This window comes from Hordeum vulgare, chromosome 3H (assembly GCF_904849725.1).
Source record: "Hordeum vulgare subsp. vulgare chromosome 3H, MorexV3_pseudomolecules_assembly, whole genome shotgun sequence".
Lineage (NCBI taxonomy): Eukaryota > Viridiplantae > Streptophyta > Magnoliopsida > Poales > Poaceae > Hordeum > Hordeum vulgare.
This window is the reverse complement of record NC_058520.1, coordinates 469445883-469517971: the sequence shown is the minus strand read 5'-3', so window position 1 is coordinate 469517971 and position 72089 is coordinate 469445883. Positions and strand designations below refer to the sequence as shown.

General features: G+C 42.7%; 1 protein-coding gene and 1 non-coding gene across 2 annotated transcripts; both read left to right on the top strand.

Annotated features, from left to right (window-relative positions):
- The first annotated feature begins 47023 nt into the window (after positions 1-47023).
- LOC123444324 (MADS-box transcription factor 32) lies at positions 47024-49474 on the top strand. Its single transcript, XM_045121010.1, has 7 exons — positions 47024-47378; positions 47484-47550; positions 47634-47695; positions 47796-47937; positions 48007-48048; positions 49056-49131; positions 49229-49474. The coding sequence occupies exons 1-7, from the start codon at positions 47188-47190 to the stop codon at positions 49237-49239; spliced, it is 591 nt and encodes a 196-aa protein (XP_044976945.1). The 5' UTR covers positions 47024-47187; the 3' UTR covers positions 49240-49474.
- Positions 49475-50734: 1260 nt separating this feature from the next.
- Positions 50735-50874, top strand: LOC123445814. The gene has a single exon (XR_006631183.1). It is a non-coding gene; the product is annotated as a small nucleolar RNA Z247 (small nucleolar RNA).
- The last annotated feature ends 21215 nt before the right edge of the window (positions 50875-72089 follow it).

The following is a 72089-nucleotide window of genomic DNA, read 5'->3' as shown; positions in this document are numbered from 1 at the left end:
TAGAAAGGGACAAGCCTGAACAAATTCTTATAGGAGGAAAAACGCTCCCGAGGACACACGGGAATTTCTGTCATGCTAGTTTCATCATGTTCATATGATTCGCGTTTGTTACTTTGATAGTTTGGTATGTGGGTGGACCGGCGCTTGGGTACTGCCCTTACTTGGACAAGCATACCACTTATGATTAACCCCTCTCGCAAGCATCCGCAACTACGAAAGAAGAATTAAGACAAAGTCTAACCATAGCGTTAAACTAGTGGATCCAAATCAGCCACTCACGAAGCAAAGCATAGACTCGGGTTTAAGCTTCTGTCACTCCAGCAACCCATCATCTACTTACTACTTCCCAATGCCTTCCTCTAGGCCCAAATATGGTGAAGTGTTATGTAGTTGACATTCACATAACACCACTAGAGGAAAAACAACATACATCATATCAAAATACCGAACGAATATCAAATTCACATGAGTATTATTAACATGGCTTATCCCATGTCCTCAGGAACAAAAGTAACTACTCACAAAACATAATCATAATCATGATCAGAGGTGTAATGAATAGCATCAAGGATCTGAACATCAAGTCTTCCACCAAGTAATCCAACTAGCATCAACTACAAAGAGTAATCAACACTACTAGCAACCTTACAAGTACCAATCCGGGTCGCGAGACGAAGATTGGTTACAAGAGATGAACTAGGGATTGGAGAGGAGATGGTGCTGATGAAGATGTTGATGAAGATGCCTCCCCTCCGACGAGAGGAGTGTTGGTGATGACGATGGCGACGATTCCCCCCTCCAGGAGGGAAGTTTCCCCGGCAGGATCGTCCTGCTAGAGCTCTAGATTGGATCTGCTCAAGTTCCGCCTCGTGGCGGCGGCGAAACCACGAAAAAGCTCCCTTCTGATTTTTTCTGGACCAAGACGCCTCATATAGCAAAAGAGGGGGGCTAGTGGGCCGTCAGGGAGCCCACAAGCCCCCACTCCGCCACTAGGGGGTGGCGGTGTCAGGACTTGTGGCGCCCTGGCAGCCCCCCTCCGGTAGTTCTTTCGCCCAGTATTTTTTATATAATCCCAAAAAAATCCACGTAACTTATCAGAGCATTTGGAGATGTGCAGAATAGCGGACTAGGATTTGCTCCTTTTCCAGTCCAGAATTCCAGCTGCCTGAATTCTCCCTCTTCAAATAAACATCGCAAAATAAGAGAGAAAAGGCATAAATATGGTACCACAAGTAATATAACAGCCCAAAAAGCAATAAATATCAACATGAAAGCATGATGCAAAATGGACGTATCAACTCCCCCAAGCTTAGACCTCAGTTGTCCTCAAGCGAAAACCAAGTTCCATAAACATGTCCACATGTTGAGGGACGAAGGTGTCGATAAAACATAATACAGACATGAGGGCATCTTGAACACACATAGGACAGCAATACATCATAAAGATTCTTATGGGAAATTAACAATTCCTTCACAAAGCAAAGAATGAAGGAAAAAACCTTACCGAGAAGTGACCAACAATAAACCATAGTCATTGAAGCAATTGCAATTTATCACAACATCAGTAAGAGTCAAATAAGAGCTTGTAAGGCAAACCCACATACTCAATCATCTCTTTTTTTTTCCACAATTGTTACAACTCACGTGGTACTCATGGTGTCAAAGTTTCAGCTGGACACTCAGGAAGATAGGGGCTTATAGTTTTGCCTCCCAACCATTTACCTCAAGGGTAAAGTCAACAACAATAAAGCATAAGTACTCAACTCCAAGTTGATATATGAATATAGATATTTCCCAAGCATGTGACGGTAGCCAAGACAATGGCAAAAAAAGGGAATTGGTGATGATCACCATGACTCTTACAAGGGCAAAAAGTAAAGGTACAAGATAGGACCTTCGCAGAGGGAAGCAGAGGTTGTCATGCGCTTTTGAGGTTTGAATGTGTGTCCTCTTAGTGCGGAGGAACGTCACTTTATATTGCCTCATGTGATAAAGAACTTTATTATGCAGTCTGTCGCTTTTATGTCTTCCTCATCACAGGTTCGTACAAATTTTATTTACCACACACTAATAGATCATACATATTAGAGAGCAATTTTTATTGCTTGCACCGATGACAACTTACTTGAAGGATCTTATTCAATCCATAGGTAGGTATGGTGGACTCTCATGGAAAAACTGGGTTGGAGGTTTACGGATGCACAAGTAGTATCTCTACTTGGTGCGGGAGTTTTGGCTAATATGAGGTGGAAGCAATCGTCACATGCTAAGGGATCTCTAATCATATAACATTGTTTGGAACCAAGCAAACACAATTCATTATGTTGTCTTCCTTGTCCAACATCTACTCGTAGGCATCCAATAGTTTGGTGAGTGCTCACAATTATAAAAAGTGTCTAAGATGATATATTTATATGTGAACCTCTCTTTCTTTATTACTTCTTATTAATTGCAACAATGACTGAGGTCTATGTTGATTTATTCTCAACAAGTTTCAATCATCATACGTGTCATAAGTGAAGGTATCACCTTCCATAAGATCATCTCATGATCTTTCATGCTATCGTTCTTTTCATACTATTGATCATAGCACAAAGCAAAGCCCTTGACTAAGACACTCTTTATTATATAGCTCGTAAGCTCGAATACATCGGCGAGACAAAAGAAAAAGACTCAAACTAAAAACTAAAGACTTATTCCTCTAAAAGAAGAAATAAAAACTGAAAAGGAAAGAACTAAAACAAAGGTAAAAGCAAAAGATATAAAGGTGATACGATACCAGGGCAACTCCCCCAAGCTTGGAAAAAGCCAAGGGGATTGCCCATACCAATGCTTAGTTGTCTTCCTTCGGTGGTGATGGTGGTGTTGTTGGCGCCTTTGATTCCAAGAGAGCTATCAATCTTTGATTTATACCTTTGAGATCTGTGACATGGTTTTCCAAAAAAACAACTTCACGAGAACGGGAAATATTGCGAGCACGAGTTGTTTCGCAAAAAACTCAAGAGTTCAATCAAGGATGGAGACAGCACGTGGAGGAAGGGTTGGAGAAAGTCTACTCCTTCAACGTCTTCAATGTTGAACATAGGTTGAACCTCCTCCCTAGCTTGGGTTTTCTCCTTAGCTTTGTCCCTGGCTTCTGTGACTTCTACTCTTTTCAGATTAGCATCTACTTCCTCATGAACTTGGTGAAGATCATTCTCCCCAACAGATTCCTGAGACACCTTTGCTCTAAATTTGCGGCAGACAACAAGCTCGAAACGAAAATAGAGGGAAACTGCGCGATACGGAGATCAAAACCTTCGGGCGACTATATATTGATTTTTTCTGGGCCAGAAGGAGTCCGCCGCAACAAAAAGGAGTCCAGGAGGCACACGAGGTGCCCACAAGCTTGCCCTCTGCCACCACGGGGGTAGGGGGCGGTGGCAGGGCTTGTGGTCGCCTCGTTCGCTCTCCGGACTACTTTTATTTTTCTAATTTTCCAAAAATTCCAAAACGGAGGAAATTTCCTATTGGAAAAGCATCGGAGTCCAATTTCTTACCAAAACACATACCTCTTCGTTTTCAGGGTCTGAAACAGCCTGATAAACATCCCTTATGTACTCCTCTAGAGTTATGAAATTGATGATATCGGTCTCAACATTTATGGGAGTAACAGAGATGTAATGCTTGATTCTTTGCCCATTTACCACTCTAGGAAAATTACCTTCCGTGTTATTGATTTTTATGGCACCGGAACGATATACTTCCTCGATAACATAGGGACCTTCCCATTTAGAGAGAAGCTTGCCTGCAAAGAATCTCAAACGAGAATTGTATAGCAGGACATAATCACCTACATTGAACTCTCGTTTCTGTATTCGTTTGTCGTGCCATCTCTTAACCTTTTCCTTGAACAACCTGGCATTCTCATATGCCTGGGCTCTCCATTCATCTAACGAGCTGATATCAAACAACCGCTTCTCACCGACAAGTTTGAAATCAAAGTTGAGCTCTTTGATTGCCCAATAAGCTTTGTGTTCTAGCTCAAGAGGTAAATGACAGGCTTTACCATAAACCATTTTATACAGTGACATGCCCATGGGATTCTTATAAGTAGTCCTATAAGCCCATAGTGCATCATCAAGTTTGCTAGACCAATTCTTTCAAGATCTATTGACGGTCTTTGGTAAGATCAACTTGATCTCCCTCTTACTCAACTCCACTTGACCACTAGACTGAGGATGATAAGGAGATGCACCCCTATGGTTGACATCATACTTAGCTAGCATCTTGCGGAAAACACCATGAATGAAGTGTCAACCGCCATCAGTCATCAAGTATCTAGGGACTCCAAATCTTGGGAATATGACTTCTTTAAGCACCTTGATAGAGGTGTGGTGATTATCATTTTTAGTGGGGATAGCTTCTACCCATTTAGTAACGTAATCCACAGCAACTAAAATGTGAGTGTACCCATTGGAACTCGGGAAGGGTCCCATATAATCAAAGCCCAAGACATCAAATGGTTCAATGACAAGTGAATAGTTCATAGGCATTTCCTGTCGCTTACTGATGTTCCCTATTCTTTGGCATTCGTCACAAGACAAGACAAACTTACGGGCATCCTTGAAGAGAGTGGGCCAATAGAAACCTGATTGCAATACCTTATGGGCAGTTCTATCTCTAGCATGGTGTCCTCCGTAGGCTTCGGAATGACACTTCTGCAGGATCTGTCCTCTTCATGTTCAGGCACACAACGTCTAATAACACCATCTACTCCTTCCTTATAAAGGTGAGGATCATCCCAAAAGTAGTGTATCAAATCAAAGAATAATTTCTTCTTTTGCTGATAGGTGAAACTGGGTGGTATGTATTTGGCTACGATATAGTTTGCATAATCAGCATACCACGGTGCACTATGTGAAGTGCGGATGACATTAAATTGCTCATCAGGAAAGCTATCATCAATAGGTAGTGGGTCATCAAGGACATTCTCTAGCCTAGACAAGTTATCTGCTACAGGGTTATCAGCACCCTTTCGGTCAACGACGTGCAAATCAAATTCCTGTAGCAGGAGAACCCATCTGATCAGCCTAGGCTTAGCATCCTTCTTCTCCATGAGGTACTTAATAGCAGCATGATCAGAGTGAATAGTGACTTTGGAGTCAACTATGTAAGATCTGAACTTTTCACATGCAAACACGACTGCTAAAAATTCCTTCTCCGTAGTGGCATTGTTTCTTTGGCCACTGTCTAGAGTTTTACAAGCGTAGTGAATAACATTCAACTTCTTGTCAATTATGTGTCCTAGAACGGCACCAACAGCGTATTCACTAGCGTCACACATGATTTCAAAGGGCAAGTTCCAGTCAGGTGGTTGAACAATAAGTGCGGTTATCAAAGCCTTCTTAAGTATTTCGAAAGCTTCCTCACAATCCTCATCAAAAACAAAAGGGACATCCTTTTGCAAGAGGTTGGTAAGAGGCCTAGAAATCTTAGAGAAGTCTTTAATGAACCTTCTATAGAAACCAGCATGACCTAGGAAACTCTGTATACCTCTGATATCTGTGGGGCAAGGCATTTTCTCAATTGCATCAACCTTAGCCTTATCAACTTCAATGCCTCTCTGAGAAATTTTGTGTCCTAAAATGATACCTTCATTAACCATAAAGTGGCACTTCTCCCAATTCAAGACGAGATTGGTCTCTTCGCATCTCTGTAAGACTCGATCAAGGTTGCTGAGGCAATCTTCAAAGGAAGACCCATAAACGGAGAAGTCATCCATGAAAACCTCAACAATCTTTTCACAAAAGTCAGAGAATATAGCCATCATACATCTTTGAAAGGTGGCAGTTGCATTGCATAAGCCAAAAGGCATACGTCTATAGGCAAAGGTACCGAAAGGGCAGGTGAAAGTGGTTTTCTCTTGATCAGATTGTGCAACAGGTATTTAAGAGAAACCTGAATAACCGTCTAGAAAGCAGAAGTGTTTGTGTTTTGATAGCCTTTCTAGCATTTGGTCGATGAACGGCAAAGGATAATGATCTTTCCTGGTTGCCTTGTTCAGTTTCTGGAAGTCTATCACCATTCCATACCCGGTAATAATATTTTGTGGGATTAGTTCATCCTTATCATTAGGAACGACGGTGATACCTCCCTTCTTAGGTACGCAAGAGACTGGACTTACCAAATCACTATGAGCAAAAGGATAAATGATTCCTGCTTCCAGAAGCTTTAATATTTCTTTTCTAACGACTTCTTTCATCTTAGGATTTAATCTCCTTTGATGATCAGCAACTGGTTTAAAGTCAGGATTGGTTTTAATCTTGTGCTGACATAGAATAGGACTAATACCCTTAAGATCATCAAGAGTATATCCAATAGCAGCGCGGTGCTTCCTCAGAGTGCTTAGTAACTTCTTCTCTTCGTGCTCTGAGAGGAGAGCACTAATAATGACAGGATATATCTCCTTCTCATCAAGATAGGCATACTTAAGAGTATCAGGCAACTGTTTAAGCTCGAACACAGGATCACCCTTTGGTGGGGGAGGATCCCCAAGAAGTTCAATAGGCATATTATTCTTGAGAATAGGATATTGTTCTAAGACAATTTTATCTATCTCATCTCTCTCCTCCATGTGCATATCATTTTCATGCTCAAGCAGATATTGCCCTAAAGGATCCGTAGGAGGTACGGCAATAGAGGCAAGAGCAATGATTTCATCCCTACCAGACGACTCTCTTTCATGGGTTTGTCTTCCAAACTTGGAGAAGTTAAATTCATGAAACGCACCCTCGAAACTTACTGTGACAGTCAGCTTAATGCAATCAATGTGAGCATTGATAGTGTTGAGAAAGGGTCTACCAAATATGATGGGACAAAAGCTATCTTGTGCAGTACCAAGGAAGAGGAACTCAGTAGGATACTTCGTCTTACCACACAGGACTTCTATGTCTCTCACAATTCCCAGAGGGCAGATAGTGTCTCTATTAGCTAGCGTAATAGTGACATCAATGGGTTCTAACTCAGCAGGTGCAATCTCATCTTTGATTTCATCGTATAGAGAACGGGGTATTGCACTAACACTAGCTCCCATATCACATAAACCATGGTAACAATGATCTCCTATCTTGACAGAAACAATGGGCAAGCCAACTACAGGTCTGTGTTTGTCTTTCGCGTGAGCTTTAGCAATTCTAGCGCAGTCCTCACAGAATTTGATAACATGCCCATCTATGTATTTGGCTAAGAGATCTTTGATAATAGCAACACTAGGTTCAACTCTAATCTCCTCAGGGGGTGCAAGTGGTCTAATGTAACCCCTATGTATCATAGTTGGAGCTTTAGAATAATCCTTTATCCTAGCAGGGTGTGGTGGTTTCTCAGTGTAAGCACAAGGAACAACAAGATCACTAAAAGCAATGATTTTCTCCTCAACTAGATTGGTTTTGGCTATATTGCTTTCTACAAGAGGATGATATTTAAACCACTTCTCTTTGGGATGATCAACATGAGCAGCAAAATATTCACATAGAGAAGCTACTATCTCAGAGTCAAGTCCATACTTAGCCCTAAAATCTCTAGAAGTGTTTGTCTCAACAAAAGATTTAACGCAATCAAACTGGAAATTCATACCTGACTCCTTACCTTCCTCCATCTCCCAATCTTTAGAGTTGCGTTTGATTCTCTCCAATAAATTCCACTTGTGATCAATGTCCTTCTTCATAAAAGAACCGGTACAAGAAGTGTCAAGCATGGTACGATCTTCATGAGAAAGCCGAGCATAAAAGTTTTGAGTGATGATTTCTCTCGAGAGCTCATGATTGGGGCATGAATATAGCATTGATTTAAGCCTACCCCAAGCTTGAGCTATGCTTTCTGTGTCACGAGGCCAAAAGTTATAAATAAAGTTCCGATCACGATGTACTAAATGCATAGGATAGAACTTTTGATGAAATTGCAATTTCAACCGATTGTAGCCCCATGATCTAGTATCATCACATAGCCTATACCATGTCAACGCCTTATCCTTCAAAGATAAAGGAAAGACTTTCTTCTTTACCTCATCCTCGGGCAAACCTGCAAGCTTAAATAAACCACAAACTTCATCTACATAGATTAGATGCAAGTCTCGATGTGAAGATCCATCTCTTGTGAAAGGATTAGCCAGCAGTTTCTCAAGCATACCCGAAGGAATTTCATAAAAGATATTTTCAGTAGTTACCTCAGGTCGAGGAACAACTCCTCGTGCTTCCGTTCGTGGTGAAGATACCCCAAACAAACTCCCCAAAGGAACAGTTTCCATAGTGACAAGTGACAATAAATTTCAGCACAGTATATAAATGTTTCCTTACCAATTTCCACTTACAAAAGGCGCTTCACTCCCCGGAAACGGCGCCAGAAAAGAGTCTTGATGACCCACAAGTATAGGGGATCAATCGTAGTCCTTTCGATAACTAAGAGTGTCAAACCCAACGAGGAGGAGAAGGCTCTAATAAACGGATTTCAGCAAGGTAATAACTGCAAGCACTGAAAGGAGCGGTAACAAGTGATTGTGTAGCGAGGTGAAACGTCGCAAGCAAAAAGTAACAAGTAACAAGTAGTAGAAACGGTGCAGCAAGTGTCCCAATCACTTTTGTAGCAAAGGACAAGCCTGAAAAAAGTCTCATAGGAGGAAAAACGCTCCCGAGGACACACGGGAATTTCTGCATGCTAGTTTCATCATGTTCATATGATTCGCGTTCGTTACTTTGATAGTTTGGTATGTGGGTGGACCGGCGCTTGGGTACTGCCCTTACTTGGACAAGCATCCCAATTAAGATTAACCCCTCTTGCAAGCATCTGCAACTACAAAAGAATAATTAAGACAAAGTCTAACCATAGCATTAAACTAGTGGATCCAAATCAGCCCCTCACGAAGCAACGCATAGACTGCGGTTTAAGCTTTTGTCACTCCAGCAACCCATCATCTACTTACTACTTCCCAATGCCTTCCTCTAGGCCCAAATATGGTGAAGTGTTATGTAGTCGACGTTCACATAACACCACTAGAGGAAAAACAACATACAACATATCAAAATACCGAACGAATATCAAATTCACCTGACTATTATTAACATGACTTATCCCATGTCCTCGGGAACAAAAGTAACTACTCACAAAACATAATCATAATCATGATCAGAGATGTAATTAATAGCATCAAGGATCTAAACATAAACTCTTCCACCAAGTAATCGAACTAGCATCAACTACAAAGAGTAATCAACACTACTAGCAACCTTACAAGTACCAATCGGAGTCGCGAGACGAAGATTGGTTACAAGAGATGAACTAGGGATTGGAGAGGAGATGGTGCTGATGAAGATGTTGATGAAGATGCCTCCCCTCCGATGAGAAGAGTGTTGGTGATGACGATGGCGATGATTCTCCCCTCCGGGAGGGAAATTTCCCCGGCAGGATCGTCCTGCCGGAGCTCTAGATTGGATCTGCTCAAGTTCCGCCTCGTGGCGGCGGCGAAACCATGAAAAAGCTCCCTTCTGATTTTTTTATGGACCAAGACGCTTCATATAGCAAAAGAGGGGGGCTACTGGGCCGTTAGGGAGCCCACAAGCCCCCACTCCGCCACCAGGGGGTGGCGGTGTCAGGGCTTGTGGCGCCCTGCCAGCCCCCCTCCGGTAGTTCTTTTGCCCAGTATTTTTTATATAATCCCAAAAAAATCCACGTAACTTTTCATGGCATTTGGAGATGTGCAGAATAGTGGACTAGGATTTGCTCCTTTTCCAGTCCAGAATTCCAGCTGCCTCAATTCTCCCTCTTCAAATAAACCTTGCAAAATAAGAGAGAAAAGGCATAAATATGGTACCACAAGTAATATAACAGCCCAAAAAGCAATAAATATCAACATGAAAGCATGATGCAAAATGGACGATCAGGGACCTTTGGGCCCCTTGTGGTTTGGCGAGGAGGTCGTATCACACAAAGAGCAGAGACTATGAAACAACACGGTGACGAGACTCGGAGTTTTTTAACGACGTTCGGGTAGCTGTGAAGTGTAAAACCCTACTTGTGTTTTTGGTGGATTGATTGGGGAAGATGAAGTTGCACGGAGCTATGCCCCGGCAAGGGTTGCCGGGGAGTGCTAGAATGTGTGTATGCTTACACTTGGCTCTAATCTCATGGGGACCTAATCTACCAAGTGTCGAATCTCAAAGTGCTCAAATACCCAAAGATGTGAATCCCGTGTTAGGTTGCCTCGGGCCTCCTTTTATTGCTCAAGGGGCATCCGGAGTGGCAACTGACATGATCAGATAGCTAGCAGTGATATCATACCTAACTTAGTCACTTAAGACACAACGCCATAAATGCGGCCCTTGGTGGCGAGCGGGGGTGCGTTCTGGCAGACCTCTGCCAGCTATGAGCTGGTCATGGCTTGAGGTCTTGACACACTTCTGGACGGGTGTCAACATGTTGCAACCTGTCTTCCGGCGCGGCGCCACGTAGCTAGCAAGAGACACCTAGCCACTTGGGGGTTCGACACCTCGTTGACAAGTAACTTGTGTAACGAGGAGGTGGAGGTGTGGCAGGCTGGCTCATGCCTACCTGGGAGGCGCCTTGCCAGATCTTGGTGAGGATAATTGCACCTTCACCCCCTGGCAGGTGCCAGGGGACCTTGATGCGTCTTGGGCTGTTTGAGTTGATCTTGCCGGTGTCGATGGCCATTGGAGGCCGCGTCCTCTAGAGTCTTGGTCTTCTTAATGCGCTCCTTGACTTCCTCGTAGACCGGCTTCTCTGGCCCTGGTTAGGCCTCGATGGAGTTGTAGCATTTCCCGGCAGCCCTGTGTTGTCGGGCCGGTGGCTCATCGTTTGTGCACAAGTCAGGGGAAATGAACACCTAGTTTGTGTACCCCAACACTAGCATAGGGTGGACTGAGGAGATGGAGGAGACCTTAAAGGGCTCCTGCCTCAAGGAATAGCATCGTACCTTGATAGGCGCAGTGGTGTAGGGTTTCTGGTCCACTCAGGCATGATTGCACGAGGTCTTCAATGGCCTCGTTACGAGCTTTGAACTATTATTTTACCCTTGTGGAAAAATAATTTCTGTTTAGATTTTAATTTGCAAATCCATGTATCTCTCTGAGGACGTGTTCTCATGGTCTTGTAAATGGACCGATGAGTGAGTAGCCCCAGAGCCCAAGGTCAGTTTCGAGGAACCGGTGTTGGGATTGAATTGAAGTAGGATCTTAATGTGTAGCCCCTAGGACGATGCCCAATGTAATGAGGCGCTCGTACGAGGTTAATAAATTGGTTCTGGGGCTTATGTGAAAAGAACCTTGTTTGCAGGTTTCTACCTTGGTTCCAGGCTGTGTATTCGAGTAAATAGCGGAGGTAAATCGGAAGCTTGATAGGTCCGAGAAAGACCTCGACCTGATGAACCAACGGTTCGAGCAACCTTAAGGTAAATGATTGGTACTTCATGTTCCTGAATGTTACTTTGAACATGAGAAGTGTATTGTCTTTAGTGTTGTTGGAAAACTGTTTGAATGACAGTGGCCTTTGCCAAGCTTGAGGGTCTCAAGGCCGAGTTCCAGAAGGTTCATCACGAGGCAGAGCAGTAGAAAGATGCGATTGCGAATGCGGAGAAGGCCCGAGTTGCTCAGAAGGTGGATAGGGAGAAGGACCAGGTGTAGGTCAAAGATGTCGAGGAGACCCTGAAGGGCGTATTCGAAGCACATGATATACTTCGGGCCGATGAGAAGAAAGGCAAAGGAAGAGCTCAAGAAGCTCCAACTTGTGCACTCCGAGCTCTAGATCATGGTGTGGGTTGCAACTTCCTGAGCTTGCATTGGTTTTCCCTTGAAGAGGAAAGGGTGATGCGGCAAAGTAGATAAGTATTTCCCTCAGTTTGTTGAGAACCAAGGTATCAATCCGGTAGGAGGAACAAGAAAGGCCCCAGTATTAGCACCTACACAAACAATCAAACACTTGCACCCAACACAACAAAGGGGTTGTCAATCCCTTCATGGTTATTTGCAAGGATGAGATCTGATAGAGATAGGTATAAAAGATTGCGGAAATGAAAAGTAAAACAAAAGTAAATAAATGGCAGCAATATATTTTTGGTATTTTTGGTTTATAGATCTGAAAATATAATATGGAAAATAGACCCGGGGGGCATAGGTTTCACTAGAGGCGTCTCTCATGAAGGAAAATATTATGGTGGGTGAACAAATTACTGTCGAGCAATTGATAGAAAAGCGAGTAATTATGAAGATATCTAAGGCAATGATTATGCATATAGGCATCACGTCCGTGTCAAGTAGACCGAAACAATCATGCATCTACTACTACTACTCCACACATCGACCGACTCATGCGTGCATCTAGAGCATTAAGTTCATGAAGAACAGGGTAACGCATTACGTAAGATGACATGATGTAGAGGGATAAACTCAAGTAATATGATGAAAACCCCCATCTTTTTATCCTTGATGGCAACAATGCAATACGTGCCTCGCTACCCCTACTTTGTCACTAGATGAGGACACTGTAAGATTGAACCCAAAACTAAGAACTTCTCCCATTACAAGAATTACCAATCTAGTTGGCCAAACCAAACCAATAACTCAAAGAGACTTGCTAAGATATGAAATCATGCATATAAGAATTCAAAGAATATTCAAATAGTATTCATAGATAATCTGAACATAAACCCACAGTTCATCGGATCTCGTCAACCACACCGCAAAAGAGTATTACATCAGATAGATCTCCATGAAGATCATGAAAAACATGTATTGAAGAACAAAGAGAGAGAGAAAGCCATCTAGCTACTACCTATGGACCCGTAGGTCTGTGGTTAACTACTCATGCATCATCGGAGGGGTAATGTAGTTGATGTAGATGCCCTTCATGATCTATTCCCTCTCCGGCAGATTACCAAAAACGCTCCCAGATTGGATCTGATGGGAACACACGCTCCCGGCGGTGGAAATGTATTTTTGTGGCTCGTTCTCGTATTGGGGAAATATTTGGAAATTTATAGGCCAGGGATTAGGGTTAGGAGAGCTGTAGGGGGCCCACAAGCCAGGGGGCGCAGCCCCCCCCCCTAGGGCGCGCCCTGCAGGCTTTTCGCCTCTCGGCATGTCTCCTGCCCCCTTCTCCAAGTCTGCGAGATGTCTTTTGGTCCAAGAAAAATCATTCCGGAGATTATATTTCGTTTGGACTCCGTGTAATATTCCTTATCTACAATACTCAAAAACATGGAAAAAACATAAACTGACACTAGGCTCTAGATTAATAGGTTAGTCCCCAAAATAATATAAAATAGCATATTAATGCATATAAAACATCCAAAGCAGATAATATAATATGATGGAACAATCAAAAATTATAGATACGTTGGAGACGTATCGAGCATCCCCAAGCTTAATTCCTGCTCGTCCTCGAGTAGGTAAACGATAAAAACAGAATTTATGATGTGGAATGCTACCTAACATATTTATCCATGTAATATTCTTTACCGTGGCATGAATATTCAGATCCACAAGATTCAAAACAAAAGTCTAATATTGATGCAAAAACAATAATATTTCATGCATACTAACAAGGCAATTGCTTCCTTTGAAAATAACATGGTCTTAGAAAGTTATCCCTACAAAATCATATGGTCTGGATATGCTCCATCTTCCCCACACAAAGTATCTAAATCATGCACAACCCCAACGAAAGTCAAGCAATTGGTTCACACTTTTTATGTTTTCAAACCTTTTCAACTCTCACACAATATATGAGGGTGAGCCATGGATATAGCACTATAGGTGAAAACATAATATGGTGGAGGTTGCAAAAAAGAAACAGGAGAAGATAGTCTCACATCAATTTGGTGTATTAACGGGCTATGGAGATGCCCATCAATAGATATCAATGTGAGTGAGTAGGGATTGCCATACAACAAATGCACTAGAGCTATAAGTGTATGAAATCTCAAAAAGAAAATTAAGTGGTCTTGCAAAAGATGAAATTCCACTAGTTATATGAAAGTGACAAAATAGGAGACTCTCTATGAAGAACATGGTGCTAGTTTGAAGCACAAGTGTGGAAAAAGATAGTAGCATTGTCCCTTCTATCTTTATCTCATTTTTTGGTGGGCATATTTGGCCTCTTTTATTATATTTTTTATATGGGCTTTGCTGGCCTCTTTTATTTTTTGTAAAGTCCGGACACTCATCCCAACTTGTGAGGGAATCATAGCTTCCATCATCCTTTTATCATTCAGGAAAATGCTCTAATAATGCAAATCATCATACTTTTATTTACTTACAACTCATACGATTCGATATCTAGAACAAAATATGACTCTATATGAATGCCCTTGGTGGCGTACCGGGATGTGCAATGATCTAGGATAGCAATGAAATAAAAACGGACAAGCCATGAAAACATCATGCTAGCTATCTTACGATCATGCAAAGTAATATGACAATGATGGTGCATGTCAGAAAAATGAAATGGTGGTGTTGCATGGCAATATATCTCGGAATGGTTATGAAAATGCCATAATAGGTAGGTATGGTGGCTATTTTGAGGAATGTATATGGTGGTTGTTTTGAGGATGGTGGGTTTCATGTACCGGTGAAAGTTGCGCAATACTAGAGAGGCTAGCGAAGGTGGAAGGGTGAGAGTGCGTATAATCCATGAACTCAACATTAGTCATAAAGAACTCACATACTTATTGCAAAAGCCTATTAGTTACCGAAGCAAAGTATTAGACGCATGCTCCTAGAGGAAAGGTTGGTATGAGTTAACCATCACGTGATCCCTACCTCCACACAAAGGTTGACAATCATTAAACAAATCATGCTCCGACTTCATCACATAATTGTTCACCATAAGTGCATGCTACGGGAATCACAAACTTTAACACAAGTATTTATTCCAATTCGCAATTACTTACTATCACGACTCTCATATTACCATCTTCATATCTCAAAACTATATGCATGGACTCAAACTTCTCATCATATTCATTACACTTAATATGAAAGTATTTATTATATCCCACTTCGATGCCATTATATTAGGACTAAATTCATAACCTAAACAAATTACCGTGCTGTTTAAATACTCTCAAAGTAATATAAGTGAGGTATGAGAGCTTAATAATGTCTATAAAATAAAACACCGCCGTGCTCTAAAAGATATAAGTGAAGCACTAGAGCAACATTGCCTAGCTCAAAAGATATAAGTGAAGCACATAGAGTATTCTAATAAATTCACGATTCAGCGTGTCTCTCTCAAAATATGTGTGCAGCAAGGATGATTGTGGCAAACTAAAAGGTAAATACTCATATCATACAAGACTCTCCAAGCAAAACACATATCATGTGGTGAATAAAAATATAGCCTCAAGTAAATTTACCGATGGATTGAAGACGAAAGAGGGGATGCCTTTCGGGGCATCCCCAAGCTTAGGCTTTTTGGTATCCTTGAATATGGATTGGGGTGCATTGGGCATCCCCAAGCTTAGGCTCTTTCTACTCCTTATTCCATAGTCCATCAAATCTTTACCCAAAACTTGAAAACTTCACAACACAAAACTCAACAGAAAACTCATGAGATCCGTTAGTATAAGAAAAAGAAATCAGCACTTTAGGTATAGTTGTGAATTCATTCTTTATTTATATTGATGTTATCTTTACTGTATTCTAACTTCTCCATGGTTCATATCCCCCCCCCCCCCCCGATACAACTCATGGATTCATCAAAATAAGCAAACAACACAAAGAAAACATAATCTGTCAAAAACAGAACAGTCTGTAGCAATCAATAAACTTAGAATACTTATGTAACTCCAAAAATTATATAAAATTCGGACAATATGGGCAACGTGTATATAAATCTTGTGTAAAAAGTTCAGATCAAAAGCATGTTCCAGAGAATATCAAAATTCCTAGACTGAGAGCCAAAGTTTCTGTTTTTCAGCAAAATCAACTAGCAAACACCATAGACCATCCCAAAGGTCTTAATTGGCTCAAACAATAATTAAAACAAGAAAACAAAATTATTACAAAGGTAATAATGTGTTCATTACTCAAAAACAAAAGAAAAAACAAAAGCATAAAAATAAATTTGGGTTGCCTCCCAACAAGAACTATTGTTTAACGCCCCTAGCTAGGCATAATACAATAAATCTAGGTATTGCCATCTTTGGTATGGAATCCATAAGTATCTCTCATAATAGATTCTTAAGGTAATTTTATTTTCTTTCTAGTAAAGTGCTCCATGCCTTTCCTTAATGGAAATCAGAATATAATATTTCCTTCTTTCATATCAATAATTGCACCAATCGTTCTAAGGAAAGGTCTACCAAGAATAATAGGACATGTAGGATTGCAATCTATATCAAGAACAATGAAATCTACGGGCACATAATTCCTATTTTCAACAATAAGAACATCATTAATCCTTCCCATGGGTTTATTAATTATAGAATCCGCTAGATGCTAATTTAAAGAGCAATCATCAAATTCTTAGAATCCTAGCACATCACATAAGGTTTTTGGAATCGTGGAAACGCTAGCACCCAAATCATACAAAGCATGGCACTCATAATCTTTAATTTTAATCTTAATAGTAAGTTCCCACTCATCATAAAGCTTTCTAGGTATAGAAACTTCCAACTCAAGTTTTTCTTCAAAATATTTCATCATAGCATCCACAATATGTTTAGTAAAAGCTTTATTTTGATTATAAGCATGCGGAGAATTCAACATGGATTGCAACGAGGAGACACAATCAATCAAAGAACAACTATTATAATTAAAGTCCTTGAAATACAAAAGAGTTGGTTCATTGCTATTTAAAGTTTTGACCTCTTCAATCCCACTTTTATCAATCTTAGCATTAATATCTATAAACTCTCAATCATTGGGACGCCTTTTAACTAAAGTTGACTCATATACAGTCCCATATTTTTCAAGATTTATACTATAAAACAAAGATTTAATAGGAAACACATCAATCACTTTCAGATCTTCATCATTATTATCACGAGAAAACACCTTTTCAAGCCATTCACGCTTAGCATGTATCCTAGCGGTTCTTTCCTTCCACTCATCAATAAAAATTCTCATAGCTTTTAAAGACTCATTAATATCATGCTTGGATGGAGTAGATCTAATTTTCAAAGTATCAATCTCAAGAGAAGTTATATCAACGTTCCTAGCCAAATCATCAATCTTGAGCAATTTTTCTTCAATCATAGCATTGAAACCTTTTTGCAAGCTAATGAATTCCTTAATATTATTCTCCAGATCAGAGGGCATCTTATTATAATTTCCATAAGAATTGTTTTAGGAATTACCATAATTGTTAAAGGAATTACTAAGAAACGGCCTAGGATTGAAATTACCTCTATACGCGTAATTGACAAAATTGTTCCTACCAACAAAATTCACATCCATAGATTCATTATTATTTCCAATCAAATAAGACAAAGGCATATCATTGGGATCAATAGGAACACTCTTACTAGCAACCAACTTCATCAATTCATCCATCTTTTCACTCAAAGTATTTATTCCTTCAATAGTGTGCACTTTTTTACTACTAGGAGATCTTTCGGTATGCCATTGAGAGTAATTTGCCATGATGTTATATAGTAGTTTAGTATCTTATCCTAATGTGATTTCCATAAAAGTACCACCCACGGCAGAATCTAAAAGATTTCTAGAAGGAAATTTCAATCTCGCATAAAAAAAATTGTATAATCATCCATAAACTCAAACCATGCGCGGGGCAATTTCTAATCATTAGTTTCATCCTCTTCCATGATTGTGCCACATGCTCGTGATCAAGTTGCTTAATATTAATTATATCGTTCCTAAGAGAGATAATCTTAGCAGGCGGAAAATACTTGGAAATAAAAGCATCTTTACACTTATTCCATGGATCAATACTATTTTTAGGCAAAGATTAAAACCAAGTTTTAGCACGATCTCATTGTGAGAAAGGAAATATCTTCAATTTAACAATTTCATTATCCACATCTTTCTTCTTTTGCATATCACACAACTTAAAGAAAGTATTTAGATGGGATGCGGCATCTTCACTAGGAAGGCCAGAAAATTGTTCTTTCATAACAAGATTGAGCAAAGCGACAATAATTTCACAAGATTCCGCACTAGTGGCGGGGGCAATAGGAGTACTAATAAAATTATTATTAGTAGTAGTGAAAAAATGACATAACTTGGTGTTCTCTTGAGTCATCGTGACAAAGTAAGCAATCTAGCACACAAGCAACCAAACGAAAAGACGAACGAAAGAAGTGCGAATAAAAAGGAAAATCTTTTTGGTATCTTCTGAAAATCGTTTTAGAAGTGGGGGAGAGGAAAACGAGAGGCAAATGGACAATAAAGTAAATGCAAGATATGAGTTTGTGATGGGTAGTTGGAAAGCTTGATCTTGCTATGTATCCTCCCCAGCAACGGCCCCACAAATCCTTCTTGCTACTTCTTGAGCTTGCGTTGGTTTTCCCTTGAAGAGGAAAGCATGATGCAGCAAAGTAAATAAATATTCCCCTCTGTTTGTTGAGAACCAATGTATCAATCTAGTAGGAGGAACAAGAAAGGCCCCAATATTAGCACCTACACAAGCAATCAAACACTTGCACCCAACGCAACAAAGGGGTTGTCAATCCCTTCACGGTTATTTGCAAGGATGAGATCTGATAGAGAGAGGTATAAAAGATCTCGGAAACAAAAAGTAAATAAATGGCAGCAATATTTTTTTTGGTATTTTTGGTTTATAGATCTAAAATATAATATGGAAAATAGATCCGGGGGCCATAGGTTTCACTAGAGGCTTCCCTCATGAAGGAAAATAATATGGTGGGTGAACAAATTACTATCGAGCAATTGATAGAAAAGCGAATAATTATGAAGATATCTAAGGCACTGATTATGCATATAGGCATCACGCTCGTGTCAAGTAGACCGAAACGATTCTTCATCTACTACTACTCCACACGTCGATCGACTCCTGCCTGCATCTAGAGTATTAAGTTCATGAAGAACAGAGTAACGCATTAGGTAAGATGACATGATGTAGAGGGATAAACTCAAGCAATATGATGAAAACCCCATCTTTTTATCCTTGATGGCAACAATGCAATATGTGCCTCGCTAACCCTACTTTGTCACTCGGTGAGGACACCGCAAGATAGAACCCAAAACTAAGCACTTCTCCCATTGCAAGAATTACCAATCTAGTTGGCCAAACCAAACAAATAACTCGAAGAAACTTGCTAAGATATGAAATCACGCATATAAGAATTCAGAGAAGATTCAAATAATATTCATAGATATTCTGAACATAAACCCACAATTCATTGGATCTCGACAAACACACCGCAAAAGAGTGTTGCATCTGATAGATCTCCATGAAGATCATGGTATTGAAGAACAAAGAGAGAGAAAAGGCCACCTAGCTACTAGCTATGGACCCGTAGGTTTGTGGTGAACAACTCATGCATCATCGGAGGGGCAATAGAGTTGATGTAGATGCCATCCGCGATCGATTCCCTCTCCAGCAGATTACCGGAAAAGGCTCCTAGTTTGGATCTCATGGAAACACAGGCTCCCGGTGGACGAAAAGTACATGTGTGGCTCGTTCTGGTATTGGGGGAATATTTGGGAATTTATAGGCCAAGTATTAGGGTTAGGAGAGCTGCAGGGGGCCCACAAGCCAAGGGCGTGCCCCCCCCTAGGGCGCGCACTGCAGGCTTTTCTCCTCTCGACACGTCTCCTGCCCCCTTCTCCAAGTCTGGCAGATGTCTTTTAGTCCAAGAAAAATCACTCCGGAGATTTAATTTAGTTTGGACTCCGTTCAATATTCCTTATCTGCAATACTCAAAAAACATGGAAAAAACATAAACTGACACTAGGCTCTAGATTAATAGGTTTGTCCCAAAAATAATATAAAATAGCATATTAATCCATATAAAACATCCAAAACAGATAATATAATAGCATAGAACAATCAAAAATTATAGATACTTGGAGACGTATCGAGCATCCCCAAGCTTAATTCCTGCTCGTCCTCGAGTAAGTAAATTATAAAAACTGAATTTTTTTATGTGGGATGCTACCTAACATATTTATCCATGTAATATTCTTTATTGTGGAATGAATATTCATATCCATAAGATTCAAAACAAAAGTCTAATATTGACACAAAAACAATAATACTTCAAGCATACTAACAAGGCAATTGCTTCCTTTCGAAATAACATGGTCTTAGAAAGTTATCCCTATAAAATCATATGGTCTGGCTATGCTCCATCTTCCCCAGACAAAGTATTTGAATAATGCACAAACCCGATGAAAGTCAAGCAATTGTTTCACACTTTTTATGTTCTCAAACCTTTTCAACTCTCACGCAATACATGAGCGTGAGCCATGAATATAGCACTATAGGTGTAAATAGAATATGGTGGAGGTTAATAGGTTAGTCCCAAAAATAATATAAAATAGCATATTAATTCATATAAAACATCCAAAATAGATAATATAATAGCACGGAACAATCAAAAATTATAGATACGTTGGAGCCGTATCATGGGCCGACCGCGATGTGCTCTAGCAAGTGGGGCAAATAGTCGCGGGGAAGCCATACTTATTGAAGGGTATGTTTGGTAGCAAAGGGTCCATCGAGATCACCCAGTTATGGTGTTGTGCAAAGGTCTTTGTGGATATTCCGAAGAGTGTGACGGACGTTGACGTGGTTGTTGTAAGTGCATCTAGTGCCCCTTGGTGATGTTGGTGGTTTGAAGACTTCTAGGTTAAGAGACTGACATGTTTGTGAGTGTACACATGCTCTATAACTCGCTGAGGAATTTGAGTTATCCGATGAATATTGACCCCTAAAAATGTATGTCTTCAGGTGAAGACTTTGATCGCAAAGAAATTGCGAAGAAATTGATATTCCTCATGAAGATATTTAAGATGAGGAATTCGGTGTGTCCTGAAGAAAACACTCTGAAGACTTTAAAACATGAATATTTACTCTTTCTGTTTCGTTTTCTTTATTCTTGAGTCCTAGGAACACCGTACTGTTAAAGGGGGTCGAGGCAAAACTACGGAATGATTTTCTTCATGATGCTCAATCCAAGCCTAAATCTACCAAAGCCTCAAAGTGAGGAATATGAGGGACATGAGGACTTTCACAATTGAATGTTCCGACCGTTGTTGCAACACGCGCCACCTCAGTGATCTTATCCACCCAACGGTCATATTATTTAAGGGCATTTAAGTCGAATCATGCTAGGATGCTCCGAGGCTATAAAAAGTGGCCCCCATAACCACTTGCTGGTTGGCTGCTCCGAGAGAAACTGACACTTGTCATTTAGAGCAACCCTAATTCCTCAGAGTCTTCAAGAGAAAATCATCAAGTGAGGAAATACCCCAAACACCAAACCCAAACCAAAAACCCAAGTGATTGAGCATCACTAAAGAAATTGTTCATGTGTGCAACCGACACATTTTACCTTTGAGGATTGTGTATGCTCCAGACGGTTAGGCGTCATGGTCTGGAGCATCCAGCAGTCAATTGTGGATCGTTGAGTGACCAAGTCGAGTTTGTGAGGGTTTGGAAGTCTGCCCTGAAGACTTACCACGAGTGTTGGACGAGGACTGTGTGTTCTTAGCTCAAGGAGAATACGGTAGGGACTGTGTGTCCAGGATTGCGTGTCCTCTGGTTTCAATACCAAGCCGCTCCGAACCAGACGTACAACTGTCACAACAGTTGGAACTGGGTCATCAACAATTATCTTCATCAAGCTACATGTTCTATTTCTTCAACTCTTTTATTTCATCAATTGTATGTTGAAGACTTCCATCTGTACTATTTGAAGAATTTCTCTGAAGACTTTCTGTGAATTTCCTCAACCTCAAATTCTCCACTCGGGTTAATCTTCACCTGCTTTGTCTGTACTTGTGAACTGTGCAAACCGAATCTCATAGATCTCATTGAGTACTTTTCTATAGTCGTTTTTGCACTCCTGATCCTATACTATTTCCGCTACACTTAGTTCTTGATTGAGTACTTTCCTCACAAAGATTTCCTCAGTGATGAAATTCTAAAAATTGCCTATTCACCCCCTCTAGTCAATATACCGCACTTTCAATTGGTATCAGAGCAAGGTGCTCGCTTGTTCTGTGTGATTTGGGTTTAACCACCTGGAGTTTTAGTTATGTCAATCGCAGGTATGATCAAGGTTACTGCAGGATGTCCTAACTTCAAAGTAAAGGACTTTCCCTACTGGAAGACAGAGATGCAGATGCATCTTCAAGCTATTGACAATGATCTCTGGTATATTGTGGAAAAATGGTATTCCCTCCATCACTGCTACTATCTCTGTCGCTGGTGTGAAGAAGTTCAAGCAACTTGACTCGCAAGCGAAGAATATCATCTGTGGCCATCTGAGCAAAGGTCAGTATGGCAGAGTGAGTGCTTTGGGCACAACTAAGCTTATCTGGGATAGGCTGTCTGAAGTCAATGAGGGAGTCTCAACACAGTGTGACTCTCGTGTCGATTTTCTTTGCAATCTGTTCAATTGCTTTAAGAGGCTTGACAACGAAAGCTGCCAAGATACCTTTGATCACCTCACTGACATCTCAAATGGGCTGCAAGCACTGGGAGCTAGAGACATCACTAACCATGAAGCTGTGAAGAAATTGCTAAGATCTCTTGATCCATCATTTGACACACTGGTTCTGTTGATTCAAGAACGAAGAGACTACAAAATTCTTGATCCCGCTGATATACTTGAGAGACTCAATACTCATGAATTCCAACAAGAAGAAAAGAGAGATATGAATGGACCAAGCTAGTCAAGACCTCGTGCGCTGAAGGTTAAGGCTATTTCCTCATCTGAAGAAGAAGACTCGGATTGCAGCATTGGTGACCCTGAAGAACTTGGGCAGGAACAAGCAATGCTCGTGAGGAAATTCCAGAAGTTCACAAAGCGTGGCCAGTGATGACCCACAAGTATATGGGATCAATCATAGTCCTTTCGATAAGTAAGAGTGTCGAACCCAACGAGGAGCAGAAGGCTCTGATAAACGGATTACAGCAAGGTAATAACTGCAAGCACTGAAAGTAGCGGTAACAAGTGATTGTGTAGCGAGGTGAAACGTAGCAAGCAAAGAGTAACAAGTAACAAGTAGTAGCAATGGTGCAGCAAGTGTCCCAATCCCTTTTTTAGCAAGGTACAAGCCTGAACAAAGTCTTATAGGAGGAAAAACGCTCCCGACGACACACGAGAATTTCTGTCATGCTAGTTTCATCATGTTCATATGATTCGCGTTCGTTACTTTGATAGTTTGATATGTGGGTGGACCGGCGCTTGGGTACTACCCTTATTTGGACAAGCATCCCAGTTATGGTTAACCTCTCTCGCAAGCATCCGCAACTACAAAAGAAGAATTAAGACAAAGTCTAACCATAGCATTAAACTAGTGGATCCAAATCAGCCCCTCACGAAGCAGGACATAAACTGGGGTTTAAGGTTTTGTCACTCCAGCAACCCATCATCTACTTACTACTTCCCAATGCCTTCCTCTAGGCCCAAATATGGTGAAGTGTTATGTAGTCTACGTTCACATAACACCACTAGAGGAAAAACAACATACAACATATCAAAATACCGAATGAATATCAAATTCACATGACTATTATCAGCATGACTTATCCCATGTCCTCAGGAACAAAAGTAACTAGTCACACGACATAATCATAATCATGACCAGAGGTGTAATGAATAGCATCAAGGATCTGAACATAAACTCTTCCACCAAATAATCCAACAAGCATCAACTACAAAGAGTAATCAACACTACTAGCAACCTTACAAGTACCAATCGGAGTCGCGAGACGAAGATTGATTACAAGAGATGAAGTAGGGATTGGAGAGGAGATGGTGCTGAAGAAGATGTTGATGAAGATGCCTCCCCTCCGACAAGAGGAGTGTTGGTGATGACGATGGCGACGATTTCCCCCTCCAGGAGGGAAATTTCCCCGGTTGGATCTGCTCAAGTTCCGCCTCGTGGCGGCGGCGAAACCACGAAAAAGCTCCCTTATGATTTTTTCCAGGTCAAGACGCATCACATAGCAAAAGAGGGGGCTAGTGGGCCTTCAGGCAGCCCACAAGCCTGCCCTGCGCCACCAGGGGGGGTGGTGGCGGTGGGCAAGCTTGTGTGGCCTTAGTGGCCCCCCTCCGGTAGTTCTTTCGCCCAGTATTTTTAATATATTCCAGAAAAAATCCACGTAAATTTTCAGGGCATTTGGAGATGTGCAAAATAGTGGACTAGGATTTGCTCCCTTTTCAGTCCAGAATTCCAGCTGCCTGAATTCTCCCTCTTCAAATAATCCTTGCAAAATAAGAGAGAAAGGCATAAATATGGTACCACAAGTAATATAACAGCCCAAGAAGCAATAAAATCAACATGAAAGCATGATGCAAAATGGACATATCAACTCCCCCAAGCTTAGACCTCGCTTGTCCTCAAGCGAAAACCAAGTTCCATAAACATGTCCACATGTTTGGGGACGAAGGTGTCGATAAAACATAATACGTACATGAGGGCGTCATGATCACACATAGAACAGCAATATATCATAAAGATTCTTATGGGAAAGTAACAATTCCTTCACAAAGCAAAGCATGAAGCAAAAACCTTACCGAGAAGTAACCAACAATAGTCCATAGTCATTGAAGCAATTGCAATTTATCACAACATGAGAAAGAGTCAAATAAGAGCTTGTAAGGCAAACCCACATACTCAATCATCTCTTTCGTTTTCCACAATTGTTACAACTCACGTGGTACTCATCGTGTCAAAGTTTCAGCTGAACACAGAGGAAGACAGGGGCTTATAGTTTTGCCTCCCAACAGTTTACCTCAAGGGTAAAGCCAACAATAATAAAGCATGAGTACTCAACTCCAAGTTTATATATGAATATAGATCTTTCCCAAGCATGCGGCGGTAGCCAAGACAAAGGCAAAAAGGGAATTGGTGATGATCACCATGACTCTTACAAGCGCAAAAAGTAAAGGTACAAGATAGGCCCTTCGCAGAGGGAAGCAGAGGTTGTCATGCGCTTTTGAGGTTTGAATGTGTGTCCTCTTAGTGAGGAGGAACGTCACTTTATATTGTCTCCTGTGATAAAGAGCTTTATTATGCAGTCAGTCGCTTTTATGTCTTCCTCATCACAGGTTCGTACAAAGCTTATTTTCCACACACTAATAGATCATACATATTAGAGAGCAATTTTTATTTCTTGCACCGATGACAACTTACTTGAAGGATCTTATTCAATCCATAGGTAGGTATGGTGGACTCTCATGGCAAAACTGGTTGGAGGTTTATGGATGCACAAGTAGTATCTCTACTTGGTGCGGGAGTTTTGGCTAATATGAGGTGGAAGCAATCGTCACATGCTAAGGGATCTCTAATCATATAATATTGTTTGGAACCAAGCAAACACAATTAATTATGTTGTCTTCCTTGTCCAACATCTACTCCTAGGCATGTAATAGTTTGGTGAGTGCTCACAATTGTAAAAAGTGTCTAAGATGATATATTTATATGTGAACCTCTCTTTCCTTATTACTTCTTATTAATTGCAACAATGACTGAGGTCTATGTTGATTTATTCTCAACAAGGTTCAATCATCATACGTGTCATAAGTGAAGTTATCACTTTCCATAAGATTATCTCATAATCTTTCATGATATCGTTCTTTTCATACTTTTGATCATGGCACAAAGCAAAGCCCTTGACTAAGACACTCTTTATTATATATCTCGTAAGCTCGAATACAACGGGGGTGAAACAAAAGCAAAAGACTCAAACTAAAAACTAAAGACTTAATCCTCTAAAAGAAGAAATAAAAACTGAAAAGGAAAGAACTAAAACAAAGGTAAAAGCAAAAGATATAAAGGTGATACGATACCAGGGCAACTCCCCCAAGCTTGGCAGAAGCCAAGGGGATTGCCCATAACAATGCTTAGTTGTCTTCCTTTGGTGGTGAAGGTGGTGGTGTTGTCGCCTTTGATTCCAAGAGAGCTATCAACCTTTGATTTATACCTTTGAGATCTGTGACATGGTTTTCCAGCAAAACAACTTCACGAGAAAGAGAAATATTGCGAGCACGAGTTGTTTCGCAAAACCTCAAGACTTCAATCAAGGATGGAGACAGCATGTGGGGGAAGGGTTGGAAAAAGTCTATTCCTTAAACGTCTTCAATGTTGAACATAGGTTGAACTTCCTCCCTAGCTTGGGTTTTCTCCTTAGCTTGTTTCCTGGCTTCCGTAACTTCTACTCTTTTCAGATCAACATCTATTTCCTCATGAACTTGATGAAGATCATCCTCCCCAACAGATTCCTGAGACATCTTTGCTCTAAATCTACGGCACACAACAAGCTCGAAACGAAAACAGAGGAAAACTACGCGATACGGAGATCAAAACCTTCGGGCGACTATATATTGATTTTTTCTGGGTCAGAAGGAGTCCTCCGCAAGAAAACGGAGTCCGGGAGGCACACGAGGTGCCCACAAGCTTGCTCACCACCACCAGGGGGTGGCGGAGTGGGCCCTTGTGGCTTCCTCGTTTGCTCTCCGGACTGCTTTTTTATTTTTCTAATTTTCCAAAATGTCCAAAACTGAGGAAATTTCCTATTGGAAAAGTACCGGAGTCCAATTTCTTGCCAAAACAGATACATCTTCGTTTTCAAGGTCTGAAACAGGCTGATAAACATCCCTTATGTACTCCTCTAGAGTTATGACATTGATGATATTGGTCTCAACATTTATGGGAGTACCAGAGATGTAATGCTTGATTCTTTGCCCATGTACCACTCTAGGAAAATTTCCTTCCGTGTTATTGATTTTGATGGCACCAGAACGATATACTTCCTCGACAACATAGGGACCTTCCCATTTAGAGAGAAGCTTGCATGCAAAGAATCTCAAACGAGAATTGTATAGCAAGACATAATCACCTACATTGAACTCTCGTTTCTGTATCCGTTTATCGTGCCATCTCTTAACCTTTTCCTTGAACAACCTGGCATTCTCGTATGCCTGGGCTCTCCATTCATCCAACGAGCTGATATCAAACAACCGCTTCTCACCGGCAAGTTTGAAATCAAAGTTGAGCTCTTTGATTGCCCAATAAGCTTTGTGTTCCAGCTCAAGAGGTAAATGACAGGCCTTACAGTAAACCATTTTATACGGTGACATGCCCATGGGATTCTTATAAGTAGTCCTATAAGCCCATAGTGCATCGTCCAGTTTGCTAGACCAGTTCTTTCGAGATCTATTGACGGTCTTTTGTAGGATCAACTTGATCTCCCTATTACTCAACTCAACTTGACCACTGGACTGAGGATGATAAGGAGATGCAACTCTATGGTTGACATCATATTTAGCTAGCATCTTGCGGAAAACACCATGAATGAAGTGTGAACCGCCATCATTCATCAAGTATCTAGGGACTCAAAATCCTGGGAATATGACTTCTTTAAGCATCTTAATAGAGGTGTGGTGATCAACATTTTTAGTGGGGATAGCTTCTACCCACTTAGTAACGTAATCCACAGCAACTAAGATGTGAGTGTACCCACTGGAACTCGGGAAGGGTCCCATATAATCAAAGCCCCAGACATCAAATGGTTCAATGACAAGTGAATAGTTCATAGGCATCTCTTGACGCTTACTGATGTTCCCTATCCTTTGGCATTCGTCACAAGACAAGACAAACTTACAGGCATCCTTGAAGAGAGTGGGCCAATAGAAACCTGATTGCAATACCTTATGGGAAGTTCTATCTCCAGCATGGTGTCCTCCGTAGGCTTCGGAATGATACTTCTGCAGGATCTGTCCCTGTTCATGTTCAGGCACAGAACATCTAATAACACCATCTACTCCTTCCTTATAAATGTGAGGATCATCCCAAAAGTAGTGTCTCAAATCAACGAAGAATTTCCTCTTTTGTTGATAGGTGAAACTGGGTGGTATGTATTTGGCTACGATATAGTTTGCATAATCGGCATACCACGGTGCACTAAGTGAAGTGCGGAAGACATTTAATTGCTCATCAAGAAAGATGTCATCAATTGGTAGTGGGTCATCAAGGACATTATCTAGCCTAGACAAGTTATCTGCTACAGGGTTGTCAGCACCCTTTTGATCAACGACGTGCAAATCAAATTCGTGTAGCAGGAGAACGCATCTGATTAGCCTAGGCTTAGCGTCCTTCTTCTGCATAAGTTACTTAATAGCAAAATGATCAGAGGGAATAGTGACTTTGGAGTCAACTATGTAAGATCTGAATTTTTCACATGCAAACACGACTGCTAAAATTTCCTTCTCCGTAGTGGCATAGTTTCTTTGGGCACTGTCTAGAGTTTTACTAGCGTAGTGAATGACATTCAACTTCTTGTCAACTCTTTCTCCTAGAACAGCACCAACAACATAATCACTAGCGTCACACATGATTTCAAAGGGCAAGTTCCAGTTAGGTGGTTGAACAATAGGTGCGGTTATCAAAGCCTTCTTAAGTATTTCAAAGGCTTCCTCACAATCCTCATCAAAAACAAAAGGAACATCCTTCTGCAAGAGGTTGGTAAGAGGCCTAGAAATTTTAGAGAAGTCTTTAATGAACCTTCTATAGAAACCAGCATGACCTAAGAAACTTTGTATACCTCTGATATCTGTGGGGCAAGGCATTTTCTCAATTGCATCAACCTTAGCCTTATCAACTTCAATGCCTCTTTCACAGATTTTGTGTCCTAAGACGATACCTTCATTAACCATAAAGTGGCACTTCTCCCAATTCAAGACGAGGTTGGTTTCTTTGCATCTCTGTAAGACTCGATCAAGGTTGCTGAGGCAACCATCAAAGGAAGACCCATAAACGGAGAAGTCATCCATAAAAACCTCGACAATCTTTTCACAAAAGTCAGAGAATATAGCCATCATACATCTTTGGAAGGTGGAAGGTGCATTACATAAGCCAAAAGGCATACGTCTATAGGCAAAGGTACTGAAAGGGCAGGTGAAAGTCATTTTCTCTTGATCAGATTGTGCAACAGGTATTTGTGAGAAACCTGAATAGCCGTCTAGAAAGCAGAAGTGTGTGTGCTTTGATAGCCTTTCTAGCATTTTGTCGATGAACGTCAAAGGATAATGATCTTTCCTGGTTACCTTGTTCATTTTCCAGAAGTCTATCACCATTCAATAGCCAGTAATAATCCTTTGTGGGATTAGTTCATCCTTATCATTAGGAACGACGGTGATACCTCCCTTCTTAGGTACGCAATGTACTGGACTTACCCAATCACTATGAGCAACCGGATAAATGATTCCTGCTTCCAGAAGCTTTAATATTTCTTTTCTAACGACGTCTTTCATCTTAGGATTTAATCTCCTTTGATGATCAGCAAGTGGTTTAAAGTCAGGATCGGTATTAATCTTGTGCTGACATAGAGTAGGACTAATACCCTTAAGATCATCAAGAGTATATCCAATAGCAGCGCGGTGCTTCCTCAGAGATTTTAGTAACTTCTTCTCTTCACGCTTTGAGAGGAGAGCACTAATAATGACAGGATATATCTCCTTCTCATCAAGATAGACATACTTAAGAGTATCAGGCAACTGTTTAAGCTCGAACACAGGATCACCCTTTGGTGGGGAGGATCCCCAAGCAGTTCAACAGGCAGATTATTCTTGAGAATAGGATGTTGTTCTAAGACAATTCTATCTATCTCATCTCTCTCCTCCATATGCATGTCATTTTCATGCTCAAGCAGATATTTCTCTAAAGGATCCGTAGGAGGTACGGCAATAGAGGCAAGAGCAATGATTTCATCCCTACCAGACGACTCTCTTTCATGGGGTTGTTTTCCAAACTTGGAGAAGTTAAATTCATGAGACACACCCTCGAAACGTACTGTGACAGTCTGCTTAATGCAATCATTGTGAGCATTGACAGTGTTGAGAAAGGGTCTACCAAATATGATGGGACAAAAGCTATCTTGTGCAGTACCAAGGACGAGGAAATCGGTAGCATACTTCGTCTTACCACACATGACTTCTATGTCTCTCACAATTTCCCAGAGGGCATATAGTGTCTCTATTAGCTAGCGTGATAGTGACATCAATGGGTTCTATCTCAGCAGGTGCAATCCATTCTTTGATTTCATCATAGAGAGAACAGGGTATTGCACTAACACTAGCTCCCATATCACATAAACCATGGTAGCAGTGATCTCCTATCTTAACAGAAATAACGGGCAGGCCAACTACAGGTTCGTGCTTGTCTTTCGTGTGAGGTTTAGCAATTCTAGCAGAGTCCTCACAGAATTTGATAACATGACAGTATATGTCTTCGGCTAAGAGATCTTTGATAATAGCAACACTAGGTTCAACTCTAATCTCCTCACGGGGTGCAAGTGGTCTAATGTAACCCCTACGTATCACAGTTGGAGCTTTACAATAATCCTTCATTCTAGCAGGGTATGGTGGTTTCTGAGTGTAAGCACAAGGAACAACAGGATCACTAAAAGCTATGATTTTCTCCTCAACTAGATTGCTTTTGGCTATGTTGCTTTCTACAGGAGGATGATATTTAAACCACTTCTCTTTGGGAAGATCAACATGAGCAGCAAAAGATTCACATAGAGAAGCTACTATCTCAGAGTCAAGTCCATACTTAGCGCTAAAATCTCTAGAAGTGTTTGTCTCAACAAAAGATTTAACGCAATCAAACTGGAAATTCATACCTGAGTCCTTACCTTCCTCCAACTCCCAATCTTCAGAGTTGCGTTTGATTCTCTCCAATAAATTCAACTTGTGATCAATATCCTTCTTCATAAAAGAACCAGCACGAGAAGTGTTAAGCATGGTACGATCTTCATGAGAAAGCCGAGCATAAAAGTTTTGAGTGATGATTTCTCTCGAGAGCTCATGATTGGGGCATGAATATAGCATTGATTTAAGCCTCCCCAAGCTTGAGATATACTTTCCCTGTCACGAGGCCAAAACTTATAAATAAAGTTCCGATCACGATGTACTAAATGCACAGGATAGAACTTTTGATGAAATTCCAATTTCAACCGATTGTAGCCCCATGATCCAGCATCATCACATAGCCTATACCATGTCAACGCCTTATCGATCAAAGATAAAGGAAAGACTTTATTCTTTACCTCATCCTCGGGCAAACCTACAAGCTTAAATAAACCACAAACTTCATCTACATAGATTAGATGAAAGTCTGGATGTGAAGATACATCTCGTGTAAAAGGATTAGCCAGCAGTTTCTCAAGCATACCCAAAGGAATTTCATAAAAGATATTTTCAGTAGGTACCTCAGGTTGAGGAGCACCTCCTCGTGCTTCCGTTTGTGGTGAAGATACCCCGAACAAACTCCTCAAAGGAAGAGTTTCCATAGTGACAAGCGACAATAAATTTCAGCATAATATATAGATGTTTCCTTACCAATTTCCACTTACTAAAGGCGCTTCACTCCCCGTCAACGGTGCCAGAAAAGAGTCTTGATGACCCACAAGTATAGGGGATAAATCGTAGTCCTTTCGATAAGTAAGAGTGTCGAACCCAACGAGGAGCAAAAGGCTCTGATAAACGGATTTCAGCAAGGTAATAACTGCAAGCACTGAAAGTAGCGGTAACAAGTGATTGTGTAGCAAGGTGAAACGTAGCAAGCAAAGAGTAACAAGTAACAAGTAGTAGCAACAGTGCAGCAAGTGGCACAATCCCTTTTGTAGCAAGGGACAAGCCTGAACAAAGTCTTATATGAGGAAAAACGCTCCCGAGGACACATGGGAATTTCTGTCATGCTAGTTTCATCATGTTCATATGATTCCGTGCGTTACTTTGATAGTTTGATATGTGGGTGGACCGGCGCTTGGGTACTGCCCTTACTTGGACAAGCATCCCACTTATGATTAACCTCTCTCGCAAGGATCCTCAACTACAAAAGAAGAATTAAGACAAAGTCTAACCATAGCATTAAACTAGTGGATCCAAATCAGCCCCTCACGAAGCAGCGCATAAACTGGGGTTTAAGCTTCTATCACTCCAGCAACCCATCATCTACTTACTACTTCCCAATGCCTTCCTCTAGGCCCAAATATGGTGAAGTGTTATGTAGTCGACGTTCACATAACACCACTAGAGGAAAAACAACATACAACATATCAAAATACCGAACGAATATCACATTCACATGACTATTATCAGCATGACTTATCCCATGTCCTCAGGAACAAAAGTAACTACTCACAAGACATAGTCATAATCATGACCAGAGGTGTAATGAATAGCATGAAGGATCTGAACATAAACTCTTCCACCAAATAATCCAACAAGCATCAACTACAAAGAGTAATCAACACTACTAGCAACCTTACAAGTACCAATCGGAGTCGCGAGACGAAGATTGATTACAAGAGATGAACTAGGGATTGGAGAGGAGATGGTGCTGATGAACATGTTGATGAAGATGCCTCCCCTCCGACGAGAGGAGTGTTGGTGATGACGATGGCGATGATTTCCCCCTCCGGGAGGGAAATTTCCCCGGCAGGATTGTCCTGTCGGAGCTCTAGATTGGATCTGCTCAAGTTTCGCCTCGTGGTGGTGGCGAAACCATGAAAAAACTCCCTTATGATTTTTTCCAGGTCAGGAAGCATCATATAGCAAAAGAGGGGGGCTAGTGGGCCTTCAGGCAGCCCACAAGCCTGCCCTGCGTCACTAGGGGGTGGTGGCGGTGGGCAAGCTTGTGGGGCCCTGGTGGCCACCCTGCAGTAGTTCTTTCGCCCAGTATTTTCAATATATTCCAAAAAAAATCCACATAAATTTTCAGGGCATTTGGAGATGTGCAGAATAGTGGACTAGGATTTGCTCCTTTTCGAGTCCAGAATTCCAGCTGCCTGAATTCTCCCTCTTCAAATAATCCTTGCAAAATAAGAGAGAAAAGGCATAAATATGGTACCACAAGTAATATAACATCCCAAGAACAATAAAAATGAACATGAAAGCATGATGCAAAATGGACGTATCAGCTAGTTTGGTAAATCTTCAAGAAGAGATGTGATGAAATCAGAATCTTCATCTAAGGATTACAAGAAAAGAACCTGCCACAAATGCAAGAAATATGGTCACTACATTGCTGATTTTCCTCGCTGTGTGAAAGAATCAAGGAAGAAGAAATACAAGGATGAAAGTTCTGATGACTCGAAGAAAAAGAAGAAATCTTCAAAATCCTCATCTTCAAAGTCCTCATCGCACAAGAAGACCAGTTTGAGAAAGGCTCGGTCATTCATTGGCGAGGAAATGGATTCTGAAGAAGAATCTAAAGAGTGTGATGAAGAGGAAGGTTCTGAAGAGGATTCAGAGTCTAGTGTGGCAAGTCTTGCACTAGCTACCACATTCGTCAGCAAGTCTATATTCAATATTGAAGAAAATGACAACGCTATCTACACTGATGAATATGTTGATGACTTCGCTCCAACCTATTTCTTCATGGAAAAAGGTTCAAAGGTACCAAACCATACTTCCTCCTCTGATTCTAGTGACTGTGAACATGATGATTATCAAAAACCCAGTTGCTATAGACTTGCCAACATAGCCACCAAGCAACAAAGTGCCATTGAAAAGCTTTAGAAACTTCTAGACAAAAGCAATGAGCTGTTGAATGATGAAATGAATCATACTCAAGTCCTCACTGAAGATGTGAAAAGTCTTCAGTCTAGATTTCATAGTCTTCAAGATCGTTATGGCACACTCTTGGCTGATCATGAGAAAATTACCTATGAATTTCTTCAAAGGAAGCTTGATCTTGAGAAGTTGAGAATGTCTCATGATGATATTCAAATGGAAAATGATTCATTGATGGCTCAACAGATCAGTACCGCTCAGGTTGAATTCATTCCACCATGCGTGAAATGTATCGAGCGTGAAACTGCTAATTCTTCACCAGAATCATCAAATGCTTCTATTCCTACAAATTCTTCAACTGTTCTTGTGGTATCAAATTCTTCACTTGAGGAAACCACAAATTCTATGGATGAAAATGCATAGTTGAAGGAATTGTATGTGACAGGCATATACAAAAGTCTCAAAGGGCATCAAACCCTTTGCGATGTGCTCAAAAAGTAGAGTCTGAATAGGAACCCGAGGAAAGAATGCATTGCCTTTGAGAGAAAATTGAATGCTGATGGATCATACTAGAAACCTGAGTAGTACCCCAGAACCTCATGGGTTGCTGCTAAAGGCCCTCTCGTCGATCCATCCACTCTAATAGGCTTTGCATGTGAAATATCCTATTCCTTTGATGAGTCATTTGACTCCAACTATAAACTGTTCAAAAATCAACCAGGTGAAGTATTTGCTTGTTATGTTGGAACTAACTACAGGAATGGACCACCCCTAAGGAAAATCTGGGTCCCCAAAAGTTGCTTGGAAAATCTTCAGGTGAATATGCTCATAACACCACTAGTGAAGAACCAGAACCCGAGATCAAATTCCTCAGGTGGACCAAAGTCTTCACGAGTATCAAATTCCTCAAATGGTCAATACTATTCTCGTACTCGTGCTAATGCTTCTGATATGCAGGGAAAGTACAAGGGACATGAATATGAGCGTTATTCCTCAAATCATTATGTTCATAAGTCCTCAAAGAATTTATCTGCCTATTCATTTGAGTACTCTAACCCCCTACTAAGAAAAGAAGTGTGTTAGCTTCAATGCCTCCATTCTCATATGGTGCTCACAGGATGATGAACTCTTTGCCACCCCTTCAGATGTGGGTGGTGAAGAAATTGAACTAATCACTTATGCAGGTCAGGTCTCTAGATGAAAGTCATCATCTAAAGAATTTGCTGGAGGCTTTAGGAAATTGCTTGATTGGACGCAAGCTAAAATGATGAAATGATAACATTTCAGACGTCCTCAAATTTACTGTTTATGATGAAACTCTTATCTAATGAAATTGGTATCATATTCTTCAAATCTGAAGCATATGAGATGGTAAGATGTCCTAATTCATCTGCAGGATGACAAACCCAAGAATACAGAGTGGGTTCTTGACAGTGGTTGCACAAATCACATGACTGGTGATAAAAGCTTGTTGATGAATATTCCACTGTCTCCATCACCACTGAAGCAAATCACTTATGTTATTAAAGGTAAAAGCAAGGTATTGGGACTTGGCAAAGTGGCTATCTCCAAGGACATGCACATGGACAAAGTCTCAATTCTTTGTGATCTTGATATGATTGTCATCTTTGGAAAACATAGATGCGTAGTCACCATGGAATCTGACAAATCCAAAGTCTTCGAAGGCTTTTACAGAGGAGATTTGTACATTGTTGATTTTTCCACAAGTGCTCAACCATCCACATGCTTACAGCAAAAACATCAAAAGGCTCGCTATGGCATCGACGACTTGGCCATGCAGGCATGAGAAATTTGCACACACTGGCGAAGAAGAAGCATGTCATTGGCATCGAATCCGTCAAATTCCTCAAGGACCATCTCTGCGGTGCTTGTGATTCTGAAAAAATAACCAGATCCAACCACCCCTAGAAAACTATCATGACTACTACTCGTTCGTTTGAATTGCTTCACATGGATCTGTTTGGACCTACTCATTATGCTACTCTAACCAACGCAACATCTTTATATGGCTTTGTCATCGTTGATGATTATTCTTTCTATACTTGGGTACAAATCATTCACTATAAAACTGAAGTGCGGGAAGTCTTCAAATGATTTTCCTCAAGGGCCTCGACAAACTTTGGCGTCACGATCAAACACATCAGGAGTGATAATGGGACAAAATTGAAAAATACTGGTCTTGATGATTATCTTGATGAACCTTGTATTACTCACGAATTATCAGGTCCTTATACTCCTCAACAGAATGGCGTCATTGAACGCAAGAACATGACTCTGGTTGAAATGGCATGAACTATGATTGAAGAATATCGGACTCCTCGCCACTTCTTAACTAAAGCAATCAACACTGCTTGCCACATCATCAACCTGGTATATCTTCACAAATTTCTCAAGAAAACCTCATATGAACTCCTCACCGACAAAAAACCCAATGTACGTTATTTCAAAAACATCGGTGCAAGATGCTGGATTAGAGATCCTCACCATAGCTCAAAGTTTGCACCTAAAGCACATGAGGCTTTTATGCTTTGTTACGGAAAGGGCTCGCGGACCTACAGAGTCTTCAACACCTATCACAACAAGGTTGTTGAAACTGTAGATGTGCGGTTCGATGAAACTAATGGCTCGCAAGGAGAGCAACTACCTCCTGTGCGAGATGAATTATCTCCTAAGGAAGCCATCAAGCTCAAGGCAACTGAAGATATCATTCCTACTGAGGAACAACCCCTTGTTGAAGAAATCGTCCCCAATACTGAGGAAAGTCAAGCAGGTGCACGTGAGGAAAATGCTATAGATCAAATTCCTCAGCCCAACCAAAGTCTTCAACCAGCTCATCCAAGGATTGCAAATGAAGTAGAACTTGACAAAATCCTCGATGAAATAAATGCGCCAGGTCCTCTCACTCGTTCAAAAGCTTCACATTTAGTTAACTTCTGTGGGCATTCCACTTTTGTGTCTATCATAGAACCCTTAAAAGTTGCTGAAGCCTTCATGGAACCTGAGTGGATTCAAGCCATGCAAGATGAACTTCTGCTGTTCAAGCTAAATGATGTGTGGGAACTCGTCAAAAGACCAGATCCTCACAAGCACAATATCATCGACACCAAGTGGATTTACCGAAACGAGCAAGATGAGGAAGGTCACGTAGTGAGGAATAAGCCACGGCTTGTAGCCCAAGGCTACACACAAGTTGAAGGAATTGATTTCGATGAAACTTTTGCACTTGTTGCTAGACTTGAAGCTATTCGAATATTAGTTGCTTATGCTAACCATCACAATATTACTCTATATCAAATGGATGTGAAAAGTGCATTCCTCAATGGTAAGCTTGAGGAAGAAGTATATGTTGCTCAGCTCCCAGGTTTTGAAGACCTGAAGTATCCTGACAAAGTCTTTAGACTCAGAAAGGCACTCTATGGCTTCAAGCAAGCCCCTCGTGCGTGGTATGATACATTGAAGGAATTCCTCATGAAGAAAGACTTCAAACCCGGTTCACTTGATCCTACTCTTTTCACAAAATCATATAACAATGAACTATTTGTGTGCCAAATATATGTCGACAACATTATTTTTTGTTGTACTGACAAACGTTATAGTGATGAATTTGCCTACATGATGGGTGAAGAATATCAAATGGTTGTGATGGGGGAGTTGAAGTTTTTCTTAGGTCTACAAATTCGTCAACAATGCAATGGCATCTTCATATCTCAGGAGAAATACCTCAAGGATGTTCTAAGGAAATTCGGCATGCATGAATTCGAAGGCGTCATGATTCCTATGCCTACCAAAGGCCACCTCTGCACTAACGAAAATGGTAATGATTTCGATCAGCAGGTATATCGTTCTATGATTGGCTCTTTATTGAGCCTATGTGCATCTAGGCCAGATATTATGCTTAGTGTTTGCATGTGTGCTCGTTTTCTAGCAAAACCAAAGGAATCACACCATAAGGGTGTGAAACATATTCTTCTCTATCTAGCTCACACACCAACATTAGGATTATGGTACCCCAGGGGCTCAAATCTTCACCTTGTTGGATATTTTGATTCTGATTATGCTGGTGACCGAGTGGATCGCAAGTCAACATCGGGCACATGCCATTTCCTCGAAAGATCATTAGTCTGTTGGTCCTCAAAGAAGCATAACTGTATTTCTATCTCCACTGTCGAAGCTCAATAAATTGCTGCTCGATCTTGTTGTGCTCAACTGCTATGGATGAAGTAAACCCTCAGAGACTACGACATCAACATGAAGAATGTACCTCTCTACTGCGATAATGAGAGTGCAATCAAGATCGCCTACAACCCAGTACAACACTCGAAGACCAAGTACATTCAAATTCGTCATCATTTTCTTCATGACCATGTTCTCAAAGGCAATATCATCATCGATCATGTGAAGACTGATGATCAACTAGCAGATATCTTCACGAAGCCCTTGGATAAGAGAAAGTTTTGCAAGTTGCGGTGTGAGCTAAATATCCTAGAATCTTCGAATGTATTGTAAACATACACACATCCTAACACTTAATCAAAATTGATGACTTAGATGTGCAACACACAAAGTAATGATTTTATTCAATCAATGAAGAATATGACACTAAGTGTGAAGAAATCAATGAAGAATTTGGTTCTCAGGGCCCTCGACAATTGTACGCGGCGCCTGAAATCATCATTCTTATATGGCGGGTCACGCCACCACCCAAATTCGAAGTTCTACAAAGTTGAAAATGCTTCAAAGTTCAAATTCTTCAATCTGAGACTTTGTAGCAAAATCCTCCAAAAATTTCAAATTCTTCAAAACTTTTTGTTGATATTCATTCGATTATATATATATATATAATGAGCTTTCAATGTCCTCAACAACATTCACTTATTGCTTAGTCTTCAATTTGATATTTCCTCTAAGTAAATGTGATCGGACCCGACTCCCCTCTATGCTAAACTCATCCCAGTCTATTCTCAAATCTTCATATGCATTCTATTTGACACTTGTTCAAAATCATCACTGAGTTCTTGTCAGGTGAGGACTTTGCAACGAAATCCTCATTTAAAAAAAATAACGTTACAACGGCAACCACACCCACTACTCACGTTCGGATAACCAAGATCTCCACCGCTTCAATCGTGGGCACCACATGTCATGCGGAGACGGAGGTGCAAGGGCAGTTCGGTCCAAAAGTTTCGGACCGAACCGTTTTTTACCTCAGCTATAAATAGCCCCCTTACCCCCTCAGTCAAAGCACTTCTATTCCTCTCGTCTTCTCCGCTTGAGATCAAACCCTAGCGCTGCAGCTAGCATCTTCGTCGCCGATGAGGAAAAGCTTCACTGCCTCGCCCTCGCCATCGCCGGACTCACATCGACTGCGGAATATCTTCCTCCGCCACCGCCGTAGTTGTCTTCAGTCGCCAAGTTAGGGAACTAAAGATCTGAACCGAAGAACTTCCTCTTTTTACTGCTCCAGTTCATCGTGTTCTTCGCACAGGGTAAATAAAATCCTATTTTACTGCCCCTGTTGATCTTTCAATTATCTTTAGATACGCGAAAGCAGTTTTTCCTCAGAGTTCCTCTTAGCTGTGCACACCCATGTCTAAAACACTTGATGAATTTCACTAAGACACTAAATTCTTAACGAGATTCCTCAATTGTGTAAATTTTCGAATCTGCACAACTCTGGAACCCAAGATCAGAATACTTAGTCAAATTCCTCAACTCACTCGTCAAATTCCTCAACTTAAGTAATTTTTCAATTTCCTCAAATCTGAGAACGCATATGACCTCTTCAAATTCTTCGCACATATACTCTGTTGACACGTAGAAAATGTCAGCATATGAATCACTAGGTTCTCACCAACTTAACTCATTTTCAGCATTTCTAGAAGAAACCGTACCTATGTCCTCAGAATCATCAAGAATTCAAATTCCTTAGCAAAAGCCTGAGCTGAAGAAAATGGAGGAGGACAGAAAACAGAAAGGTGGCAAGAAGCTGGAATAGAACACTTCATTTGAGATCCCTGAGGAAATCTATGCTGACTATAGTACACCTGATGAGGAAATTCATGGTAAAGAAACCATGGCGAAGCGCAAGATAAGGCTTCAAAAGATAGAACGCAGATGGGCAAAAGAGGAGAAAGAATACAGATATGTGACTCCAAAATAGTGTGTTTCTAATCTCCTCCCTCCAATTCTCCGACGATGATTAGCTCTGGACAGTGAAGTACTGCCGGATCGTGAAGACTGTATACTTGCAACCAAGTAGAGAGGTCATCCTTGCAGTCTTCTATTCAAGGGATCGTTCATGAACGGTTTGTCCGATCACTCATCTATGGTTCGAGGGAATCCAAGTACGTTCTACATCGTCACGTTCTTCTTTTGTTGCAACTCAGTGATCGTAATGATCGTGATCCCAACCATTATCGTATCTTTATAGTGTTCCTCATTGCTCATAGGGTGGTTTTTTGTTTTCTACTATGTTTCCCAACAGTGGCATCAGACCAGTTCTACGAGTAGATACAGGTCGTGATCTAGACCACATGTATATGTGAGGGTTAGATATTCATTATATGCTTCCCTCTAGTGTTGCTTTGGTTGAGTTCATTGATGGCATAACGTGACTTTGCACAAAGTTTTCATAATCGCTCCGCTCTGACTATCGACGATCTCCTAACAATGCTATGGGCCTCATCATAGTCAATAATAGTAAACGGTCGCGTATGCAAGAGGGCGATGAAGATGAATGATCTTCTAGGGGGTTATGCGTATCTGATGAAGTTGAGTGTGGGGGTAGAGATTTTTAATTAAGTCTCTTCCCTCACACACCTTGAAAGTTAATCTAACAACAAGAATTATCATCTAAATTGTGGTCATAGGTAGCTAGTATTATTTGTCAAAATTGGTAACCACGTAACTAAAATTTTCTAAAACCCATAAGAGGACGTCTAACTTGATTTTGTGTGGTTTGTATATGATGTGGTATAGCCTTCGTCATGATAATGAGTTTATGTATGAGATGGTTATATGCTGTAATGTTAAGTGGCTTGCGTGTCACGGCGTGATGCTTATACATGAAAGACCCCAACGATGAGAAGGTGTACTAAGCACGGGACGAGGAGCTATAATTTCATGCCACAACGGAATTTCTGAATTTGGTGCCACGACAACGTTTTCTGAAATAGTCCCCATGGCTACGTTTTCCAAAATTGCCACCATGACATCCTTTTTGGAACGGCTGCCACGACAACGAAATATTGGCTATCACAATGATTTGACTCAAGATTTAAGAAGATCATAAAGGATTCCCGACGCCTACGGTTATACCATATCATGCTTTGATGAATTGGCTGAGATATTTATCCGTTTTATTGTTTGCACCTTTTGATTGCGTAGTAGTAAATTATTAGGGTGATATCTCACTGAAAATATCAAGTTAAAAAAGGTGCTCTTCCCAGTGTTTCTAACATTTACAACATGTAGCATTCAAGAGTGTGTCATCTCCACAAGAGTACATACAGTTTGTGAGGTGTAAGATGGATGGTACAACCATGTAGCAGATAGGACTTCGTTGCCTTGAAGTTCTAGCAAAATCGTTCTCAGCACATACCATGAAGCATATAAAGATGAACAAGAATCATATGAATATATGATTTGCAAAATAATGCATACCGATTAATATGCTCATCATCGATGATGTCCACACCAATGGCTAAGAATAAGATCAGGTTCTTGAATCACTTACAATCAATTATGAGAGATGCTCATTTAAGTCGGAGTGCACTTTTAAATTAGTATTTTTAATATTAGTGCAAATTAATTATGAAAAGTGGCTAAAGTGAATTTTAGGTTTATTATACGCCCGTACACGGATGGTACTGCAGCACTGTGATGGCCTTCGGGATCTACCCGATGCATCCCTCCACCACTGCCTCCACCCACCCAGTCTCTCTCACCGCTGGTGTCGACCTTTGGCATGCTCACCAGGGCCATCCCAACTCCACTGTTTCGCGTCATATTCTTCAGATTTTTCCGTTTCATATAATAGGGTTGATGACCACACTTGTGAGGCTTGTCGTCTAGGCAAACACGTTCGTCTACCCTTTAGTGCATCTACCACTATTTCTACTTTTCCATTTGAGTTAATTCATAGTGATGTTTGGACATCCCCGATTGCAAGCGACACAAGCTATCTTTATTACTTGGTGATTTTAGATGGTTTCTCTCATTATGTGTGGACCTTTCCTCTTCGTTGCAAGTCCGATGCGCTGGCCACACTCACCAATTTTTACACCTATGTCACCACACAATTTGGTCATTCCATCCTAGCACTCCAGATTGATAATGGAAAAGAGTTTGACAACACTGCCATTCGCTACCTCCTTGCCACCCATGGTACTATCTTCCGCCTCACTTGTCCTTACACGTCTCAACAAAATGGCCATGTTGAGCGCATGTTATGCACTCTTAATGAACACGTTCGCACGTAACTCTTCCACTCTAACGTGCCTCCTCGGTTTTGGTCTGACGCGCTCCCCACCGCCACCCTTCTCATCAAGATCCGCCCATGTCGTCCGCGTTGGAATTACGCACCTCATCATCTTCTCTTGAGTGCGCCTCCATCTTACGATGGCCTCCGCATCTTCGGGGTGTCTCTGTTACACTAGCACCGCGTCCACCACTCCTCATAAACTCGCGCCTCGATCTGTTCCCTGCATATTCCTTGGATATCCTCCCAACACCAAAGGCTACCGGTGCTATGATCATGTGTCCCACCGCGTCTATATCTCGCGACATGTGTACTTTGATGAGATGGTGTTCCCTTTTCAGCAGGTACCACCCCCTTCCGAGCCCTCGGTGGTCTCTCGGGCCACGCTGCCTTGGCATGGGACCTATTCGCAGCCTACCCCTGGAGCACCTACTAGCGGGCTGTCGTCGTCACCGGGTTGTACCCTGGCCTCGCCATCGAGCGTGGTGCCTTGTGCCCGAGCGGTTCCATCGGACGACTTGGGCTCGACCGCCTCCCCCGACTTGGTCGCCACCGCCTCCCCCGGCTCTCCGACCACCATGACGGTCCCTTCGGACGCCCGTGGCACGGCTGGCACCTCCGGGCCCCTTTCCGGGGTGGTGACCCGGCCTTGCACCGGGACGCACCGGCCTACCACGCGCTACCCCTCCGACGAGTATGCATGTGCTGCCTTGACATCATCGCCGTATCCGCTACCATCCTCTGCTCGTGCAGCCCTTCGGGATCCGAACTGGCTTGCGGCGATGCGTGAGGAGTTCGACGCCCTTCAGTGCAACCATACGTGGCAACTTGTTCCACGGACTCCTCATGCCAACGTCATCACTGGCAAGTGGGTGTTCCGCCACAAGACCCATCCTGACGGTTCTCTTGAGTGCCATAAGGCGCGTTGGGTGGTACGCGGCTTTCGACAGCGAGGTGGTGTTGACTTCACCGACACTTTCGCTTCGGTTATGAAACCGGGCACGATTCACACTGTCCTTCAGTTGGCTGTCTCGCGTGCCTATCATGTTCACTAGCTAGACGTGTCGAATGCCTTTCTCCATGGTCATCTCCAGGAGCAGGTGTTTTGTCAGCAGCCACCAGCTTTGTGGACGCTGCCCACCCAGATTATGTGTGTCTGCTCTCAAGGTCACTTTATGGATTGAAGTAGGGACCTCGGGCGTTGTACCAGCGTATGGCGGCCTTTCTTCAGCAGATGGGGCTTCGGTCTAGTTGCTCCGACGACTCGCTCTTCATCTATCATCAGGGTGCCGGTACTGCCTACCTCCTCTACGTTGATGACATCATCCTGACAGCATCATCCTACGTGCTAATCGAGCAAATCACCGCTCATCTCAGCGTCGAGTTTGCTCTTAAGGACTAGGGGGCTCTGCATTATTTCCTCGGCATCGAGGTCGTCCGTCGTTCTACTCGCTTCTTTATTCATTAGTAGAAGTACGCCCATGCCATTCTGGAGCGAGCAGGCATGCTTAACTGCAAGATTTCTTCTATGCCTATTGATACGAAGGCCAAGGTATCCGTTGTCCAGGGATTTCCAGCGTCCGACGTTGTCTTCTACAAGTCCATTGTTGGCGCTCTTTAGTATCTCAGACTCATGCGGCCAGATCTGCAGTGTGTTGTGGGACAGGTGTGCCTCCACATGCACTCTCCGCGTGAAACTCACTCGGCCTTGGTGAAATGCATTCTTCGCTGTATCTGTGGAACCATTGATATGGGTCTCACTCTGACGGCTTCCTCCGCCACCGACCTCGTCGCCTACTCTGACACGGAATGGGGAAGCTTCCCGGACACTCGTCGCTCCACCACTGGCTATTGTGTCTACCTCGGGCCATCTTTGATATCATGGTCGTCTAAGCGACAACCCACGGTGTCTCGCTCGAGTGCTCAGGCAGAGTACCGCGCTGCGGCTAATGTTGTTGCTGAGTGTTCCTGGCTACGACAGCTGCTTTAGGAGTTGCTGGTTGAGGTTCCTAAGGCCACACTTGTCTTCTACGACAATGTGTCTGCCGTCTACCTCTCGGCCAACCCGGTTCATCATCGATGCACCAAATACATTGAGCTCAACATTCACTTTGTTCGTGAGCAGGTTGCGCTTGGCCGCATTCGAGTCCGACATGTGCCCACCGATCAGTAGTTCGTCGATGTCATGACAAAGAGGCTACCAACCTTGACCTTTGAGAGTTTTCGGTCCAGCTTCTGCGTCTCCGGCGACGCTTCGACTGCAGGGGGGTGTAGAACATGTATACTCTGCGTATATGTCTATAGGTCTTGGTTTGTACATTGCACATGTCACATCATCCTCTCGTTGTAACATGTATGTAACTTGGGAGACAAGACATGAGTGGGACCCCTTGTACCTATATACGTGCCTAGTGCACCATCAATGAGAATCATCAATGCATTCAATCACTAAGAGCAACTCCATCAGGAGGACCCAAACAAACGGCGATTTTGTCTGCTTGTACTCTGTTTGGGTCGTCCGTCGGCTGTGTGTCCGCCCGATCTATGATTTGGGTCCGTAGCGCGCCCAACGCACCGACTAATATTTGTCCGCGTGGTCGGCTAGCCATCAGTTTTTGAATACAAACATTTTGCATTTTTTTCAAAAGCAAATGAAATAGCATAGTTTCACAACCAAAATAAAATATAGCAAAGTTTTACAAACCCAATAAAAATTAAATTGTCTAAAAGATACGCCTATTGGTTGCCAACATGATCCCACATATGCTCAACCAAATCATCTTGCAACTGAATATGAGTTTCCCAATCACGCATTTCATGGTGAAATTTGGTGAACTGACAAAACGATGTCGCTTCTCCGCCATGTTGAGGCACCACATTGTCACCGTGAAACTCAAACCATTTATCGTGGAGACGTTCCGGGAGCTCATCCTCTATTATCATATTGTGCATGATCACACAAGCAGTCATCACTTCCCACAACTTCTTGGTGCTCCCAGTTCTAGCAAGATACCTAACTATGCCCCCATCGAGATTACAAAACACCAAAGGCACACTCGACATCCTTCCTAGCACTCTCCCGCTCTTGGGAAAATCTTTTCCTCTTCTCGCCGATAGGGTTGGAAATTGTCTTCACAATAGTGGTTCACCATGGATATATTCCGTCACCTAGATAGTATCCTTTGTTGTAGCTGTGACCGTTGATGTTAACATTGACCGGCGGGCTGTTCCCTTCGGCAAGCCTTGCAAACATCGGCGATCGTTGAAACACGTTGATATCATTGTGCGATGCGGCCATGCCAAAGAAAGAGTGCCAGATCTAGAGCTTTAAGAGGCCACGACCTCAAGTATGACATGACCCTTGTACTGGCCTTGCCAAACAGAAGGGCATTTCTTCCACTCCCAGTGCATGCAGTCTATGTTGCTAAGCATCCCTGGGAAGCCTCGGTTAGCATTGCTCGCCAACAAGCGGGTTGTGTCTGCACTAGTCGGCTTTCTCAAGTACTCATGGCCAAACACTACAACCACAACCTTGCCGAATGTGTACAACGACTCTAGGCACGTAGACTCACTCATACGGACATACTCATCGATAAGATCATCGGGTACTCCGTAAGCAAGCATCCGGATAGCTGCAGTGCATTTGTGATAAGATGAGAAGCCTATCTTTCCAATGGCATCCTCTTTCACTCAAAGTAGTCATCGTATCCGATCAACCCCTCTCGAATCTAGTTGAAAACACACCTAGCCATATCGAAACGATGCCAGAATTTCTGATGTTTGAACAGCGGATTGCTTGTGTCAAAGTACTCCTTCCATAGAAGGAAATGGTCGCTCTCTCGGTTGCGATTCAACGTCCGAACATGCCCCGGAATCGAGCCTGGAAACACTGCCTATTAAGGTGGTCATGGACCAACACGACAAGCAACATCTCCTCATCGCGGGATGAGGAATCGTCGGAGTCGCACAGAACATTATGGAAAAAGAACTGGTCGGCGCAATCCATTTGTACCTTGAGGCGAACTGTCGAACAACTTGCGGGCGTGATGACGAAGCTGACCCGCGACGGCGGATATGGGTCGGGGAAGCTGCGGTGGCCCGATGACGATGCGGCCGGCAACGTGGGTAGGCGCTGGGCAGGTACGGGAGGAGGCGTTGGAACTGGGCGGCGACGACGACGGGCTGCGGACGAGCCGAGGGCTAGATGTCGGCGTTGTTGGTAGGGGTGCAGAATGACCAATTGGCCACCGACGGGCGGGCCAGAGGATGAAGTACGCGCGTGTCGTTCGCGTCTGCATAGACCCAAATCAGGCTCAAAATTAGACCGAAAATGAATCGGCATGCAGACGAAAAGCGGACGCGCGTCCGTTTGAGTCAGCGTGTTGATAAATTTTTCTGTCCACGCGTACCCAAACAGACGACGACAGACGAAATAGATCGTCACGTTAGAGTTGTTCACTACCTACTTAATACGTAGTACTGGTACTTGGAACTACGTATGCGTGAGCAGCGATAGGCCTGCTGCTGGCTGGGGTGCCCGCCCGGCCGCATCCACTGTGGTGGAGGACAGTCGACACGTCTCCGTCGTTTCAGCCTTGCTCCCTCCCACGCCTGCAAGAAAGCAAGCAAAGCCAGGCCTGACACGAGACTAGACTATCTTGTCTTACTTCCGAGGGCCACACCCATCTTTAAATCAGGAAAAACCCAACCCCCATCTCACCCATGCCCTCGCCCTCGCCCGCCCAAGGCCAGCTACAACTACTACTCTACTACAAATACCCCCAACAAGCAACGGACTGTTACATCCCTCTCCTCCACGCAGCAGCACAGTAGAGGTAGCTCGCGCGGGCAACCGAAACCTTTCCTTATTCTTGCAAGGTCTCGGAAACGGAAAGCCCCCTGCTCCGCTGCGCGTTTGCGGGTTTGGGAAGGAGCTCGGCCGGAAGGGGAAACGGGCGACGACATGGGGCGTGGGCGCAGCGAGATAAAGAGGATCGACAACCCCACGCAGCGCCAGTCCACCTTCTACAAGCGCAGGGACGGCCTCTTCAAGAAAGCCCGGGAGCTCGCCGTCCTCTGCGACGCCGACCTCCTCCTCCTCCTCTTCTCCGCCTCCGGCAAGCTCTACCAGTACCTCGCGCCCACCGCCCCCTCGTAAGCCAACCGCCTCTCAGCTCTCACCCAAATCACCCGCTCATTTGCATGTGCTTTGTTTGTACGTCTGCCCATGCTTTGCTTGCGCATCTATTGTTCTTGCAGTGTCAAGGAGTTCGTCGAGAGGTACGAGGCCGCGACGCACACCAAGGTTTGGTCCGACATCCGCCAGGTACGTGAGTAGACTACTTTGCAATGCTTGGATTCAGGGTGATGATGCGGTTCTGATAGCGGTCCCCCCTTTGCATCGAGCAGGAGAGGCGCGCCGAGCTGGAGAAGGTGGCCAAGATGTGCGACCTCTTGGAGAAGGAGCTGAGGTAAGCATACTTGCATACATGGCCGGCCAGCGTGCGCGTCGCTGCGCCTGCGCCTGCGCCTGTTCTGATCTCGCCGTGTGCTGATCTATTCTGTCGGTAGGTTCATGACGGTGGACGACGGGGAGCAGTACACGGTGCCGTCGCTGGCGGCGCTGGAGCACAACCTGGAGGCGGCCATGCACAAGGTGCGCTCCGAGAAGGACCGCAAGATCGGGGGCGAGATGACCTACCTCGAGAACATAGTGAGTCGCTCGTCTGCATATTCTTACTTACCGGTGACTCGCCTGATGCTTGTTTCGTGCTGCATGCAGATCAGGGGGAAACAAGCGGAGCGCTACGGCCTGTGTGACAAGGTGAGCGCTTCTAGATTCTTTTCAAGTTCCTGCGGCGTTCATCTGTAGTGTCGTTATTAACCACAGAGGACAAAAACAGTACTAGTACCAAGTCAGAAGATTTGAAACCCTTTATGAATCTGAAGGAATGGTAGTACTAGTAGTTGAAGTAGTAACTGGAGGTGATTTGTAGTTGTATGACCATCATTGGCAGGATTCCACTGTCTTCTAATAACGGGAAGAAAACGGGCACCATGATGATGTCTCGGTTGTGCTAGTTTTAACCTGAGTTTTTCTTTTCTTTTGCTAGTGTTGCTGAATTAGAGAGCCCCAAACGAAGCAAACATCTTACTCATGTAGTCCTGTTTAGCACTGACTCCTCACAGTTGAAAAACGGGCACCATTGTTCATACCGTTTCTTGAACAAAAGTCAAGAACATTAATACGTAGCAGTACTTGTAGAGGGACTGCTCCATGGAATAGGGCCTGGCATAGATGCCTGGATATACACAGACCGTAGCAAAAATAGGCGTTTCTTTTTCCCATCTAGAAAAAATAGGATTCCGAAATGAAAAGAAGTGCAGGAAATAGGAGCCTCCATGAAGAGGAGAGGAGGCGTGCTGGCCCTACTCATGGTAGCGCTCAGTTAATGGAGTGCTCCATTGCAAGCCACGAAGTGACACAAAGTCTACCACCAACCTACAACACGTAGACTCGTTCATTGCAGCTTCTTTACATTGGAGGTGGAATAACTTTTCACTTGCTGCAAGCAACGTCGTGAGGCTAAGGCTAGGCTATCCTACATACACTGCAGGGTAGGCTGCCCAAAGCCTATCTGAATCGGACAGCTAACTCTTCGGCGCATCTACAATTTTACTTTTTTCTTATTTTATTTCTTTCATTTCACAAAGAATGATTGGTGGTCGAGTTCTATGTTCATGACATTTTGTGCTTCTCCACAACCAATTTGTGCTTCCCACAACCAATCAGGCTGCAATTTACTTATGTTTGTGCGATTTTATCCACAGCTTGCTCATGCTCAGAGCCTCAAGGTCGCGGAAGGAGGGTCCACCTCGCTGAACAACGGCCTGGACCTCAAACTTGGTAGGTTCTCCCAGTCGATTCAGAACCTAGTCACAGTACAAGTAAGTTGCTCGTAGATCTGACGTGTGCCTTGTGCAATGCTTGCAAATGTACGCAGGATTCAACTAGGAACGGATGAAAGCTTCTGGCCGTGTGGGGTTCTGCTCTAGTGTTGCTTTGAGCTCCAGTGTTATGTCAGTTTGAAATATGCTGCAATTGCCTTCTCAGGGATTGTAAACTTGTAAGAGACGACTGTCTTATGCGATGTTTGGTTTAGGCTGGGCTGGACTGGACTGGGTTTGTACCTCGAATAGGTGGAATGTGATACCAGTCCAGTATATTGCAATAACGTAGTTAACGGTCACCTCACGGCCTCGTTCATACGTTCTTCATCTATGTGGACCATTCGTGTTTTTCTCTATTTCTAACACATACAGTGTTATGTTCTTGATTGCGTATTCATCTCTGTTGCTTACGGAGCATCTTCTAATTTCCTGCCGGTCTTTATTTTTGTTTGAACCTGCAAAAATACCATTGTGCTTTTGAGTCACAAAAAAAAGTGAGATCCCAACAGCAGCAGAAAAAAAATCTGATGAACTAAAAACTGGTTTGCAACGATTTTTGAGCAAGGCATGAGAAAAGACAGTCCCAAATTGAAATATTTAAGAGAACAAAAAAAATGAGGTCAGTTTAAATGTAGCCATTGATAATCAGACCTTAGAGCATCTACAACCGGGTGCCACAAACCCATCACCAATGCCTTGGCGGACGGAGGACCGGTCGGCTTCAAATGGTTGGACTGACTTACACCTCTCATATCCAAGTCAAATATGAGGCATATATTGTTAGAATAAGTTGTATAGAGATAGGAAAGTGTTTAAACCTGTAATCTATCTCTATCTCGTCTCCTCTTCGGTCTCTCCCTCTCTCAAACCGATTCTGATCAATCTCTTGATTGATCTCTTCCTTGTAAGCCAAGGCAATTGCCCTATATATACCAATGCGGCCCGGACGAGGGGTTTAACGCTTTCAACCTATCTTACATGGTAATCAGAGCCTCTTCCTCATAGATCGAAGATCGCATCTAGCTTACCTTTCCTGGCCGAGAACATGTCCACCACCGAAGCAGCCATGACACCCAGCACCATGGGTGCGCTCACCACCACATCATCCTCCACCTTCGCCTGATCCTCCAGCACCACCCAAGTTGCTCTCGGACCACCACCACAGGAGAAGCTTTCGAGGGGAAATTTCCTTCTATGGAAGGCCATTGTGCTCCCTCAAATAAAGGGCGCACAGATGGAGCACCACCTCGACGAGAGAAAACCGACACCGCCGGCCACTCTCACCATTACCAAGGCACGATCCCTCGGGTACGCATAGCAGCAACAACTCCAAGGATATCTGATGGGCTCTCTTTCCCATGAGATTCTTTCACACGTCGTTATGCACAGAAGCCGGCCGAAGTTTGGAGTGCCATCCATGCCATGTTCGCTGCCCAAAGTCAAGCACAAGTTATCAACACCAGGATCGAGCTTACAAATGTGCAAAAAGGTAACCTTACCATGGCTGAATATCTTGGTAAGATTAAAAGTCTCACAGACAAGATTGCCTACACCGGAGTTGCATTGTCCGATGCAGAAATAACAACAAAGATCCTTGATGGTCTCGACCTAGAATACAACTGTGTCGTTTTAGCGCTTGCGGCTCGGGTTGAACCAGTGTCTATTCAAGAATTGTACACCCAGCTCCTGAGCTGCGATGCCCGCCTAAGTCTCCTTCATGGTACCAACATGCGTCAATCTTCTGCAAACTCGGCCAACCGTGGTCGAGGTCGTGGGCGTGGCAACCAGGGGCAAAACCGCGGCGGAGGCCGCGGGCGTGATGCTCATCAGGGCGAGCCTCGCTCAGCGGGAGGTGGCTGCAACAACAACATAGGAGGGGGCGGCTTCAACAACAACAATTGTCGGGCTTCCTCCTCCCAAGGTCGTCCTTGGTGTGAACTCTACAAGAAGCCAGGCCATGAAGTCATGGATGGCTGGCACAGGTATAACGAAGATTACCTCCCTGAAGATCGTCATGCGGCTGCAGCTACACATGAACAAGGAGGAGATGGACTCTGGTATGTTGACTTCGGTGCAACAGATCATGTGACAAGCGAGTTAGAGTAGCTTGCGGTTCGTGAAAAGTACCTTGGCAACGACCAAATTCACACGGCAAGTGGTGGAGGTATGTATATCTGTCACATTGGTCAAGCTTCCATTAATTCCCCTGCTCTTAAACGTGATCTTGTTCTCAAAGATGTTCTTCATGTACCTCCACCTGATAAAAATCTTGCATCTATGTCTCGCTTAGCCACCGATAATAATGTCTTCTTTGAAACTCAGCCTCGTTATTTTTTTATAAAGGACCGGGCAACGAGGGAACTTCTTTATCACGGTAGATGCATTGGAGGACTCTACCCCATGACATCTGGAGCCTCTAGTCGCAAGCATCATCGAGTCTACTCTGTCATCAAGCCCTCCTTGGGAAGGTGGCATCAAAGATTAGGACATCCATCATTAGTCATCGTCAAACAAATAGTCAATAAGGACAATTTTCCATTGTCACATAGTGTCACTAGTGAGTCTTTTTGTGAAGCTTGTCAATGTGCCAAGAGTCACCAACTTCCTTATCCAAAGTCATATAGTGTGTCTCATGCTCTTTTAGAGCTCATTTTTTCACATGTATGGGGTCATGCCATAGATTCTTTTGGAAAAAAATATTATGTTAGCTTCATGGATGATTATAGCAAATTTACTTGGATTTATTTGCTTAAGTTTAAATTTGAAGTTTTCTCTGTCTTCGAGGAGTTTCAGAAGCTTGTTGAACGACACTTTAACAAGAAAATTCTCACAGTCCAAAGTGACTCGGGAGGTGAGTATGAGAAGCTCAACTCATTCTTTCGTGACATTGGCACAATACATCATGTCTCTTCTCCTCATGCACATAAAAAACCGGTTGTGCCGAGCGCAAACACCATCACATTGTTGAAGTTGGTTTGTCTCTTCTTGCTCATGCCTCAAAGCCACTATGTAGGATCGAAGGTGTGTCTAGAGGGGGGGTGATTAGACTACTTGACAAGATATTTTTTTGCCTTTTACCAATTTTACTTGAGAGGCAACTATGACAGTTATAACAGGTCAAGCACACCCTACACATGCAGTTCTAATAGTATTGCAGCGGAAAGTAAACATGCAAGTGTAAATAGAGTAAGGAAGGGAGATCAAACGCACAAGGTTGACACTGTGATTTTTGTCATGGTTCCGATTGGTGGCACGACCCTCCAAAAGGTTTGTGGAGACTTCAACCCACGGAGGGTAACGGTTGCGAGGGTCCACGGAGGGTCCACAAAGAAGCGGCCTTGTCTATCCCACCACGGCTTCCATCCACGGAGGACTAGCCTTACTCATGGTAGATCTTCACAAAGTAGGCGATCTCCTTGCCCTTCCAAACATCTTGGTTCAACTCCACAACACGAAGTAGGAGGCTTGCAAGCGACACCTAACCAATCTAGGAGGCACCACCCTCCAAAAGGTAATAGATGGGAGTAGATCAATGAACTCCTTGCTCTTGTGCTTATAAAGATAGTCTCCTCAACACAAATCTCTCTCACACAGAATATGCATGGGTAGGAGAGGTTGATTTGGTGGAAAGCAGTTTGGGGAGGATAGAGATCAAGATTCAAATGTTTGGCTTGGAATATCTTGGTCTCAACACATGAGTTGGTGGTTCTCTCTCAGAAAATGGATCTCGAAATGAAGTGTGTGTTCTGAGTGCTTCTCCCACGAATGAGAGGTGGGTGAAGGGGTATATATAGGCAGCAGCCAAAATCCAACCGTTACACACAAAAGAGCAAACTTGGTGACACCGAAGTCGACAACTCGGTGGTACCGATTAGCACTAAAGTGGCGAACTTTTGAATCTTGGTGAGACCGATATATAGAACTCGGTGACACCGAAGTCGACAACTCGGTGGTACCGATTAGCACTAAAGTGGAGAACTTTTGAATCTTGGTGAGACCGATATATAGAACTCGGTGACACCGAACATGTGACTAAGGATCAGATGGCCAAACTCAGTGGCACCAACACTCAAACTCGGAAATTCCAATTTTTTGTATCTTGGCAACAAAATGTTGGTCAGAGTGAACTAGGTAGCACCGATGCAGTTTCGGTTGCACCAATTTGGTGGGAATGGCTAGGGTTGTGTCTTAGGTTCAAACTCGGTGGGTCCGATGTGGCAATGTTGGTTACACCGAATTTGTGTATGTGGAACTTGACAGAGTGGATATGTGGGAAAAATGACTGAGTGTTTTGGTGGCTAACTTTGAGCATTTGAGCAATCAGTTCATTTTACTACTTCACCCCCTTTTAATAGTATTGGCTTTCCTATTGACTCAAAAGTGATTTCTCACAAATATAAAATGAAGAGTCTTCTAGATTGAAGCTTGAGCCAATATTATTCTTTTCTTGCATCCAGTGGCATCTCCACATAAACCTTAAGCCATAGCATCTTTTCAACTTTTCTGAAATATACTTGGAAAACACATTAGTCCAATGATGCATATGTTCTGATCAATTATCAAAACTACCCTAGGGAGCAATTGTGCTTTCAATCTCCCCCTTTTTGGTAATTGATGAAAACATATAGATCAAAGCTTCGACAAAAGATATAATCAATGATTAGCATCGACGGTTTGAGAAGTATGTGAAAAGCAAGAGCTCCCCCTAAATTTGTGCATTATTTAAAATTTGCCTTTGAATGCAAATGCACAATCAATTAGGATCAAGGGTTACTCTTCCTTGTCACATACATCTTGGTGGTGTGTAAAAGTAAAAGTAATGCACATGACACCGAAAAGATAAGTGAGTGATCATCACAAGGATAGCTAAAAGATAATATCGTAGCATCAGACAGGATAAAGCGTATGATCACACACAGATAGGATAAAGTGATACAAAGAACAAAAGTTTTTAAAACCAAACAAGAGCAAATAAAGTCAAAATCTCTCTCTCACACGAAGTCTATGATATATACATTTATCCCCCTTTGGCAACAAGTTACCAAAAAGTTCAAAAGTATAAAACTACTTGTCTCTCCAGGCAGATGATGATGGAGTCGATAGAATGGCATCTGCGAAGACTTCTCCTGACGTCCCTGGAGCTGGAGAAGTTGATACTGAAGGAGCTTGAGCTGGAGCTGGTGTTGAAGGTGCTGAAGCTTGTGCTGAAGATGTCTCTCTTGTCTCCGGAGCAGGTACAACAATTGACCGGGGCCTGGTGTTGTACTGTGTAGTAGTGGGAGGAGGATACTCATCCTCGTCATCATCATCTTCATCTTCATCTTCATCCTCTGAGTGTGGAATCTCCATAGAGTCAACTTCATGTTGAAGCTGTCTGACAATGGTGGTCAACTCAGTTACCTTCATATCCATGTTGTGGAATTTTGTCTCCACAACTCTCTCAAGGCTCTTCTAATTTTGCATAATCTCCTGAATGTTCTTCTCCATGCTTTGGACAGTGCTCACTAGAAATGCCATTTGCTCAGCTTGAGTTCTGAGTTGTGGAACTGGAGGTGGCCTGTTCCTAGCAGCTTCAGCCTCTGTTTCCTTTGCTGCCACTCTTGTTGCAGCTGAGTTGGGATCATTGCCATCCATCACAACCTCATTATCTTCAAATTTTGGTTGAAGAGGTAGATGGGGATGATCAAGTTGATATGCATGCTTGCCTATCTTGGCCTTGATGAGCATCTGAATATAAGGTGCATATCCACAGGATATCTTTCGATCCGTAGCAGTCCTTTGGATAGCCTCAACTATCAAGTCCATGACTCTAAATCTGGTATGGGTATCAAGTAGGTGCAGAAGGTTGATTGAATATCCTCTCATCATCTTATCATCTCTTGACTTAGGCATGAGAGTGTATCGCAGTATAGTGTTTGTCGTGGGAATACAAGCTTGCAGAAAATATACTGAGCCAAGCTTGTGACTGGCCAAGTACTGATGTGGAATGGTCTTGTACATGTTGGCCATGGAGTTGGGATTCTGATTAGCATCTGCATATACATCTACATCTACTTCTTCCTGCTTGGGAACACCAATGATAGCAGCCCATTCAGCAATTGCAGCATCGTACCTGTGTCCATCGGTCATCCAGATTAGAGAGTCATCTTAGACAAGAATTATTGCATAGAATTGCATGATCATCTCGTCATTCCATGGGGTCATCTCCTTCCCAACAAAATCTTCTATGTCAACTAGCCTGAAGTTCTCTTGAACATGTGGAAAGAAATTCTCATTCTCCTTGATGTATGCCCAGTCGACATACCTCATATTGCTGACAGCAGGACTCTTGTCATACAAGACAATCTTATAAAAATCTTGTTGTTCCTTGGTGTGAAACCTTAGATAAACAACAGTTCTTCTTCTGACAGCATATGGATCAGCAACTCTCCACTTTCTTAATCCGGCATCCTTCCTCTTCTTCATGTCTTCTGCTACAGGATGAGCATCATTGTGAAGTGGTACGTATGGTCTGAGCTTCCTGAGAAATGGAGCATTCACATCTTCTTCCTCTTCTACAACATGGGCACTGGATGCATGGCCTTTGCTCTTAGCAGCTGCACGTATATCTTTAGTGGTCTTTCTGGAAGCTACATCCTTCTTTGCTTTTGCAGTAGGCTTTGGAGTAGACTTCATTGCATCACCCATCAGCTTCTTCTTCTTCTTGGGAGGAACTGGGATATCCTCAGGAGCTTCTTCCTCAACTTCTTCTGGGTCTTCAAACATAGAAGTATTTCTGCCAACAAGATGGATAGTTATTTTCCTGGGCCTCTTCACACCAGCCACCTTTGCAAGTGCATCCTTGGCAATAGCTTTGAGTTGGAAATATTCCCTACAGGCAATAATAAATTAGTTATTATTATATTTCTTTGTTCATGATAATCATTTATTATCCATGCTATAATTGTATTGATTGGAAACTCAAATACATGTCTCGATACATAGACAACACACTATCCCTAGTGAGCCTCTAGTTGACTTGTTCGTTGATCAAAGATGGTCAAGGTTTCCTAGCCATAGGCAAGTGTTGTCACTTGATAACGGGATCACATAATTAGGAGAATCATGTGATGGAAAAGACCCAAATTATAGATGTAGTATGTCATCGTGTCACTTTGTTGCTACTGTTTTCTACGTGTCAAGTATTCATTCCTATGACCATGAGATCATGTAACTCACTGACACTAGAGGAATACCTTGTGTGTATCAAACATCACAATGTTACTGGGTGACTATAAAGGTGCTCTACAGGTATCTCCGAAGGTGTCCGTTGAGTTAGCATGGATCAAGACTGGGATTTGTCACTCCGTGTGACGGAGAGGTATCTCGGGGCCCACTCGGTAATACAACATCACATATAAGCCTTGCAAGCAATGTGACTCAAGTGTGAGTCACGGGGATCTTGTATAATGGAATGAGTAAAGAGACTTGCCGGTAACGAGATTGAAATAGGTATAGGGATACCAATGATCGAATGTCGGGAAAGTAACATACCGAAGGACAAAGCGAATGATATACGGGATTATATGAATCCTTGATATAGAGGTTCAACCGATAAGATCTTCATAGAATATGTAGGATCCAATATGGGCATCTAGGTCCCGCTATTGGATATTTACCGAGAAGTGTCTCGAGTCATGTCTACATAGTTCTCGAACCCACAGGGTCTGCACACTTAAGGTTCGATGATGTTTTAGTATAGTTGAGTTATTTGTGATGATGAGATCACAGACGTCACGCGGGTTTCCGGAATAGTCCGGAAACGAAGGTTGATATATAGGAAGTTGGTGTTTGGATTCCGAAAAGTTTTCGGGCAGTGCCAGCTGTGTACTGGGAGTGACGAATGGGTTCCAGGGGCCCACCATGCCCCAAGGGGTCCACATGGATTTATTGGACGTGCAATAAGGTATAATGGGCTGACAAAGTCATCCAAGCAAAACCCATGAGGAAAAAGTAGAAAATCCAAAAGAGGTGGGAAAATTAGGAAGGAGTCCTAATCCAAGTGGGATTGGAGAAGGACTCCTCCCTCCCTCCCACTTCGGCCGACCCAAGGAGGGTTTCCTTGGTGCGCCAAGGCTGCCCAAGGCTGCCTCTCCCCTCCTCCTATATATACTAGAGGTTTAGGGCTTTTGTGACACAACTTTGCCACGTGCAACTCAAACCTACACCTCGTAGTTCTTCCTCTAGATTACATTTCTCCGGAGCTCGGGCGGAGCCCTGCAGGAATAGATCATCACCAACAACGGCGCGCCTTCACGCTCCGGAGAACTCGTCTACTTTTCCGTCTCTCTTGCTGGATCAAGAAGACCGAGATCGTCATCGAGCTGTACGTGTGTTGAACGCGGAGGTGCCGCCATTCGGCGCTAGATTGGAATGGGTCATGGGACGGATCATGGGACGACGATGATTTGAATCACGAAGCTGTACCACTACATCAACCGCATTTCTTAAAACTTACCGCTGAGCGATCTACAAGGGTATGTGGATCAAATCTCCCTGTCGTAGATGAACATCACCATGATAGGTCTTCGTGTGCGTAGATTTTATTTTCGTTTCCCTTGCAACGTTCCTCAACAGTGGCATCACGAGCTAGGTTCATGCGTAGATGTTATCTTGAGCAGAACACAAAAGGTTTTGTGGGCATTGATGTTCGATTTGCTGCCCTCCTTAGTATTTTCTCGATTCAGCGGTATTGTTGGATTGAAGCGGCCTAGACCGACATTACTTCTACGCTTACGAGAGACTCGTTTCATCGACTAACATGCAACTCGTTGCATAAAGATGACTGGCGGGTGTCGGTTTCTTCAACTTTAGTTGAATTGGTTTTGACCGAGGCGGTCCTTTGAGAGAGGTTAAATAGCCATTTGCACATCTCCATTGTGGTTTTTGCGTAAGTAAGATGCAATCATACTAGATACCCATAGCAGCCACGTAAAACATGCAACAACAAATTAGAGGACGTCTAACTTGTTTTTGCAGGGTATGTTTGTGATATGATATGGCCAATGACGTGATGTGATATATTGGATGTATGAGATGATCATGTTGTAATAGTTAATATCGACTTGCACATCGATGCTACGACAACTAGCAGGAGCCATAGGGTTGTCTTTAAACTAACGTTTGTGTTTGCAGATGCGTTTACTATATTGCTGGGTTGTAGCTTTAGTAGTAATAGCATAGATAGCACCACAACCTCGATGGCGGCACGATGATGGAGATCATGATGATGGAGATCATGGTGTGGCGCCGGTGACAAGAAGATCATGCCGGTGCTTTGGTGATAGAGATCAAGAAGCACAAGATGATGGCCATATCATGTCACTTATGAATTGCATGTGATGTTAATCCTTTTATGCACCTTATTTTTCTTAGAACGACGGTAGCATTATAAGGTGATCTCTCACTAAAATTTCAAGATCAAATTGTGTTCTCCCCGACTGTGCACCGTTCCGACAGTTCGTCGTTTCGAGACACCACGTGATGATCGGGTGTGATAGACACAACATTCACATACAACGGGTGCAAAACAGTTGCACACGCAGAACACTTGGGTTAAACTTGACGAGCCTAGCATGTGCAGACATGGCCTCGGAACACAAGAGACCGAAAAGTCGAGCATCAATCGTATAGTTGATATGATTAGCATAGAGATGCTTACCACTGAACCTATTCTCAACTCACGTGATGATCGGACTTGAGTTAGTAGATTTGGATCATGTACCACTCAAATAACTAGAGAGATGTACTTTTTGACTGGGAGTTTATCAATAATTTGATTAGTTAAACTCTAATTATCATGAACATAGTTAAAAGGTCTTTACGAATTATGATGTAGCTTGCGCTATAGCTCTACTGTTTTTTATATGCTCCTAGAGAAAATTTAGTTGAAAGATCATAGTAGCAATTTTGTGGACTGAGTCCGTAAAACTGAGGATTGTCCTCATTGTTGCGCACAAGGCTTATGTCCTTAATGCACCACTTGGTGTGCTGCACCTCGAGCGTCCTCTGTGGATGTTGCGAACATTTACATACACGTTTTTGATGACAACGTGATAGTTCAGTGCGTAATACTTAATGGCTTAGAAGCAAGGCGCCGAATACATTTTGAAACGTCACGGAACATAAGAGATGTTCTAAGAGATGAAATTGAGATTTCGTGCTCGTGCCCTTGTTGAGATATATGAGACCTGTGACAGGATTCTTTGTCTACAAAGTAAAGGAGAAAAGCTCAATCGTTGAGCATGTGCTCAGATTGTCTGAGTAAAACAATCGCTTGAATCAAGTGGGAGTTAATCTTCCAGATGAGATAGTGATGGTTCTCCAAAGTCACTTCCACTAAGCTGCTAGAGCTTCGTGATGAACTATAACATATCAAGGATAGATATGATGATCCTTGAGCGATTCGCAATATTTGACACTGCGAAAGTAGAGATCAAGAAGGAGCATCAATTGTTGATGGTTAGTAAAACCACTAGTTTCAAGAAGGGCAAGGGCTAGAAGGGATACTTGATGAAACGGCAAACCAGTTGCTGCTCTAATGAAGAAACCCAAGATTGAACCCAAACCCGAGACTAAGTGCTTCTATTATGAGGGGAACGGTCACTGAGGCGGAGCTACCCTAGATACTTGGTAGATAAGAAGGCTGGCAAATTCGACAGAAGTATATTTGATGTACATGATATTTGATGTGTACTTTACTAGTACTGCTAGTAGCACGAGGGTATTAGATACCGGTTCGGTTGCTAAGTGATTAATAACTCAAAATAAAAAGCTACGGAATAAAACAGAGATTAGCTAAAGGCGAGGTGACGATACGTGTTGGAAGTGTTTCCAAGGTTGATGTGATCAAACATCGCACGCTCCCTCTACCATCGGGATTGGTGTTAAACCTAAATAATTGTTATTTGGTGTTTGTGTTGAGCATGAACATGACTGGATTGTGTTTATTGCAATACGATTATTCATTTAAAGAGAATAATAGTTATTCTATTAGCTTGAATAATTACCCTCAATGGTTTATTGAATCTCGATCGTAGTGTTACACATGTTCAAAATATTGGTGCCAAAAGATACAAAGTAATAATGATAGTACCACTTACTTGTGGCACCGCCACTTGAGTCATGTTGGTGTAAAATGCATGAGGAAGCTCCATGCTGATGGATCTTTGTACTCACTCATTTTTGAAACGTTTGAGACATGCAAACCATACCTGTTGGTATAAACGCATGAAGAAACTCCATGCGGATGGATCGTTTGGATTCACTTGATTTTGAATCACTTGAGACATGCAAAATCATACCACATGGAACCAGAAAGTAACTTATTGGAAGCAATACATTTTTTATGTGTGCAGTACAATGAATGCCGAGGCACGCAGTGGATATCGTTATGTTCTTACTTCACTAACGATTTGAGTAGATACAGGAGTATTTACTTGATGAATCACAAGTGTGAAATGTTGAAAAGTTCAAAGTTATTTCAGAGTGAAGATCGTCGTGACAAGATGATAAACTGTCTACGATATGATCATAGAGATGAATATCTGAGTTGCGAGTTTTGGTACACAAGACAATGTGGAAATTGTTTCACAATTCATGCCACCTAGAACATCATAGTATGATGGTGTGTCCAAACGTCATAGTAGCACCCTATTTGATATGGTGCATACTATGATGTCTCTTATCGAATTACCACTATCATTTATGGGTTATGCATTAGAGACAAACACATTCACTTTAAATAGGGCACCACGTATTTCCGTTGAGATGACACAGTATAGACCATGGAGAAACCTAAGGTGTCATTTCTTAAATGTTTGGGGCTGCGACGCTTATGTGAAAAAGTTTCAGTCTGATAAGCTCGAACCCAAAGTGGATAAATGCATCTTCAAAGGATATCCAGAATAGTTGGATACATCTCCTATCTCAGATTCGGAAGCAAAGTGTTTGTTTCTAGAAACGGGTCCTTTCTCGAGGAAAGGTTTCTCTCGAAAGAATTGAGTGGGAGGGTGGTGGAACTTGATGAGGTTATTGAACCGTCACTTCAACCAGTGTGTAGCAGGGCGTAGGAAGTTGTTCCTGTGGCGCCTACACCAATTGAAGTGGAAAATGATGATGGTGATCATTGAGCTTCGGATCAAGTTAGTACAAACCTCGTAGGTCGACAAGGTCGCGTACTACTACAGAGTGGTACGGTAACCCTGTCTTGATGGTCATGTTGTTGAACAACAATGAACCTACGAGCTATGGAGAAGCGATGGTGGGCCCGGGTTCCGACAAATGGCTGGAGGCCATGAAATCCGAGAGAGAATCCATGTATGAAAACAAAGTGTAGACTTTGGAAGAACTACTTGATGGTCATAGGACTATTAAGTAAAGATGGATCTTTAAAGGGAAGACAAACGATGATGGTGAAAATTCACCATTAAGAAAAGCTCGACTTGTCACAAAGATGTTTCCGACAAGTTCAAAGAATTGACTATAATGAGATTTTCTCAATCGTAGTGATGCTAAAAGTTTTCTGGAATTAGGTTAGTAGCTGCAGCATTATTTATGAAATATTGCACATAGGATGTCAAAACATTGTTTCCTCGACGGTTTCCTTGAGGAAAGGTTGTATGTCATACAACCAGAAGGTTTTGTCGATCCTAAGGATACTAACAAGTATGCAAGCTCCAGCGATCCTTTTATGGACTGGTGCAAGCATCTCGGAGTTGGAATATACGCTTTGATGAGATGATCAAAGCTTTTTGGTTTATACAAGGTTTATGAGAAACTTGTATTTCCAAAGAAGTGAGTGGGAGCACTATAGAATTTATGATATGTATATGTGGTTGACATATTGTTGATCGGAAGTAATGTAGAATTTCTGTAAAGCATAAAGGGTTGTTTGAAAGGAGTTTTTAAAAGGAAGACATGGATAAAGCTACTTGAAACATTGAGAATCAAGAGCTATAGAGATAGATAAAAATGCTAAATAGAACTTTCAATGAAATGCATGCCTTGACAGGTTTTTGAAGGAGTTCAAAATAGATCAGCAAAGAAGGAGTTCTTGGCTGTGTTGTAAGGTGTGAATTTGAGTAAGACTCAAAACCCGACCACGACAGAAGAAAGAGAAAGGACGAAGGTCGTCCCCTATGCCTTAGCCATAGACTCTAAAGTATGTCATGTTGTGTACCGCACCTAATGTGTGCCTTGCCACAAGTCTGTTAAGAGGTACAGAGAGTGAACCAGGATTGAATCACTAAAACAGAGGTCAAAGTTATCCTTAGTAACTAGTGGACTAAGGAATTTTTCTCGATTATGGAGGTGGTTAAATGAGTTCATCGTAAAGGGTTGCGTCGATGCAAGCTTTGACACTAATCCAAATAACTGTGAGTAGTAAAACAGATTCGTATAGTAGAGTAGATATTTGGAATATTTCCGAATAGCACGTAGTAGCAGCATCTATAAGATGACATAAAGATTTGTAAAGCTCACACGGATCTGAAAGGTTCAGAACGTTGACTAAAACCTCTCTCACAAGAAAGACGCGATCAAACCCCAGAACTGTATGGGTGTTGGATTCGTTAAAATCACATAGTGATGTGAACTAGATTATTGACTCTAGTGCAAGTGGGAGACTGTTGGAAATATGCCCTAGAGGCAATTATAAATTATTTATTATGATATTTCTTTGTTCATGATAATCGTTTATTATCCATGCTATAATTGTATTGATTGGAAACTCAAATACATGTGTGGATACATAGACAACACACAGTCCCTAGTGAGCCTCTAGTTGACTAGTTCGTTGATCAAAGATGGTCAAGGTTTCCTGGCCATAGGCAAGTGTTGTCACTTGATAACGGGATCACAACATTAGGAGAATCATGTGATGGACAAGACCCAAATTATGGACGTAGCATGTGATCGTGTCATTTTGTTGCTATTGTTTTCTGCGAGTCAAGTATTCATTCCTATGACCATGAGATCATGTAACTCACTGACTCCGGAGGAATACCTTGTGTGTATCAAATCTCACAACGTAACTGTGTGACTATAAAGGTGCTCTACAGGTATCTTCGAAGGTGCCCGTTGAGTTAGCATGGATCAAGACTGGGATTTGTCACTCCGTGTGACGGAGAGGTATCTCGGGGCCCACTCGGTAATACAACATCACATATAAGCCTTGCAAGCAATGTGACTCAAGTGTGAGTCACTGGGATCTTGTATTACAGAACGAGTAAAGAGACTTGCCGGTAATTAGATTGAAATAGGCATAGGGATACTGACGATCAAATCTCAGGCAAGTAACATACCGAAGGACAAAGAGAATGATATACGGGATTATATGAATCCTTGGCATAGAGGTTCAATCGATAAGATCTTTGTAGAATATGTAGGATCCAATATGGGCATCCAGGTCCCGCTATTGGATATTGACCGAGAAGTGTCTCGGTCATGTCTACATAGTTCTCGAACCCGTAGGGTGTGCACACTTAAGGTTCGATGATGTTTTAGTATAGTTGAGTTATTTGTGTTGGTGACTGAAGGTTTTTCGGAGTCCCGGGTGATATCATGGACGTCACGAGGGTTTCCTAAATGGTCCAGAAATGAAGATTGATATATAGGAAGTTGGTGTTTGGATTCCGAAAGTTTTCGGGCATTGCCGGCAATGTACCGGGAGTGACGAATGGGTTCCGGGGGCCCACTGGGTGGTCCCACCATACCCCAAGGGGTCCACATGGGTTTGTTGGATGTGCAATAAGGTATAATGGGATGACAAAGTCATCCAAGGAAAGCCGATGAGGAAAAAGTGGAAAATCCAAAAGAGGTGGGAAAATTAGGAAGGAGTCCTAATCCAAGTGGGATTGGAGAAGGACTCCTCCCTCCCTCCCACTCCGTCCGACCCAAGGAGGGTTTCCTTGGTGCGCCATGGCTGCCCAAAGCTGTCTCTCCCCTCTTCCTATATATACTAGAGGTTTAGGGCTTTTGAGACACAACTTTTTCACGTGCAACTCAAACCTACACCTCGTAGTTCTTCCTCTAGATTAGATTTCTGCGGAGCTCGAGCGGAGCCCTGCAGGAATAGATCATCACCAACACCGGCGCGCCGTCATGCAGCCGGAGAACTCATATACTTCTGCGTCTCTCTTACTGGATCAAGATGGTTGAGATCGTCATTGAGCTGTACGTGTGCTGAACGCGGAGGTGCCGTCCGTTCGGCGCTAGCTCGGAACAGATCGTGGGACGACGTTTCTTAATGCTTACCACTACATCAACCGCGTTTCTTAATGCTTACTGCTGAGTGATCTACAAGGGTATGTTGATCAAATATCCCTCTCGTAGATGAACATCACCATGATAGGTCTTCGTGTGCGCACAATTTTTTTTGTTTCCCATGCAACGTTCCTCAACACTTTGCCCTTCTTGGCATAATCAGCTGCTCTCTGATCAGCAGCACTGGCGGATATCTTCCTGACAACTTTCCTGGTAGGAGCCTTAGGAGGGGCTGAAGTTTCTTCTGGAAAAAAGTCTGAGTCTTCCTCATCAAAAATTGTCTTCCTCCTTTGCCTCGTGGCTTCTTTGGCCAAACCATGGGAACTGGGAGAACTAGGGTCTGAAGCAGTCCTCTCTGGACTAGTGCTAGAGTCCATCTCGACACTCTGCTGTGTGTATTCATTCTGACTGTCATCTGAACCTGACATGCTGATAGACACACTCAACAGCAAAATAGCAGAACCTGTGAAGTGGATGTAGGAAAGATAGAATGAATGACCATCACAAAATTCAGATATTTTTTGAAATTTTGAAGTATGAAACTCAGGGTATGATCTTCTGCAGGATGTAAATCAGTGGAACAGAGTTGGCATTTTCGGAGTCACCGAGAAAATAGTTTCGCTTAACAGAAACTTGGCAGTCATTTTCGGTGCCACCGAAAATAGCTGCTCGGTCTCACCGAGTTGCTTCTCAGGAACCCTAAAACAGGAATCGATGGAACCTATTTTACAAACTCGGTCTCACCGAGTTGCATTCTGCGGCAGATCTGATCTGTAATTTCCTACTTCTCCTAATCTACTGTTTTTATCTGGTGGACAGGAGGTTTGGACAAAGTGGAAATTAGAATTAAAAGATCCAATGCGTGAGAATCAGACAGGGAACGCAAAGGGGATGAAACCATACCCTAGCTCGGTGGTGGTTCGGCTACGACAACAATGAAGGAGCAGATTTCATTGACGACGACGAGTCCTAGCGGCGGCGGCGCTCCGGGAGTTAAGACGATGACCTGGGGTCTCGGGGGGCAGCGAGGGTTTGGCGAACGAACCGTTTTGACTAAGTGAAATCAAAAGGTCCGGTTTGCAGGTCTATATATACCCGTGCACTGCCGGTGTCACTGAGATGGCAAAATCAGTGTCACCGAGCTCCTCAACTGTCAGTAGACACGGAAACTCGGTATAACCGAGTTGGCTGTTCCGGTGGTACCGATATGAGAAAACCTGATCAACTTTGGAAAATCGGTGGCTCCGAGTTTGTGGAGTTGGTCACACCGAGTTTTTCAAAGAGGTTTTGGAAGGCAGCCTTTGACGATACTGAATTGTGAGTGCACCTTCCCACAGATGGATCGACAAGTGCTTGTTTAAGTTTTGTGATGAAGCATGAATAGAACTTGAGATTAGATAGCATAAATAGCTAAAGAAGGGTCCTAGACATTCTTGTCCATCCAATTGGCAAAAGATAAAACAAAAGCCATATAACAACAATTGGATGTCCTCGAATGATTAAATTCATGCACACTAACATGCTCACACAATAAGAATGATGATACAAACATGGTGAACATGCACAAACATCCAAGCAGCTATCAAGCACTTGGGCGATGACAAGGTCATCTAAATATGAGTATATTGACATAGGAGGCAAGCAAGAATACTTGATCATAAGTCATACACATCGTTAAGCACAAGTGGGGTTACCACTTTTACATAAGCATTAATGTGTTCATATCCTTAGGAGATTCTTATACTCAAGTATTAGAGTAAAGCTCCCCCTTGATATGATATCCCCACAAAGAGGGATAACCTAACCTTGGGTTTTTTCGTGGAAGACTTCAAGTAAGTGAAGTAGTGGTGGATGCTCAAAGTTGATCAAGATCATCTTGAGTTGGGAGCAATCCTTGTTGTTTTCATACTCTTCTCACCTACATGGGTTAGTCTCAAAGGAAAAAAGGAACATATGCAAGTATATCTATGGACATGGAGTGAAGCACAAATGGGATGTGATACGTCCATTTTGCATCATGTTTTCATGTTGTTATTTATCGCTTCTTTGGCTGTTATTTCACTTCACGGTACTATTCTTATGCCTTTTCTCTCTTATTTTGCAAGGTTTACATGAAGAGGGAGAATACCGACAATTGGAATTCTGGCCTGAAAGTGGAGCAAAGTTGAGATACCGATTCTGCGCAACTCCAAACGCCGTGAAAATCAACGGAGATTTTTTTCCCAATATATAAAAAATACTGGGACGAAGAAGTGCCAGAGGGGCACCAGTGGGTATCCACAAGCCTGCACGGTGTGGCCACCCCCCGAGGCCGCGCCATGGGGGCTTGTGGGCAGCCCACTGGCCCGCTGGCCCCCCTCTTTTGCTATATGGAGGGTTTCGTCCAGGAAAAAAAATCAGAAGGGAGCTTTTTCGTGGTTTCTCCGCCGCCACAAGGCGGAACTTGAGCAGAACCAATCTAGAGCTCCGGTAGGACGAACCTGCCAGGGAAACTTCCCTCCCCGAGGGGGAAATCGTCGCCATCGTCATCACCAACACTCCTCTCATCGTAGGGGACTCATCTCCATCAACGTCTTCATCAGAACCATCTCATCTCCAAACCCTAGTTCATCACTTGTAACCAATCTCCGTCTCGCGACTCCGATCGGTACTTGTAAGGTTGCTAGTAGTGTTGATTACTCTTTGTAGTTGATGCTAGTTGGATTACTTGGTGGAAGAGTTTATGTTCAGATCCTTGATGCTACTAATTACACCTCTGATCATGATTATGATTATGCTTTGTGAGTAGTTACTTTTGTTCCTCAGGACATGGGATAAGTCATGCTAATAATAGGCATGTGAATTTGGTATTCGTTTGGTATTTTGATATGTTGTATGGTGTTTTTCCTCTAGTGGTGTTATGTGAACGTCGACTACATAACACTTCACCATTATTTGGGCCTAGAGGAAGGCATTGGGAAGTAGTAAGTAGATAATGGGTTGCTAGAGTGACAGAAGCTTAAACCCTAGTTTATGCGTTACTTCGTAAGGGGATGATTTGGATCCACTAGTTTAATGCTATGGTTAGACTTTGTCTTAATTCTTCTTTCGTAGTTGCGGAAGCTTGCGAGAGGGGTTAATCATAAGTGGGATGCTTGTCCAAGTAAGGGCAGTACCCAAGCGCCGGTCCACCCACATATCAAACTATCAAAGTAACGAATGCGTTGTTCAGACTTAATCCCTTTTGTAGCAAGGGACAAGCCTGAACAAAGTCTTATAAGAGGAAAAACGCTCCCGAGGACACACGGGAATTTCTGTCATGCTAGTTTCATCATGTTCATGTGATTCGCGTTCGTTACTTTGATAGTTTGATATGTGGGTGGACCGGTGCTTGGGTACTGCCCTTACTTGGACAAGCATCCCACTTATGATTAACCCCTCCCGCAAGCATCCGCAACTACGAAAGAAGAATTAAGACAACGTCTAACCATAGCATTAAACTAGTGGATCCAAATCAACCCCTTACAAAGCAACTCATAGACTGGGTTTAAGCTTCTATCACTCTAGCAACCCATCATGTACTTACTACTCCCCAATGCCTTCCTCTAGGACCAAATATGGTGAAGTGTTATGTAGTCGACATTCACATAACACCACTAGAGGAAAAGACAACATACAACATATCAAAATAGCGAACGAAATACCAAATTCACATGACTATTATCAACATGACTTATACCATGTCCTCAGGAACATAAGTAACTACTGACAAAGCATAATCATAATCATGATCAGTGGTTTAATGAGTAGCAGCAAGGTTCTAAACATAAACTCTTCCACCAAGTAAACCAACTAGCATCAACTACAAAGAGTAATCAACACTACTAGCAACCTTACAAGTACCAATCGGAGTCGTGAGACGGAGATTGGTTACAAGAGATGAACTAGGGTTTGGGGAGGAGATGGTGCTAATGAAGATGTTGATGGAGATGACTCCCCTCCAACGAGAGGAGTGTTTGTGATGACGATGGCGACGATTTCCCCCTCCGGGAGGGAAGTTTCCCCGGTAGGATCGTCCTACCGGAGCTCTAGATTGGATCTGCTCAAGTTCCGCCTCGTGGCGGCAGAGAATCCACGAAAATGTTCCACCCTGATTTTTTTCTCAGACGAAACCCTTCATATAGCAAAAGAGGGGGGCCAGTGGGCCACCAGGGTGCCCACAATCCCTGTTGCCGCGGCCAAGGGGTAGGCCACGGAAACCAGGCTTGTGGCCCCCTGGCTTCTCCCCTGTGACACTTCTTTTGCCCAGTATTTTTTATATATTCCCAAAAAAATCCACGTTGATTTTTAGGGCATTTGGAGTTGCGCAGAATAGAGGACTCAGATTTGCTCCTTTTCCAGTCCAGAATTCCAGCTGTCGGTATTCTCCCTCTTCAAATAAACCTTGCAAAATAAGAGAGAAAAGGCATAAGTATGGTTCCACAAAGTATAATAACAGTCCATAAAGCGATAAATATCAACATGAAAGCATGATGCAAAATGGACGTATCAACTCCCCCAAGCTTAGACCTCGCTTGTACTCAAGCGAAAACCAAGACCCAAAACATGTCCACATGTTTAGGGATGAAGGTGTCGATAAAACATAATACGGACATGAGGGCATCATGATCACATATAGAACATCAATACATCATAGAGATTCTTATGGGAAAGTAACAATTCCTTCACAAAGCAAAGTATGAAACAAAAACCTTACCGAGAAGTAGCCAACAACAGTCCATAGTCATTGAAGCAATTGCAATTTATCATAACATCAGAAAGAGTCAAATAAGAGCTTGTAAGGCAAATCCACATACTCAATCATCTCTTTTGTTTTCCACAATTGTTACAATTCACGTGGTACTCATGATATCAAAGTTTCAGTTGGACACAGAGAAAGATAGGGGCTTATAATTTTGCCTCCCAACCATTTACCTCAAGGGTAAAGGCAACAATAATAAAGCATAAGTACTCAACTCCAAGTTGATATATGAATATAGATCTTTCCCAAGCATATGACGTTTACCAAGAAAAAGGCTAAATAAGGAATTGGTGAAGATCACCATGACTCTTACAAAGGCAAAAAGTAAAGGTACAAGATAGGCCCTTCGCAGAGGGAAGCAGAGGTTGTCATGCGCTTTTGAGGTTTGGATGCATGTCCTCTTAGTGCGGAGGAACATCACTTTATATTGTCTCCTGTGATAAAGAACTTCGTTATGCAGTCTGTCGATTTTATGTCTTCCTCATCACGGGTTCGTATAAAGCTTATTTTCCACACACTAAGAGATCATACATATTAGAGAGCAATTTTTATTGCTTGCACTGATGACAACTTACTTGAGGGATCTTATTCAATCCATAGGTAGGTATGGTGGACACTCATGGCAAAACTGGTTTGAAGGTTTACGGATGCACAAGTAGTATCTCTACTTGGTGCGGGAGTTTTGGCTAAAATGAGGTGGAAGCAATCGTCACATGGTAAGGGATCTCTAATCATATAACATTGTTTGGGACCAAGAAAACACAATTCATTATGTTGTCTTCCTTGTCCAACATCTACTTCTAAGCATGTAATAGTTTGGTGAGTGCTCACAATTATAGAAAGTGTCTAAGATGATATATTTATATGTGAACCTCTCTTTCCTTATTACTTCTCATTAATTGCAACAATGACTGAGGTCTATGTTGGTCTATTCTCAATAAGTTTCAATCATCATACTTGTTATATGTGAAGCTATCACTTTCCATAAGATTATTTCATGATTTTTCATGCTATCGTTCTTTTCATACTTTTGATCACGGCACAAAACAAAGCCCTTGACTAAGATACTCTTTATTATATAGCTCGCAAGATCGAATACATCGGGGGAGACACAAGGCAAAAGACTCAAACTGAAACACTAAAGACTTATTCCAGTAAGAGAAGAAATAAAACTGAAAAGGAAAGAACTAAAACAAAGGTAAAAGCAAAAGATATAAAGGTGATACGATACCAGGGCAACTCCCCCAAGCTTGGCATAAGCCAAGGGAGTTGCCCATACCAATGCCTAGTTGTCTTCCTTTGGTGGTGATGGTGGTGGAATTGTTGAAGTAGTATGATCCTCCGTCTTCCAAGGCATAGGTGCTCCATCATGGCAGGATGAACGAGTCGCCGGAATCCTCAAATCTGCAGCCAACCGTATTGATTTAAATCTATACTCATACTCACAGTTTTGGTTCTGCAGGTCATAGATCTGGCCCTGAAGTTGATCAACCCTGTCATAGAGCCTGGAGAGGTGCTTCCCAATATCAATGGCATCCATCTTGTGATTGCTGGTGAACTCCATGATCATCATGTGGTTGGCGTTGAGTCCATGCTCCACCATCCCTTGGCACTTGAAGACTTGTTGCTCCATTGCTTCGAGCCTCGTCTCCATGCTCCCGGTCTTCTTAGGCCCCTCAACATCACGGATGTGTAACATCCCCTCACTCATCTTGATAGATTGAGGGTGTTTCAACACTTCCGTGAGGTAGGGATTGATGACCTTCTCGAAGATCTTGTCCTTAGGAGCTTTTGGGGAAGTCATGGCGATCTAGATCTGTGACAGAAACAGGCTCGAAACGAGAACAGAGGAAAACTGCACGATACGGAGATCAAAACCCTCGGGCGTATATATAATGATTTTTTCTAGACCAGAAGGAGTGCTCTGCAAGAAAACGGAGTCTCGAAGGCACACGAGGTGCCCACAAGCCCTGTTGTCGCGACCAGGGGGGAGGCCGCGACAACCAAGCTTGTGGCCGCCTCGTGCGCTCTCCGGATTGCTTTTTATTTTTCTAATTTTCCATAAATTCCAAAACGGAGAAAAATTCCTATTGGAAAAGTTTCAGAGTCCAATTACTTACCAAAACACATACCTCTTCGTTTTCAGGGTCTGAAACAGCCTGATAAACATCCCTTATGTACTCCTCTAGAGTTATGATATTGATGATATTGGTCTCAACATTTATGGGAGTAACAGAGATGTAATGCTTGATTCTTTGCCCATTTACCACTCTAGGAAAATTACCTTCTGTGTTATTGATTTTGATGGCACCGGAACGATATACTTCCTCGACAACGTAGGGACCTTCCCATTTAGAGAGAAGCTTGCGTGCGAAGAATCGTAAGCGAGAATTGTATAGCAGGACATAATCACCTACATTGAACTCTCGTTTTTGTATTCTTTTATCGTGCCATCTCTTAACCTTTTCCTTGAACAACTTGGCATTCTCATATGCCTGGGCCCTCCATTCATCTAATGAGCTGATATCAAACAACCGCTTCTCACCGGCAAGTTTGAAATCGAAGTTGAGCTCTTTGATTGCCCAATAAGCTTTGTGTTCCAGCTCAAGAGGTAAATGACAACCCTTACCGTAAACCATTTTATACGGCGACATGCCCATGGGATTCTTATAAGCAGTCCTATAAGCCCATAGTGCATCGTCAAGTTTGCTAGACCAATTCTTTCGAGATCTATTGACAGTCTTTTTTAAGATCAATTTGATCTCCCTATTACTCAACTCCACTTGACCACTAGACTGAGGATGATAAGGAGATGCAACTCTATGGTTGAC

Coding starts and splice junctions, on each gene's coding strand:
- LOC123444324 (XM_045121010.1), top strand. CDS start 47,188: ATGGGGCGTGGGCGCAGCGAGATAAAGAGGATCGACAACCCCACGCAG. Junction 47,696..47,795: donor CTCTTGGAGAAGGAGCTGAG/GTAAGCATACTT, acceptor TTCTGTCGGTAG/GTTCATGACGGTGGACGACG. Junction 48,049..49,055: donor GCTACGGCCTGTGTGACAAG/GTGAGCGCTTCT, acceptor TTTTATCCACAG/CTTGCTCATGCTCAGAGCCT.